The 66,380-nt window shown below is 39.4% G+C and overlaps 1 protein-coding gene across 1 annotated transcript; it reads right to left on the reverse strand.

Moving 5' to 3' along the window:
- Nucleotides 1-39,076: 39,076 nt before the first annotated feature.
- On the reverse strand, nucleotides 39,077-58,575 carry LOC138850931 (uncharacterized). The gene is made up of 3 exons (XM_070080410.1): nucleotides 58,533-58,575; nucleotides 41,835-41,996; nucleotides 39,077-41,688 (listed from the first exon to the last, which is right to left on the reverse strand). The coding sequence occupies exons 2-3, from the start codon at nucleotides 41,980-41,982 to the stop codon at nucleotides 40,481-40,483; spliced, it is 1,356 nt and encodes a 451-aa protein (XP_069936511.1). The 5' UTR covers nucleotides 41,983-41,996; nucleotides 58,533-58,575; the 3' UTR covers nucleotides 39,077-40,480.
- Nucleotides 58,576-66,380: the final 7,805 nt, after the last annotated feature.

Raw genomic sequence — 66,380 nt, forward strand, 5'->3', positions numbered from 1 at the left:
GGAGAAAAAAACCTGCTGACTATTACAATATAGTATTTGGAAGTGAATCAACTAACCAACCTTAGAATAAATACATAACTCATACAGACTGCAAAAAGAGAAAGAGAAAAAGAAACATTAAGAGAGTGGTGAACCACTGTAAAAGGAGAGTGGGTGAGATGTTATCAACAAATTTTGTTGAAAATAAGAAAAAGATTTGGAGTGAGATTAATAAGTTCAGAAAGAGTAGGGAGTGAATGGATTTTTTTTTTTCAACAAGTCGGCCGTCTCCCACCGAGGCAGGGTGACCCAAAAAGAAAGAAAATCCCCAAAAAGAAAATACTTTCATCATCATTCAACACTTTCACCACACTCACACATTATCACTGTTTTTGCAGAGGTGCTCAGAACACAACAGTTTAGAAGCATATACGTATGAAGATACACAACATATCCCTCCAAACTGCTAATATCCCAAAACCCCTCCTTTAGAGTGCAGGCATTGTACTTCCCATTTCCAGGACTCAAGTCTGGATATATAAAAATAACCGGTTTCCCTGAATCCCTTCACTAAATATTACCCTTCTCACACTCCAATAGATCGTCAAGTCCCAAATACCATTCGTCTCCATTCACTCCTATCGAACATGCTCATGCACGCCTGCTGGAAGTCCAAGCCCCTCGCCCACAAAACCTCTCTTACCCCTTCCTTCCAACCTTTTCGAGGATGACCCCTACCCCACCTTCCTTCTCCTACAGACTTAAATGCTCTCCATGTCATTCTACTTTGATCCATTCTCTCTAAATGACCAAACCACCTCAACAACCCCTCTTCAGCCCTCTGACTAATACTTTTATTAACTCCACACCTTCTCCTAATTTCCACAATCAGAATTTTCTGCATAATATTTACACCACACATTGCCCTTAGACAGGACATCTCCACTGCCTCCAACCGCCTCCTCACTGCTGCATTCACAACTCAAGCTTCACACCCATATAAGAGTGTTGGTACTTTCATACATTCCCTTCTTTGCCTCCATAGATAACGTTTTTTGACTCCACATATACCTCAACGCACCACTCACCTTTTTTCCTTCATCAATTCTATGATTAACCTCATCCTTCATAAATCCATCTGCCGACACGTCAACTCCCAAGTATCTGAAAACCTTCACTTCTTCCATACTCCTCCTCCCCAATTTGATATCCAATTTTTCTTTATCTAAATCATTTGATACCCTCATCACCTTACTCTTTTCTATGTTCACTTTCAACTTTCTAAGACCTACTTTTACCAGGAAGTAGTCTCCCTCTCTTCTACACACCCTAACCTGAGCATCACTATCCTCATAAAAACTCTTTACAGCATTTAGTAACTTACCACCTATTCCATATACTTGCAACATCTGCCACATTGCTCCTCTATCCACTCTATCATATGCCTTTTCTAAATCCATAAATGCAATAAAAACTTCCCTACCTTTATCTAAATACTGTTCACATATATGCTTCAATGTAAACACTTGATCTACACATCCCCTACCCACTCTGAAACCTCCTTGCTCATCCGCAATCCTACATTCTGTCTTACCTCTAATTCTTTCAATAATAACCCTACTGTACACTTTTCCTGGTATACTCAATAAACTTACTCCTCTATAAGTTTTACAATCTCTTTTGTCCCCTTACCCTTTATGTAAAGGGACTATACATGCTCTCTGCCAATCCCTAGGTACCTTCCCCTCTTTCATACATTTATTAAACAAAAGTACCAACCACTCCAACACTATATTCCCCCCTACTTTTAACATTTCTGTCATGATCCCATCAGTTCCAGCTGCTTTACCCCTTTCATTCTACGTAATGCCTCACGTACTTCCCCCACACTTACATTCTGCTCTTCTTCACTCCTAGAAGATGGTATACCTCCCTGGCCAGTGCATGAAATTACCGCCTCCCTTTCTTCCTCAACATTTAAAAGTTCCTCAAAATATTCTCGCCATCTACCTAATACCTCCCTCTCCCCATCTACTAACTCCCCTACTCTGTTTTTAACTGACAAATCCAAACGTTCCCAAGGCTTTCTTAACTTGTTTAACTCACTCCAAAATTTTTTCTTATTTTCATTAAAATTTCTTGACAGTGCCTCTCCCACTCTATCATCTGCTCTCCTTTTGCACTCTCTCACCACTCTCTTCACCTTTCTTTTACTCTCCATATACTCTGCTCTTCTTATAACACTTCTGCTTTGTAAAAACCTCTCATAAGCTAACTTTTTCTCTTTTATCACACCCTTTACTTCATCATTCCACCAATCACTCCTCTTTCCTCCTGCCCCCACCCTCCTATAACCACATTCTAATACTGCATTTTTAAAACTCATCCAACCCTCTTCAACCCCCCCACTACTCATCTTTGCACTAGCCCACCTTTCTGCCAATGGTCGCTTACATCTCACCCGAACTCCCTCCTCCCTTAGTTTATACACTTTCACTTCCCTCCTACTTGTTGCCACCTTCCTCTTGTCCCATCTACCTCTTACTCTAACTGTAGCTACAACTAAATAATGATCCGATATATCAGTTGCCCCTCTATAAACATGTACATCCTGGAGCCTACCCATTAACCTTTTATCCACCAGTACATAATCTAACAAACTACTTTCATTACGTGCTACTGGTCTAATCCAGGGGGGGGACATGGACCTGCTCTGCATGGGTCAGTAGGCCTATTGTAGTGTTCCTTCTTTCTTATGTTCTTAAATGAAAATGTGATCATACCTTGAATATTTATTTATCCTCTTTTTCATAAAATATGTATTACTTATTACCAAATCTCTTTCTACACATAGCTCAATTAAAGGCTCCCCATTTACATTTACCCCTGGCACCCCAAATTTACCTACTACTCCCTCCACATCATTTTTACCCACTTTAGCATTGAAATCCCCAACCACCATTACTCTCACACTTGATTCAAAACTCCCCACGCATTCACACAACATTTCCCAAAATCTCTCTCTCTCCTCTACACTTCTGTCTTCTCCAGGTGCATATACACTTACTATAACCCACTTTTCACATCCAACCTTTATTTTGCTCCACATAATCCTTGAATTAATACATTTATAGTCCCTCTTTTCCTGCCATATCTTATCCTTCAACATTATTGCTACTCCTTCTTTAGCTCTAACTCTATTTGAAACCCCTGACCTAATCCCATTTATTCCTCTCCACTGAAACTCTCCCACCCCCTTCAGCTTTGTTTCACTTAAAGCCAGGACATCCAGCTTCTTCTCATTCATAACATCCACAATCATCTTTCTTATCATTTGCACAACATCCACGCACATTCAGACTTCCCACTTTGACAATTTTCTTCTTATTCTTTTTAGTAATCTTTACAGGAAAAGGGGTTACTAGCCCATAGAATGGATTCGTTAGTTAAAAATAGGAGAGGAGAGTTATTAAACAGAGAGTTAGAGGTATTGAGAAGGAGGGAATATTTTAAGGAATTGTTAAATGTTGATGAAGATAGGGAAGCTGTGATTTCGTGTTTACCTGGAGTTTACCTGGAGAGAGTTTCGGGGGTCAACGCCCCCGCAGCCCGGTCTGTGACCAGGCCTCCTGGTGGATCAGCTCTTGATCAACCAGGCTGTTGCTGCTGGCTGCATGCAAACCAACGTACGAGCCACAGCCCGGCTGATCAGGAACTGACTTTAGGTGCTTGTCCAGTGCCAGCTTGAAGACTGCCAGGGGTCTATTGGTAATCCCCCTTATGTGTGCTGGGAGGCAGTTGAACAGTCTCGGGCCCCTGACACTTATTGTATGGTCTCTCAACGTGCTAGTGACACCCCTGCTTTTCATTGGGGGGATGGTGCATCGTCTGCCAAGTCTTTTGCTTTCGTAGTGAGTGATTTTCGTGTGCAAGTTCAGTACTAGTCCCTCTAGGATTTTCCAGGTGTATATAATCATGTATCTCTCCCTCCTGCGTTCCAGGGAATACAGGTTTAGAAACCTCAAGCGCTCCCAGTAATTGAGGTGTTTTATCTCCGTTATGCGCGCCGTGAAAGTTCTCTGTACATTTTCTAGGTCGGCAATTTCACCTGCCTTGAAAGGTGCTGTTAGAGTGCAGCAATATTCCAGCCTAGATAGAACAAGTGACCTGAAGAGTGTCATCATGGGCTTGGCCTCCCTAGTATAGGGCAAGGAGGAATAACATCTTATAGGAGTGAGGAAGAACCAGTTGCGAGTGTGGGGGAAGTGCGTGGGGCAGTGGGTAGAATGAAAGGAGGTAAAGCAGATGGGATTGATGGGATAAAGACAGAAATGTTAAAAGCAGGTGGGGATATAGTTTTGGAGTGGTTAGTGTTTTTATTTAATAAATGTATGGAAGAGGGTAAGGTACCTTGGGATTGGCAGAAAGCATGCATAGTTCTTTTGTATAAAGGTAAAGGGGACAAAAGAGAGTGTAAAAATTGTAATTCTGTTGAATAAGTCTAGGTATTGTTCAGGAGGTTTTGTAGGCAAGGGGCTTGGACTTCCAGTAAGCACGTGTGAGCGTGTTAGATAGGAATGAATGGAGACGAATGGGTTTTGGGACCTGACGAGCTGTTCGAGTGTGAGCAGGGCAATATTTTGTGAAGGGATTCAAGGAAACCGGTTAGCCAGACTTGAGTCCTGGAAATGGGAAGTACAATGCCTGCACTTTAAAGGAGAGGTTTGGGATATTGGCAGTTTGGAGGGACTTGTAAACTGTTGTATCTGAGCGCCTCTGCAAAGACTGATTATGTATGAGTGAGGTGAAAGTGCTGAATGATGATGAAAGTATTTTGTTTTGTGGGATTTTCTTCCTTTTTGGGTCACCCTGCCTCAGTGGGAGACGACCGATGTGTTGAAAAAAAGAAAAAAAGCCTGTTGAGTATACGGTGGTACCTTGACTTACGAGTTTAAGTCGTTCCATGACCAAGCTCGTAACTCAATTTGCTCATGTATTAAATCAATGTTCTTCATTGAAATTAACTGAAATGCCATTAATTGTTCCAGCGGAATCCCTGGCTCTCGGGAGGCAGGAGAAAATACTTCAATATAACGCTAATATCAACTCTACAGCTTATTTATCACAATTTATCTTATATGACATAATAAACAATATAAATAACATAGAAACATGATATATACTGTACTCTGGAATGAATAAAATATGTCATTATGTGCAGGCGGCCACTCCCAAGGTAAAAATAATTTTTGCTCTGACCATATCTTCCCATTCTTGACCTTCTGAGGTCTTATTATAAGAGAAAACAGATGAGGTCTTATTATAAGAGAAAACAGATGAGGTCTTATTATAAGAGAAAACAGATGAGGTCTTATTATAAGAGAAAACAGATGAGGTCTTATTATAAGAGAAAACAGATGAGGTCTTATTATAAGAGAAAACAGTGTGTTTGTGAGGCTAAGTGCACTAGATCACTAGTCTCATGAGGAAAACACTGAAACAAAAGTGATTTTCTCGGAGAAGGCATGAGGCACGAAGTACATACCTACACTTGTACTGCCTCACCAAGTCAACTATACGCACACCTCGCTTGTATTTTTCTATGATTTCATGCTTTAATTCAATGGACACCATCCTCCTCCTCTTCTCAGCACTGTCCTTTGCACTTACTTTCTTAGGACCCATGGTTAGGAAAAAGAAATTTGGCAAAATAACTGCACAAAACACAGGCACAACACGAGAGATGCTTCCACGGCAAGGTAACCATGTGCATTGTTGTGGCATTCACTGCGCCAACTAGTGGCAGCGTATCTGAAGCTCGCTCGTAACTCGGATTTTGGCTCGCAATTCAGAGCAAAAAACTGACCGAGTGATGGCTCATAACTCGCAAAACTCATAAGTCAGGCACTCGTAAGTCAAGGTACCACTGTACCTGGTAAAGCGTACGGCATAGTTTATTGAAAGAATTAAGAGTAAGATGGAGAGCAGGATATCAGATGAACAAGGAGGCTTTAGGAATGGTAGAGGGTGTGTAGACCAAGTGTTTGCAGCGAAACATATAGGTGAACAGTATTTAGATAAGGGTAAAGAGGTTTTTGTGGCATTTATGGATTTGGAAAAGGCATAAGATAAAGTGGATAGGGTGGCAATGTGGCAGATGTTGCAAATGTATGGAATAGGAGGCAAGTTATTTAAAGCAGTGAAGAGTCTTTACGAGGATAATGAGGCTCAGGTTAGAGTATGTAGGCGAGAGGGAGATTATTTCCCAGTAAAAGTAGTAGGTAGTAGGTTGGTAGACAGCAACCACCCAGGGAGGTACTACCGTCCTGCCAAGTGAGTGTAAAACGAAAGCCTGTAATTGTTTTACATGATGGTAGGATTGCTGGTGTCTTTTATCTGTCTCATAAATATGCAAGATTACAGGTATGTCTTGCTACTTCTACTTACACTTAGGTCACACTACACATACATGTTTATTTATACATACACATACACGTTTATTTATACACTCATATGAGTTTTCTTTGATTTTATCTTAATAGTTCTTGGTCTTATTACTTTTCCTTTTATATCCATGGGGAAGTGGAATAAGAATCTTTCCTTCATAAGCCATGCGTGTTGTAAAAGTCAACTAAAATGCCGAGAACAATGGGCTAGTAACCCCTTTTCCTGTAAAGATTACTAAAAAGAATAAGAAGAAGAAAATTGTCAAAGTGGGAAGACTGAATGTGCGTGGATGTTGTGCAAATGATAAGAAAGAGATGATTGTGGATGTTATGAATGAGAAGAAACTGGATGTCCTGGCTTTAAGTGAAACAAAGCTGAAGGGGGTGGGAGAGTTTCAATGGAGAGGAATAAATGGGATTAGGTCAGGGGTTTCAAATAGAGTTAGAGCTAAAGGAGAAGTAGCAATAATGTTGAAGGATAAGCTATGGCAGGAAAAGAGGGACTACAAATGCATAAATTCAAGGATTATGTGGAGTAAAATAAAGATTGGATGTGAAAAGTGGGTTACAGTAAGCGTGTATGCACCTGGAGAAGAGAGAAGTGCAGAGGAGAGAGAGAGAGATTCTGGGAAATGTTGAGTGAATGCGTGGGGAGTTTTGAATCAAGTGTGAGAGTAATGGTGGTTGGGGATTTCAATGCTAAAGTGGGTAAAAATGTTATGGAGGGAGTAGTAGGTAAATCTGGGGTGCCAGGGGTAAATGTAAATGGGGAGCCTTTAATTGAGCTATGTGTAGAAAGAAATTTGGTAATAAGTAATACATATTTTATGAAAAAGAGGATAAATAAATATACAAGGTATGATGTAGCACGTAATGAAAGTAGTTTGTTAGATTATGTATTGGTGGATAAAAGGTTGATGGGTAGGCTCCAGGATGTACATGTTTATAGAGGGGCAACTGATATATCGGATCATTATTTAGTTGTAGCTACAGTTAGAGTAAGAGGTAGATGGGAAAAGAGGAAAATGGCAACAACAAGCAAGAGGGAGGTGAAAGTGTATAAACTAAGGGAGGAGGAAGTTCGGGCGAGATATAAGCGACTATTGGCAGAAAGGTGGGCTAGTGCAAAGATGAGTAGTGGGGGGGTTGAAGAGGGTTGGAATAGTTTTAAAAATGCAGTATTAGAATGTGGGGCAGAAGTTTGTGGTTATAGGAGGGTGGGGGCAGGAGGAAAGAGGAGTGATTGGTGGAATGATGAAGTAAAGGGTGTGATAAAAGAGAAAAAGGTAGCTTACGAGACGTTTTTACAAAGCAGAAGTGTTATAAGAAGAGGAGAGTATATGGAGAGTAAAAGAAAGGTGAAGAGAGTGGTGAGAGAGTGCAAAAGGAGAGCAGATGAAAGAGTGGGAGAGGCACTGTCAAGAAATTTTAATGAAAATAAGAAAAAATTTTGGAGTGAGTTAAACAAGTTAAGAAAGCCTAGGGAAAGTATGGATTTGTCAGTTAAAAACAGAGTAGGGGAGTTAGTAGATGGGGAGATGGAGGTATTAGGTAGATGGCGAGAATATTTTGAGGAACTTTTAAATGTTGAGGAAGAAAGGGAGGCGGTAATTTCATGCACTGGCCAGGGAGGTATACCATCTTTTAGGAGTGAACAGAGCAGAATGTAAGTGTGGTGGAGGTACGTGAGGCATTACGTAGAATGAAAGGGGGTAAAGCAGCTGGAACTGATGGGATCATGACAGAAATGTTAAAAGCAGGGGGGGATATAGTGTTGGAGTGGTTGGTACTTTTGTTTAATAAATGTATGAAAGAGGGGAAGGTACCTAGGGATTGGCAGAGAGCATGTATAGTCCCTTTATATAAAGGGAAAGGGGACAAAAGAGATTGTAAAAATTATAGAGGAATAAGTTTACTGAGTATACCATGAAAAGTATACGGTAGGGTTATAATTGAAAGAATTAGAGGTAAGACAGAATGTAGGATTGCGGATGAGCAAGGAGGCTTCAGAGTGGGGAGGGGATGTGTAGATCAAGTGTTTACATTGAAGCATATATGTGAACAGTATTTAGATAAAGGTAGGGAAGTTTTTATTGCATTTATGGATTTAGAAAAGGCATATGATAGAGTGGATAGAGGAGCAAAGTGGCAGATGTTGCAAGTATATGGAATAGGTGGTAAGTTACTAAATGCTGTAAAGAGCTTTTATGAGGATAGTGAGGCTCAGGTTAGGGTGTGTAGAAGAGAGGCAGAATACTTCCCGGTAAAAGTAGGTCTTAGACAGGGATGTGTAATGTCACCATGGTTGTTTAATATATTTATAGATGGGGTTGTAAAAGAAGTAAATGCTAGGGTGTTCAGGAGAGGGGTGGGATTAAATTATGGGGAATCAAATTCAAAATGGGAATTAACACAGTTACTTTTTGCTGATGATACTGTGCTTATGGGAGATTCTAAAGAAAAATTGCAAAGGTTAGTGGATGAGTTTGAGAAAGTGTGTAAAGGTAGAAAGTTGAAAGTGAACATAGAAAAGAGTAAGGTGATGAGGGTATCAAATGATTTAGATAAAGAAAAATTGGATATCAAATAGGGGAGGAGGAGTATGGAAGAAGTGAATGTTTTCAGATACATGTACTTGGGAGTTGATGTGTCGGCGGATGGATTTACGAAGGATGAGGTTAATCATAGAACTGATGAGGGAAAAAAGGTGAGTGGTGCGTTGAGGTATATGTGGAGTCAAAAAACGTTATCTATGGAGGCAAAGAAGGGAATGTATGAAAGTATAGTAGTACCAACACTCTTATATGGATGTGAAGCTTGGGTGGTAAATGCAGCAGTGAAGAGACGGTTGGAGGCAGTGGAGATGTCCTGTCTAAGGGCAATGTGTGGTGTAAATATTATGCAGAAAATTCGGAGTGTGGAAATTAGGAGAAGGTGTGGAGTTAATAAAAGCATTAGTCAGAGGGCAGAAGAGGGGTTGTTGAGGTGGTTTGGTCATTTAGAGAGAATGGATCAAAGCAGAATGACATGGAAAGCATATAAATCTATAGGGGAAGGAAAGAGGGGTAGGGGTCGTCCTCGAAAGGGTTGGAAAGAGGGGGTAAAGGTTTTGTGGGCGAGGGGCTTGGACTTCCAGCAAGCGTGCATGAGCGTGTTAGATAGGAGTGAATGGAGACGAATGATACTTGGGACCTGACGATCTGTTGGAGTGTGAGCAGGGTAATATTTAGTGAAGGGATTCAGGGAAACCGGTTATTTTCATATAGTCGGACTTGAGTCCTGGAAATGGGAAGTACAATGCCTGCACTTTAAAGGAGGGGTTTGGGATATTGGCAGTTTGGAGGGATATGTTGTGTATCTTTATACGTATATGCTTCTAAACTGTTGTATTCTGAGCACCTCTGCAAAAGCAGTGATAATGTGTGAGTGTGGTGAAAGTGTTGAATGATGATGAAAGTATTTTCTTTTTGGGGATTTTCTTTCTTTTTTGGATCACCCTGCCTCGGTGGGAGACGGCCGACTTGTTGAAAAAAAAAAAAAGTAGGCCTTAGGGATGTGTGATGCCACCATGGTTGTTCAATATAGTTTTAGATGGAGTTGTAATTGAAGTGAATGCTCGGGTGTTGGCAAGAGGTGTGGGGTTAAAAGATTAAAGAATCTAACACAAAGTGGGAATTGTCACAGTTGCTCTTTGCTGATGACACTGTGCTTTTGGGAGATTCTGAAGAAACGTTACAGAGGCTGGTTGATGAGTTTGGTAGGGTATGTAAAAAGAAGGAAATTAAAAGTGAATATAAGAAAGAGCAGGATGATGAGGATAACAAAAAAAATTTGTCAACGAGAGATTGGATATCAGATTGGAGGGAGAGAGTATGGAGGAGATGAATGTATTCAGATATTTGTCAGCAGATGGGTCCATGAAAGATGAGGTGAATCATAGAACAGACGAGGGGAAAAAGGTGAGTGGTGCACTGAGGAGTCTGTGGAGACAAAGAACTTTATCCATGAAAGCATAGAGGGGAATGTATGAGAGTATAGTTATACCAATACTCTTGTATGGGTGTGAGACATGGGTGGTGAATTTTGCAACAAGGAGAAGGCTGGAGGCAGTGGAGATGTCATATCTGAGGGCAATGTGTGGTGTGAATATAATGCAGAGAATCCGTAGTTTGGAGATTAGGAGGTGCGGGATTACCAAAACTATTATCCAGAGGGATGAGGAGGGGTTATTGAGATGGTTTGGACATGTAGAGAGGATGGAACGAAATAGAATGACTTCAAGAGGATATAAATTTGTAGTGGAGGGAAGGCAGGGTAGGGGTTGGCCTAAGAAAAATTGGAGGGAGGGGGTAAAGGAGGTTTTGTGTACGAGGGACTTAGACTTCCAGCAAGCATGTGTGAGCATGTTAGGTAGGAGCAAATGGAGACAAATGGTTTTTAAGACTTGATATACTGTTGAAGTGTAAGCAAGGTAACATTTATGAAGGGATTCAGGGAAGCTGGCAGGCCGGACTTGATTCTGGGAAATGGGAAATACAGTGCCAGCACTCAGGAGGGGTGTTAATGTTGCAGTTTTATAACTGTAGTGTATGCCTCTGGCATACAGTGATGGAGTGAATGATGAAAGTTTTTCTTTTTCGGGCCACCCTGCCTTGGTGGGAAACGGCCGATGTGTTAAAAAAAAAATTATAAGCACTGGGTGCTGACTGGAGAGGTTAAATAATGTATCTAGTACTGTACAATGATTACAGGTTGACCCCAGGTTTTGGTACACTAATGGATAAGGAATCTGTGCAAATTGTTACTGATAATGTGGAAGAAGATGAAGATAGTAGTTGGTCAAAAGGATCAAAAATGATCCATAATCATCCAATCAAAATCAAGAGTAACAGAAAAACAAGATATATTGAAACAAAAATCTATATGAATCAATGGGTTAACACAGGTCTGAATACCAGAATTTATAAAAACAAGAATTAAAGATGTGAGAAAGGAATAAATACTGTGTATTAAATATAACTTGAATCGTAAAATGGTCCACCTGAAAGAAAATGACAGTAAATGAAATTGCTCAGTTATTCAGGCAAGAAAGAAATGAGTGTTATGATTATCTTATAAGGACTAAATGCAAGGAGAGAGGTACAGTACAATATCCCTACAAAAATATACGAGTTAGGTTCCTAAAATCCCAATGAAACTAGAAAACAATGAATAATACAAAATTATCTGCATAACAATTTTATTTTAAGACTTGGGTTGATTTTGCCTTTTAAAGACCATTTTTCTTTCCCCACACTGGCTGTCTAACACCAAATTAGAACAACAAAAAAAATGCATTCAACATTATTCATTCAATAGCTGTCTTGCCAGAAGTATGCATATAGCTGAAATTATCTTCTGAACTTGAACATTCTCCTCCTGTGCAAGCATTGTACTTTCCACTTCCAGAACTCAGGTCTAGCCAATCAATTTTCTTTTATCCCTTTATAACCATTAACTTGTTTACACGCCAGCAGAACATCGTGCCATACAAACCACTTTATAACCATTAACTTGTTTACACGCCAGCACAACATCATGCCATACAAACCACTTTATAACCATTAACTTGTTTACACGCCAGCACAACATCATGCCATACAAACCACTTTATAACCATTAACTTGTTTACACGCCAGCACAACATCATGCCATACAAACCACTTTATAACCATTAACTTGTTTACACGCCAGCACAACATCATGCCATACAAACCACTTTATAACCATTAACTTGTTTACACACCAGCACAACATCATGCCATACAAACCACTTTATAACCATTAAGTTGTTTACACGCCAGCACAACATCATGCCATACAAACCACTTTATAACCATTAACTTGTTTACACGCCAGCACAACATCATGCCATACAAACCACTTTATAACCATTAACTTGTTTACACGCCAGCAGAACATCATGCCATACAAACCACTTTATAACCATTAACTTGTTTACACGCCAGCACAACATCATGCCATGCAAACCACTTTATAACCATTAACTTGTTTACACGCCAGCACAACATCATGCCATACAAACCACTTTATAACCATTAACTTGTTTACACGCCAGCAGAACATCATGCCATACAAACCACTTTATAACCATTAACTTGTTTACACGCCAGCACAACATCATGCCATACAAACCACTTTTCTCCACCCATTCTGATTTAACACTCACACACACCTGCTGGATTTTTAAGCCCCTATTACTCAAAATCTCCTTCACCCCCTTCCTTTAATCTTTCCCGGGATGAACACTACCCCTTCTTCCTTCCACCTCAGACTTCCACAACTTCTCCTTAGTCATCTGAATTATACCTTTCATAACTTCACACAATCTTCTAATTTCTATGCTCTGAATTTTCTACATACACATTACTCTTTAAACATGACATCTCCACTGTCTCTAGCCTCCTCTTCATTAAAATGTTGAAAGCCCACACCTCACATACCAATAAAAGTGTTGCTACCACTATACTCGGGTACATTTCTCTTTTTGCCTCAATAAATAAACTTTCTTCCCACATATACCTCAACACTATTTCTTCTCATCTATGCTATGGTTCACCTTGTCTTTCATAGACCCATCTAACTTGCCTATTCCCAAATATCTAAATACATTCACTTCCTCCATACTTCGTCCCTCCACTCTGATATCCACTTTTCGTTGCTTAAACTTTTTCTTAATCTTGCTCATTTTTATGTTAAATTTTTTATTCCCTCCTAAATTCCTCCTTGACTCTTTGCAACTTGTCTTCAGAATCTCTCAACAGAAATGCCACTGACAAAGAGCAACAACTTCGACTTAGTATAATTCATTATCTTTTAATGCCATGTCTCTTGCTCACATCTACACTCACTTCTTTTACAACCTCATAATAAGATAAGATAAGATAAGATTTCGTTCGAATTTTTAACCCCGGAGGGTTAGCCACCCAGGATAACCCAAGAAAGTCAGTGCGTCATCGAGGACTGTCTAACTTATTTCCATTGGGGTCCTTAATCTTGTCCCCCAGGATGCGACCCACACCAGTCGACTAACACCCAGGTACCTATTTGCTGCTAGGTGAACAGGACAACAGGTGTAAGGAAACGTGTCGAATGTTTCCACCCGCCGGGAATCGAACCCGGGCCCTCCGTGTGTGAAGCGGAAGCTTTAGCCACCAGGCCACCAGGCCACTAAATCACTAAATCACCATGATGATATCACATATCCCTATCCAAGGCCCATTTTTAATGGAAAATTTTGTAGCCATGAGTGCATAAGGAACATACCATATACCATTTGCAAAAATAAACATGGGTCAAATTATAATAATGTGAACAGAAAGACAACTGAAGTGAAAAGCAGAAAGAATAAGAGGCAAGAAATACGAGATCAACTAATTGTAAAAGAATAGACAGCAAGTTCAATATACAAAATAATAATATTATCAACTCAAGCACTAAACCCTTAAGGGTTATACACCACATATACAAAGTATATTTTATAGAATTAAAATTATTAATGGTAATATACAATGCATTAATAAGAAAATCTTTAAAACCAAAATACAGTACAGTACCTGTCATCGATGACCTTAGTTCTAGGTTTCTGCAACTCGCATTTCCTCTGTAATTTTTTTTTTACTTTATTCTCCTGCAGTGGACTTTTATTAATTTTGTCCAGCAGCTGATACAATTCTAAAATTTCATTTTCAACTTGCTTTTTTGTTCCGTCCTGCTGTAGAACCCTCTTTGCTTTAGTTAGACTTTCATTTTCACACTCAGGACTTTCCAATTTTCTTTTTTGGGGGCTAGATCTTAACTTCATTGGTCAAAGCTCAAAGGTTTTTACTGGACACTCTTTCCTTACTTTAACTTCTTTCTTACATGCTTCTTCATGAGATACACAGGATGAGGTTGGACTTAATTCCTGAAAAGAATCCATACTAATGAGCCCACTGCAAGTGCACAAGTAAAATCCACATTTTTTGCATGTCATATTAAAGAGGCTGTACCTATTGTACCTAGCTATTAGGCAGGCCCGCTTTACAGTGCTTCGCTTTACAGTGCTTCGCTTTACAGTGCTTCGCTTTACAGTGCTTCGCTTTACAGTGCTTCGCTTTACAGTGCTTCACTTTACAGTGCTTCGCTTTACAGTGCTTCGCTTTACAGTGCTTCACTTTACAGTGCTTCGCTTTACAGTGCTTTGCTTTACAGTGCTTCGCTTTACAGTCATTTGCTAATACAGCAGCTTTTAATCATACACATTTCAAACTTCCCACAATAAATATGTTGGCCTGGTGGTTAACGCTCTGGCTTCACACGGCGAGGGCCTGGGTTCGATTCCCAGCCAGAGTAGAAACATTGGACGTGTTTCTTTCCACCTGTTGTCTATGTTCCCCATCAGTAAAATGGGTACCTGGGTGTTAGTCGACTGGTGTGGGTCGCATCCTGGGACACTGACCTAAGGAGGCCTGGTCACAGACCGGGCCGCGGGGGCGTTGACCCCCGGAACTCACTCCAGGTAAACTCCAGGTAAACCACCTGCTATAAGCTAAGGACAAAAATATTTTAAGATAAGTAATATGCATTTTTTAGGCTAAGCTATATTGCTCACTTAATATATGATAGTACACATGTTATCATGCATTTAAAAGTGAAAAAGGCTATGATTTACTTTCCAGTTATTTTCGTTTCACAGTGGTAGTCCAGAGCCTAACCTGCTGCATAAGCAGGGCCCTCCTGCATAGTCTAATTTCTACATTTTTTAAATTATAATGAAACAGTCTAAATTCATAAAAAAAAAGAAAATTAAACCCAAATAAAGAGCATACAAGTACTATACTGAAAGTAAACAAAGGTTTTCTAATAATAATAATAATAATATCTTTATTTACTACAAGTACATGTACATGGTATACAGGCCTAGCTGACATCAATGACATACTGTGATACTACTATATAGAAAGCCCCTTGTTATGCTCAGCATTTCGGGCAAATTAGGTCAGTGTCCCAGGATGTGACCCACACCAGTCGACTAACACCCAGGTACCCATTTTACTGATGGGGAACATAGACAACAGGTGTAAAGAAACACGCCCAATGTTTCTACTCTGGCTGGGAATCGAACCCAGGCCCTTGACGTGTTAAGTGAGAGCGTTAGCCACCAGGCCACCAGAGCCTTTTAATTGCGAGGCAGCTGTCAGGTGTGCCACAGGCAGTGTGTACTCAGTTCCTCAAGCTTCAACATCCGTGCACACGAGGGCCTGGGATCTTCAGTCAACTTGGCGTCCACCAGGACGTTGCCATGTCCCTTGGACAGCTCTCCATCGGGCTGCTAACAGAGCCACTGGCTTCTTGGACCTCTTGGGGAGGGTCGATGGGTCCTCGGCAGACAGCAATGGCTGTCTGCCGAGGAGAGACAGGCACCTAGCAACATCTGTTGTTGGGGCAATGGATGAATTCCCTGCTATGTTTGTTAACTTCTCATTACTCTGTAATTTGTCTATGATTGTAATCATGTGATAACGTGTTTATCATTCATTACCTTTGAAACTTGTCATGATCTTGACCAGCTCTACCTGGAGCTCATTACCTTTGTAAATTCTCATGATTAATGTGTTTATGATTCATTACCTTTGCAATTATTCATGAATGTGACCAGCTCTACCTGGAGCTCATTACCTTTGTAACTTGGTCATGATTATGACCAGATCTAGTTCATTACCTTTGTAACTTGCTCAGCTATCAAAACTTTGGAGTCCAGTCCCTGGACCAATTATGTACCTCCGTAATCTTTTGACTACCGCCCACAGGATGGGTATGGGGTGCATAATTAGATTTTTACCTTGCTCACACTTCAACAGCCTTTTGAATGTTCAAGCTCCTACCTCCTTAACTCTTGTACTAGTCTCCTGATCTCTCTTCTTTGGACTTTCCCTGCACTATCTTCCAACCAAACAAGATTTATACGTATAAAAAACCTCTTAATTCATCTATCTTGCTCCATTCTATCTTCATGGTCAAACTATCCCAACCACTTCTTTTCTTCTTTGAAAACTCTGTGCTGAGTATCTGCATAGACAACACAGCACAAGATGGTCCACAGTCTCCTCGCTGGAAGTGCAATCCTGGCCCTAGATGTGCCACCACGTTAGAGTAGTGATGAACACACAGCACCTATATGAAAAACAGTACAGAATGGGTCAAATAACTAGAGACCATTCTAAATGTTACTCGTTAATCCTTACCTGGGTTCGATTCCTGGCGGGTGGAAACATATCAATGCGTTTCCTTACACCTGTTGTCCTGTTCACCTAGCAGCAAATAGGTACCTGGGTGTTAGTCGACTGGTGTGGGTCGCATCCTGGGGGACAAGATTGAGGACCCCAATGGAAATAAGTTAGACAGTCCTCAATGACACACTGACTTTCTTGGGTTATCCTGGGTGACTAACCCTCCGGGGTTAAAAATCCAAACAAAATCTTATGTTATCTTAACAATCAGGTCAGTGTGACATTCAAATCATAGTCTAATGACACACCTATGGCTATGGAAGAAATGATAAAAATAATACAGAGCTCAAAGTCAATGTGAAGAGCATTTCCACTACATTTTGGCATCAATTATCACAAACCTTCCTCCATACCTCAGAGAAACTCACTGTGGCTTCCAAGGCCAGCAGATATATTATCAGATAAGAGTGTGATAAAATGGTCAAATTGCTAGCAATATCATATGCTGCATGCCAACACAAGTATGACCTACTGGAAAAAAAAGGGAACTGCCAAGACTGGAAAGAGAGCAGTGTGTGTGTCCCATAAACCCACGAGCATAGAGATCCCATAAAGAAAAATAAAAGCTCAAAAGATGACTAGTATTCTGTGAATACAAAAACTGACTGCAAGAAATGCTACAAAAGTAATTGAACATGAACTCTTAACCCAGGTTAGTTTTTTAGCAGAAGGATTAGTGGAGATTCTCCCTACAGCTGGAAAGAAATAAAGGACACAATTTTCAAAATGGCAAAATTTTCACCAGCCAGAACCACATACTGCAGAGTCATCCTCCAGGACCAGCACATTAACCCTTTCAGGGTCCAGAGGCCAAATTTCAAAGTGTGCACCAGGGTCCAAGAATTTTCAAAAAATAATTTTGTTATTTTTTCTTATGAAATGGTAGAGAATCTTTTTCTGAAGGTAATAAAACAAAACGTACAATATTTGATAGAAAATTTACGAAATTATGCTCTCGCGAATTTTGATGTGTTAGTGATATTTACGCATTGGTGATTTTGCCGACTTTGACTCCCATTTTAGGCCAATTACATTATTCCAGTCGACCAAATTCTTAGCTATTTCACTAGTATTACTTCTATTTTATCGACTGATCACAAGAAATCACCAAGTAAACTGTTTCAGCTACAAAATAAAGTGATCGGAAATTGGTAATTTGGCCAATTTAATGCAAAGTTCAAAATATTCCAATTTCAAAATAGGGTCCAGAATAAACAATGCAGGCATTCCTGGCACTAAACTAACATTTCCTCTGTTCATCAGTTATGTTTTCAGGCTTTACAAATGAATTCCATTTTGATTTTTTATTCACATAATGAATTTTTATTCAGACCAAAAAAATAGAAGATTTACTGTTATGCAATACAGTGGACCCACGCCTAACGATGTTAATCTGTTCCTGAGAGCTCAACGTTAGGCGAAATTATCATTAGCCGAATTAATTATCCCCATAAGAAATAATAGAAATCAAATTAATCCGTTCCTGATACCCCAAAGTATGAAAAAAAAAATTTTTACCACATCAAATATTCATTTTAATACACACAAACTGAAAAAGACATGTACAATTACATGACACTTACCTTTATTGAAGATCTGGTGATGATTGATAGGATGGGAGGAGAGGAGTGTGTTGATGGTGTTAATGCTTAGAAGGGGAATCCCCTTTCATTAGCACTTGAGATGTCAAGTCCTTTTCTGGGGTTACTTCCCTTCTTCTTTTAATGCCACTAGGACCAGCTTGAGAGTCACTGGACCTCTGTCGCACAACATATCTGTCCATAGAGGCCTGACCCTCCCGTTCCTTTATTTTTATTTTTTTTTTATTATCACACTGGCCGATTCCCACCAAGGCAGGGTGGCCCGAAAAAGAAAAACTTTCACCATCATTCACTCCATCACTGTCTTGCCAGAAGGGTGCTTTACACTACAGTTTTTAAACTGCAACATTAACACCCCTCCTTCAGAGTGCAGGCACTGTACTTCCCATCTCCAGGACTCAAGTCCGGCCTGCCGGTTTCCCTGAACCCCTTCATAAATGTTACTTTGCTCACACTCCAACAGCACGTCAAGTATTAAAAGCCATTTGTCTCCATTCACTCCTATCAAACACGCTCACGCATGCCTGCTGGAAGTCCAAGCCCCTCGCACACAAAACCTCCTTTACCCCCTCCCTCCAACCTTTCCTAGGCCGACCCCTACCCCGCCTTCCTTCCACTACAGACTGATACACTCTTGAAGTTATTCTGTTTCGCTCCATTCTCTCCACATGTCCGAACCACCTCAACAACCCCTCCTCAGCCCTCTGGACAACAGTTTTGGTAATCCCGCACCTCCTCCTAACTTCCAAACTACGAATTCTCTGCATTATATTCACACCACACATTGCCCTCAGACATGACATCTCCACTGCCTCCAGCCTTCTCCTCGCTGCAACATTCATCACCCATGCTTCACACCCATATAAGAGCGTTGGTAAAACTGCACTCTCATACATTCCCCTCTTTGCCTCCAAGGACAAAGTTCTTTGTCTCCACAGACTCCTAAGTGCACCACTCACTCTTTTTCCCTCATCAATTCTATGATTCACCTCATCTTTCACAGACCCATCCACTGACACGTCCACTCCCAAATATCTGAATACATTCACCTCCTCCATACTCTGTCCCTCCAATCTGATATTCAATCCTTCATCACCTAATCTTTTTGTTATCCTCATAACCTTGCTCTTTCCTGTATTCACCTTTAATTTTCTTCTTTTGCACACCCTACCAAATTCATCCACCAATCTCTGCAACTTCTCTTCAGAATCTCCCAAGAGCACAGTGTCATCAGCAAAGAGCAGCTGTGACAACTCCCACTTTGTGTGTGATTCTTTATCTTTTAACTCCACGCCTCTTGTCAAGACCCTCGCATTTACTTCTCTTACAACCCCATCTATAAATATATTAAACAACCACGGTGACATCACACATCCTTGTCTAAGGCCTACTTTTACTGGGAAATAATTTCCCTCTTTCCTACATACTCTAACTTGAGCCTCACTATCCTCGTAAAAACTCTTCACTGCTTTCAGTAACCTACCTCCTACACCATACACTTGCAACATCTGCCACATTGCCCCCCTATCCACCCTGTCATACGCCTTTTCCAAATCCATAAATGCCACAAAGACCTCTTTAACCTTATCTAAATACTGTTCACTTATATGTTTCACTGTAAACACCTGGTCCACACACCCCCTACCTTTCCTAAAGCCTCCTTGTTCATCTGCTATCCTATTCTCCGTCTTACTCTTAATTCTTTCAATAATAATTCTACCATACACTTTACCAGGTATACTCAGCAGACTTATCCCCCTATAATTTTTGCACTCTCTTTTATCCCCTTTGCCCTTATACAAAGGAACTATGTGTGCTCTCTGCCAATCCCTAGGTACCTTACCCTCTTCCATACATTTATTAAATAATTGCACCAACCACTCCAAAACTATATCCCCACCTGCTTTTAACATTTCTATCTTTATCCCATCAATCCCGGCTGCCTTACCCCCTTTCATTTTACCTACTGCCTCACGAACTTCCCCCACACTCACAACTGGCTCTTCCTCACTCCTACAAGATGTTATTCCTCCTTGTCCTATACACGAAATCACAGCTTCCCTATCTTCATCAACATTTAACAATTCCTCAAAATATTCCCTCCATCTTCCCAATACCTCTAACTCTCCATTTAATAACTCTCCTCTCCTATTTTTAACTGACAAATCCATTTGTTCTCTAGGCTTTCTTAACTTGTTAATCTCACTCCAAAACTTTTTCTTATTTTCAACAAAATTTGTTGATAACATCTCACCCACTCTCTCATTTGCTCTCTTTTTACATTGCTTCACCACTCTCTTAACCTCTCTCTTTTTCTCCATATACTCTTCCCTCCTTGCATCACTTCTACTTTGTAAAAACTTCTCATATGCTAACTTTTTCTCCCTTACTACTCTCTTTACATCATCATTCCACCAATCGCTCCTCTTCCCTCCCGCACCCACTTTCCTGTAACCACAAACTTCTGCTGAACACTCTAACACTACATTTTTAAACCTACCCCATACCTCTTCGACCCCATTGCCTATGCTCTCATTAGCCCATCTATCCTCCAATAGCTGTTTATATCTTACCCTAACTGCCTCCTCTTTTAGTTTATAAACCTTCACCTCTCTCTTCCCTGATGCTTCTATTCTCCTTGTATCCCATCTACCTTTTACTCTCAGTGTAGCTACAACTAGAAAGTGATCTGATATATCTGTGGCCCCTCTATAAACATGTACATCCTGAAGTCTACTCAACAGTCTTTTATCTACTAATACATAATCCAACAAACTACTGTCATTTCGCCCTACATCATACCTTATATACTTATTTATCCTCTTTTTCTTAAAATATGTATTACCTATAACTAAACCCCTTTCTATACAAAGTTCAATCAAAGGGCTCCCATTATCATTTACACCTGGCACCCCAAACTTACCTACCACACCCTCTCTAAAAGTTTCTCCTACTTTAGCATTCAGGTCCCCTACCACAATTACTCTCTCACTTGGTTCAAAGGCTCCTATACATTCACTTAACATCTCTCAAAATCTCTCTCTCTCCTCTGCATTCCTCTCTTCTCCAGGTGCATACACGCTTATTATGACCCACTTCTCACATCCAACCTTTACTTTAATCCACATAATTCTTGAATTTACACATTCATATTCTCTTTTCTCCTTCCATAACTGATCATTTAACATTACTGCTACCCCTTCCTTTGCTCTAACTCTCTCAGATACTCCAGATTTAATCCCATTTATTTCCCCCCACTGAAACTCTCCTACCCCCTTCAGCTTTGTTTCGCTTAGGGCCAGGACATCCAACTTCTTTTCATTCATAACATCAGCAATCGTCTGTTTCTTGTCATCCGCACTACATCCACGCACATTTAAGCATCCCAGTTTTATAAAGTTTTTCTTCTTCTCTTTTTTAGTGTCTACAGGAGAAGGGGTTACTAGCCCATTGCTCCCGGCATTTTAGTCGCCTCATACGACACGCATGGCTTACGGAGGAAAGATTCTTTTCCACTTCCCCATGGACAATAGAAGAAATACAGAAGAACAAGAGCTATTTAGAAAAAGGAGAAAAACCTAGATGTATGTATATATATATGCATGTGCGTGTCTGTCAAGTGTGACCAAAGTGTAAGTAGGAGTAGCAAGATATCCCTGTTATCTAGCGTGTTTATGAGACAGAAAAAGAAACCAGCAATCCTACCATCATGCAAAACAGTTACAGGTTTCTGTTTCACAGTCATCTGGCAGGACGGTAGTACTTCCCTGGGTGGTTGCTGTCTACCAACCTACTACCGTTCCTTTATGACATTCCTAAAGTGTTTCACAACATTGTCACTGTAATAGTCACCAGCACGGCTTGCAATAGCTGTGTGAGGGTGATTTTCATCAAAAAAGGTTTGCACTTTAAGCCACATTGCACACATTTCCTTAATCTTTGAAGTAGGCAACTTCCTCAATTTCTCTATCCCCTCCTCCGGAGCAGTTTTCTCAGGACTGGCCTCTTGCTGTTGAAGATGATCTTGCAGCTCATCAGTGGTTAGTTCATCATTGTCCTCCTCCACCAACTCTTCCACATCCTCCCCACTAACCTCCAACCCCAAGGACTTCCCCAATGCCACAATTGATTCCACAACTGGCATAAGCTTCTCTGGGTTAGCCTCAAATCCTTCAAAATCTCTTTTGTCTACACATTCTGGCCACAGTTTCTTCCAAGCAGAGTTCAAGGTCCTCTTAGTCACTTCCTCCCAAGCCTTACCTATAATGTTTACACAATTGAGGATGCTAAAGTGATCTCTCTAAAACTCTCTTAGAGTCAACCGAGTTTCTGTGGTCACTACAAAGCACCTTTCAAACATAGCTTTTGTGTAGAGTTTTTTGAAGTTTGCAATGACCTGCTGGTCCATGGGCTGCAGGAGAGGAGTGGTATTAGGAGGCAAAAACTTGACCTTAATGAAGCTCATGTCCCCAGAAAGTCGCTCTGCCACGTCTGAAGGATGACCAGGAGCATTGTCTAATACCATGAGGCACTTAAGGTCCAATTTATTTTCCAGGAGGTAATTTTTCACAGTGGGCGCAAATGCATGGTGTAACCAGTCATAGAAAAGGTCTCTAGTGACCCATACCTTACTGTTTGCCCTCCACATCACACACAAATTAGCCTTGAGGACATTGTTTTTCCTGAACACTCTGGGAGTTTCAGAGTGATACACCAATAGCATTAGCACACATCCCCTCAAGGAAGGTTCCTTGATGTTGGTAAGGGGCTCTTGATTTAGGGAATTGGATCTGTGCTCCAGTTCCCTGAATTAAGCCTGAATGCCTTCCACATCCCCCCCCAGGCGCTGTATAATCCTCCGGGTTTAGCGCTTCCCCCTTGATTATAATAATAATAATTAGCACACATCAACAGAGAAAGCCTGTCTTTCATAGGCTTATGTCCTGGGAGTGCATTTTCCTCCTGAGTCATGTAGGTCCTGCTTGGCATTTTCTTCCAAAACAGGCCTGTTTTGTCACAATTAAACACTTGTTCAGGTTTCAATTCTTCACTGTCTATGTACTCCTTGAATTCCTTCACAGATTTTTCAGCTGCTTTTTGGTCCGAACTGGCAGCCTCACCATGCCTCATCACACTATGTATGCCACTACGATTCTTAAATCTCTCAAACCAACCTTTGCTGGCCTTAAATTCACTCACACCACTAGTTGGATGCATTTTTCTAATTAAATCGTCATGCAACTTCCTAGCCTTTTCACATATGATTGCTTGAGAGATGCTATCTCCTGCTATCTGTTTTTCGTTTATCCACACCAATAACAGTCTCTCAACATTTTCTATCACTTGCGATCTCTGTTTCGAAAACAAAGTTGCACCTTTGGCAAGAACAGCTTCCTTGATTGCCGTTTTCTTGGCCACAATAGTAGCGATAGTTGATTGGAGTTTTGTGTACAACCTGGCCAGCTCGGAGACACGCACTCATTGCTAAGTATGAAATACTTAGCAATGATCTCTTTCTTCATATCCATAGTAATTCTCACCCTTTTTGCTGTAGGGTTGGCACTAGAAGCTTTCTTGGGGCCCATAGTGACTTATTTTGCAGGTGCAATCACTAAAAAGGCTGTGATAATATGAAATGTTCCGATTGTATGTTTGGATGCGACCGTGGTGGCTGGCTTGTAAACACTAGCACCCACGGGACAAGTGAGGCACGCTCAGGCCGCAAGTGGACACGTTTCGAACGAAACGAATTGCGTTGGGCGAGTTTTTTAGCGCTAGCCAAGGCAAAATTTTTGCGTTAAAATGTATTACTAGCCAGATTTAACGTTATGCGATGCGTTCGTTAGGCGAGGGTCCACTGTAGTGTAATAATTGTATAAATAATATCACCACATTTGTGAACATATATCAGACCCACCAGCTGGCGTTATTAGACATGTGAGGTCATTTGTTTACTCTTGAACATCAGCAAAAATTTAACATTTCCGCTACTTTGAGCTCAGTTTCAAGCCATTTTCAAAATCATCTCTATTTCTGTAATATATCTTCCATTCTATCAAACGAGACCAAGAAATCGCAAATACAACTATAAAAAACAAACGAAAAAACACTGCAAAGGCACTGTTTTAATCGAAAATTACGGTCTCAGTTTTTTCTCTCATTATGCACTGTGCTGCAGGATTTGTTTTATGTGGTGCACACATACCACATAGATGTATTCTCTCATATCTAGGCCCAAATTTACCGCTCACAGCTTATCAGAGTGAGCTGCGCTCATGGTGTAGATCTACGGTTTGAACCCTGTACATAAAGCCATAGATCTATAGCACAGACCCTGAAAGGGTTAAAAAATGCAGCAGGTGGACTGCCAATGTCTTGAAAAGATCCATTAGTAATGGTCAAAACAGAGAAGTTGTAGTTGATGGCTTTGACCTCCTTGAAAAGCATGTACGGAGGAGGAGGGAGGGAGTTATTGCGAGCAAGAGTAGAGCTCTTGTTTTTCTTTTGACAGCACACACATTCCACACCATGGAACACATCAATGCCCAAAAAAAAAAAAAAAAAAAAAAAAAAAAATTAAGGGTCATTTTCCGAGCATCATATGCTTGGTCTGTGGTGGAGTTTCACTGATTAAACTCCCAGCAATACGAATAGCTGTGGATGTGATCAAAGAGGCATTCTTAGGGCACCAGCAGATCATCAGACTAGAATACCATTAGGCAACATGCCCTGTTAGGAAGAAGCAACCTTATGAGCAATGGGAGCACAAGTACTGGACAGTACTACTACATCTAGCTGAACCCCTTATAATCTGTAGGGGTTAGATTCCTGGATGTTACATGAATCATGAAAGTGCATAATAGGAAATGCTGTACATCTGAGCAATTTAAAACAAAATTGGGCAAGTGGTTATTTTTCAATTTAGGAGTTGTGCACAAGGCAAATACACTGGTACTAAGAAAAACATGAATAATCAAAGCTATCCAGTAAATGGTCTTCAGTAAAACTGTTGTATAATCTAATTATGTACACAGATTATGAAACATGTGAATTCCAGGGTTCAGCTGTATTCACTAATTACTACCATTACTGCTGCAAATACATTTCTTTACCTGGTTGTCTTTTCTATTTGAATGACCGCTAACTCTGACAGCCAACTTTACAGCATATGACTCAGCAAGTAAGGCATCACGTTTTTTACACATCATGTCATCAAAAGCCTTGGTCTTGAGGGACTCCTCTAGTGCAGCACTAATAGCAGCAGCTTCATCAAAGGGGTTGAACACTCTGCTTGGTCTTGAGGGACTCCTCTAGTGCAGCACTAATAGCAGCAGCTTCATCAAAGGGGTTGAACACTCTGCTTGGTCTTGAGGGACTCCTCTAGTGCAGCACTAATAGCAGCAGCTTCATCAAAGGGGTTGAACACTCTGCTTGGTCTTGAGGGACTCCTCTAGTGCAGCACTAATAGCAGCAGCTTCATCAAAGGGGGTTGAACACTCTGCTTGGTCTTGAGGGACTCCTCTAGTGCAGCACTAATAGCAGCAGCTTCATCAAAGGGGGTTGAACACTCTGCTTGGTCTTGAGGGACTCCTCTAGTGCAGCACTAATAGCAGCAGCTTCATCAAAGGGGTTGAACACTTTGTACACCACCTAAACAATTGAGTACAGATGAAGTTCAACATACCAAAAGAAAAGATATACAGTACCAAGGAACCAAACTTTATATATTAATTTTATTTTCACAAGTATACAATATTTAAAATAATTTAAAAATTCAAATTCATTATTTTTGTCTTGACACAAATTCCCTAATAATAATAGTAATAATAATAATAATAATAATAATAATAATAATAATAATAATAATAATAATAATAAAAGTAGGTCTCAGACAGGGATGGGTAATGTCACCATGGTTGTTTAATATATTTATAGATGGGGTTGTAAAGGAAGTAAATGCTAGGGTGTTCGGGAGAGGGGTGGGATTAAATTATGGGGAATCAAATTCAAAATGGGAATTGACACAGTTACTTTTTGCTGATGATGCTGTGCTTATGGGAGATTCTAAAGAAAAATTGCAAAGGTTAGTGGATGAGTTTGAGAATGTGTGTAAAGGTAGAAAGTTGAAAGTGAACATAGAAAAGAGTAAGGTGATGAGGGTATCAAATGATTTAGATAAAGAAAAATTGGATATCAAATTGGGGAGGAGGAGTATGGAAGAAGTGAATGTTTTCAGATACTTGGGAGTTGACGTGTCGGCGGATGGGTTTATGAAGGATGAGGTTAATCATAGAATTGATGAGGGAAAAAAGGTGAGTGGTGCGTTGAGGTATATGTGGAGTCAAAAAACGTTATCTATGGAGGCAAAGAAGGGAATGTATGAAAGTATAGTAGTACCAACACTCTTATATGGATGTGAAGCTTGGGTGGTAAATGCAGCAGCGAGGAGACGGTTGGAGGCAGTGGAGATGTCTTGTCTAAGGGCAATGTGTGGTGTAAATATTATGCAGAAAATTCGGAGTGTGGAAATTAGGAGAAGGTGTGGAGTTAATAAAAGCATTAATCAGAGAGCAGAAGAGGGGTTGTTGAGGTGGTTTGGTTATTTAGAGAGAATGGATCAAAGTAGAATGACATGGAAAGCATATAAATCTATAGGGAAAGGAAGGAGGGGTAGGGGTCGTCCTCAAAAGGGTTGGAAAGAGGAGGTAAAGGAGGTTTTGTGGGCAAGGGGCTTGGACTTCCAGCAAGCGTGCATGAGCGTGTTAGATAGGAGTGAATGGAGACGAATGATACTTGGGACCTGACGATCTGTTGGAGTGTGAGCAGGGTAATATTTAGTGAAGGGATTCAGGGAAACCGGTTATTTTCATATAGTCGGACTTGAGTCCTGGAAATGGGAAGTACAATGCCTGCACTTTAAAGGGGGGGTTTTGGGATATTGGCAGTTTGGAGGGATATGTTGTGTATCTTTATACGTATATGCTTCTAAACTGTTGTATTCTGAGCACCTCTGCAAAAACAGTGATAATGTGTGAGTGTGGTGAAAGTGTTGAATGATGATGAAAGTATTTTCTTTTTGGGGATTTTCTTTCTTTTTTAGGTCACCCTGCCTCGGTGGGAGTTAGTTTAATTTAATATGTTTATTATGCACCCCATACCCATCCTGTGGGCGGTAGTCAAAAGATTACAGAGGTACATAATGGGTCCAGGGACTGGGCCTCAAAGTTTTGATAGCTGAGCAAGTTACAGAGGTAATGAATTCACAATTTACAAAGGTAATGAACTCACAATTTACAAAGGTAATGAACTCCAGGTAGGTCTAGTCACAATCATGAGACGGCCAACTTGTTGAAAAAAAAACAACAAAAAAAAAACAACAACAACATTTTATTTCAGCATGATACAGTGGTTGTAAAAAGGAAAATGACACTTGGGTGTACAGTGGACCCCGGTTTACGATATTATTTCATTCCAGAAGTATGTTCAGGTGCCAGTACTGACCGAATTTGTTCCTATAAGGAATATTGTGAATTAGATTAGTCCATTTCAGACCCCCAAACATACACATACAAACGCACTTACATAAATACACTTACATAATTGGTCGCATTGGGAGCTGATCGTAAACCGGGGGTCCACTGTATATGCCAAAAGCAAGTACACCCAAGTATTTTAGGCAAACTTAAGACTAACTTAACATTAATAAGGCAATAACAATAATGTTATTGAATAATAATACAATGAATATTCAATTCTCTTGTATTCATTGTAAACTCCTAAATTTACACATTATTGTTATTGCCTTATTAATCTCAAGTTAGTCCTAAGTTTGGTCAAAATGCTCTGCATGTACAGGGGCTTTGGGCATGTACACTCAAACACACAGCTAAGAGACTGAACAGTCCCTGGCTAACACCCAGCATCCTTAAATCCAGTAACACAAAGCACCTATATGAAAAACAGTACAGAATGGGTCAAATAACTAGAGACCATTCTAAATGTTGCTTGTCAATCCTTACCAGTCTGATAAGGTCAAAAAAATTGTATTATGAAAACAGATTACATAACATAAAAGGTGATATGAAAAAGACCTGGAAAACCCTATCCTAAATTTTAGGAACTAAAAAGATATCCAAAAACAAAGCAATCAAATTAACAAAATCAGACAAACCCCTACTCTCGCTAACTGAAACAGCAAACAGACTCAATGTTTTCTTCTCCACCATAGGAAAGAATCTAGCAAGCAAAATCCCAATGTCAAACACCCATCCATCAGACTACCTCACGGGCACCTACCCAAATACACTATTCCTAGCCCCAACCAACCCAACAGAAGTCTCGCTCATCATCAACACCCTTAAAAACAAGGCAGGAGACATATATAAATTACCACCTTTTATATACAAAAACGTTTCACTAGTACTGTCACCAATAACTGCAACACTCTTTAACAAATCCGTCAAATCCTCCACCTTCCCAGCAATTCTCAAAATAGCGAGGGTCACCCCGATCCACAAAGGAGGTGATCAAGCAGACCTGAAAAGCTATAGACTAATTTCTAATTTACCTCTGATCTCTAAAATTTTTGAAAAATTAATTCATAAGACAGATTTATTCCTACCTTGTCTCACACAACATACTAAACCCCTGTCAGTTTGGATTCAGTAATAATAAAAGCACAAATGATGCTATTATACACATGCTAGAACTAATATACACTGCTCTCGAGAAGAAAGAAGTCCCACTAGGATTCTTCCCTGATTTATGTAAAGCTTTTGAAACTGTCGACCACAATTTGAGGGCACTCCCTCAGCTACCCAAAGTCATACGTTAGTAACAGAAGCCAATATGTGTACACAAATGGAGCAAACTCTTCCACTCAACCAATCATAGTCGGTGTTCCATAAGGAAGTGTCCTTGGCCCACTCCTCTTTCTCATTTACATCAATGACATACCGAATGCATCACAACTACTCAAACCTATATTATTTGCAGATGACACTACATACATCTTCTCTCGCCCAAACCCAGTCATACTGGCCAACACTATTAATGCTGAATTGCAGAAAATATTTACCTGGATGATGACTAATAAGCTTACCCTCAATACTGACAAAACCTATTTCATTCAGTTTGGAAACAGCTGCAAATGTTCCACTTAAAATAATGCTAAACAGATTACCCATCACAAGACTCACAGAGGGAAAATTCCTAGGAATCCACCTTGACAGTAGCCTCAAATTCCAGACACACATACAACAAATTTCCAAGGAAATCTCTATCAAAGATACGGTACTATGTTCCGCAATCAGCTCTCCTTAAACTGTATCATTCACTCATCTACCCTTATCTCACACATGGAATTTGTGCATGGGAATCAACAACACTAAATCACCTAAGGCCACTAATATCCCAGCAAAAGCCTGCAGTCAGAATGAAAACAATTTCCCACTCCCAACAGCATACTCCACCAATATTCAAAAGTCCAAAACTGCTCACCGTAAAGAACATCCATACTTACTCATGTGCCTACTACATACATAGAACACTACACTCAAACATGAACCCTCCACTCAAACTTCTCCTCACCAACCTTAACAGGTCACACGACCATAGCACAAGACACAGACCTCTTTTTGATGTACCCCATGTCCATATCACACAGTGTAAAAACTCTATGCACATAAAGGGCCCCAAAATTTGAAATTCATTACCAGTAAATACTAAAGTAACCCGGTCTGAACATCAATTTAAGACTTCTCAAAACCACTTACTCACCCTAAATTAAATACATACTCAATATTTTTTTTTTTTTTTTTTTTTTTTTTTCCAACAAGTCGGCCGTCTCCCACCGAGGCAGGGTGACCCAAAAAAAAGAAAGAAAATCCCCCAAAAGAAAATACTTTCATCATCATTCAACACTTTCACCACACTCGCACATTATCACTGTTTTTGCAGAGGTGCTCAGAATACAACAGTCTAGAAGCATACACATATAAAGATACACAACATATCCCTCCAAACTGCAAATATCCCAAACCCCTCCTTTAAAGTGCAGGCACTGTACTTCCCATTTCCAGGACTCAAGTCCGACTATATGAAAATAACCGGTTTCCCTGAATCCCTTCACTAAATATTACCCTGCTCACACTCCAACAGATCGTCAGGTCCCAAGTACCATTCGTCTCCATTCACTCCTATCTAACACGCTCACGCACGCTTGCTGGAAGTCCAAGCCCCTCGCCCACAAAACCTCCTTTACCCCCTCTCTCCAACCCTTTCGAGGACGACCCCTACCCCGCCTTCCTTCCCCTATAGATTTATATGCTTTCCATGTCATTCTACTTTGATCCATTCTCTCTAAATGACCAAACCACCTCAACAACCCCTCTTCTGCCCTCTGACTAATACTTTTATTAACTCCACACCTTCTCCTAATTTCCACACTCCGAATTTTCTGCATAATATTTACACCACACATTGCCCTTAAACAGGACATCTCCACTGCCTCCAACCGTTTCCTCGCTGCTGCATTTACCACCCAAGCTTCACACCCATATAAAAGTGTTGGTACTACTATACTTTCATACATTCCCTTCTTTGCCTCCATAGATAACGTTTTTTGACTCCACATATACCTCAACGCACCACTCACCTTTTTTCCCTCATCAATTCTATGATTAACCTCATCCTTCATAAATCCATCCGCCGACACGTCAACTCCCAAGTATCTGAAAACATTCACTTCTTCCATACTCCTCCTCCCCAATTTGATATCCAATTTTTCTTTATCTAAATCATTTGACACCCTCATCACCTTACTCTTTTCTATGTTCACTTTCAGCTTTCTACCTTTACACACATTCCCAAACTCATCCACTAACCTTTGCAATTTTTCTTTAGAATCTCCCATAAGCACAGTATCATCAGCAAAAAGTAACTGTGTCAATTCCCATTTTGAATTTGATTCCCCAACATTTAATCCCACCCCTCTCCCGAACACCCTAGCATTTACTTCCTTTACAACCCCATCTATAAATATATTAAACAACCATGGTGACATTACACATCCCTGTCTAAGACCTACTTTTACCGGGAAATAGTCTCCCTCTCTTCTACACACCCTAACCTGAGCCTCACTATCCTCATAAAAACTCTTTACAGCATTTAGTAACTTACCACCTATTCCATATACTTGCAACATCTGCCACTTTGCTCCTCTATATTTAACTTTAACAAAAAACTTTACCAAAAAATCTTCCAATTACCTAAATCTTAAAACTTCAAAACGTGGCACCCAAAATTCATACCTACCCAAAACATTACTACCCAACTGTAGCATTCTCATACTGTAAACTACTTTCAACAACTCACAATGTTATATTCCCGTAATATAATTTCAACATTTACTATTGAAACTATTGTAATTTGAGTAAAATTACTGGGTACTATAAATAAACAAGATGAACAACTTAAACAATGTTCAATTTCTTTAGTATTATGTAGTCTGAAAAAAAAAATTGATAAATTATAGTCTGTTATAATGCTTAGTGTTTCCAGAAATGATAAAAATACACACATTTATTGGATAATCTTGTACAATAGCAAATTTAAAGAAGTAGGACAATTTCACAGTGATGGATGTTACATTCAGAGGAGTTGGAGGTCATTTCAACTCCCTGATTATACAGTAAGTAAAATAAAGTTATTTAGGTACAGGTATACCTTAGTACAATTATCTTATAAAGTAACATGAGTGTATATTACCTAGGATAGCTCAATAAAGTCAAAGTGACTTATTTTCACTGGGGTTCTTGTAATATGTTAGGTACCACCTGGCACTTGACACTGTGCACAAGCCTTGTTCATGCCCTAGTCTGTCTAGTACCAAGAAGCAAAATTCTTACAGATATGTATGGCTTGGAGGCAATTAGAAACAAGTGTATGACAGACACTGCATCAAAATGAACATAGGTAAAAACAATCTATTTCAAAATCATCTGAAACCCTTGAATTTCACAAATGTATTTCTTACCTGGGAATTAAGGTATAGTTACAGAAAACTATAGAAAATAAATACTGTGTGTGAAAGGAGCTACATGATGGATATTACAATTTGTCTGGTGGCATCACTCATGATTTTAATAAGTTTTGTGCTCATGTAATGAGATGAAATGTCCATTACTTTGATGATAAAAGAATTTTCACTCACAATACAAATTATGAGACAAGTTTTGATAATCTTTTCTTGCTCCATATCTGCCAAATCCAGAGTACTGAAAAATCCATCAGAATTTTGCTGAGAACAGAGATTGTTTCCAAGATCAATAATCTAAGTTTCTATTCCATAACAGCCTATAACAACTAAAATTCAATTACAGCTGCAAAGTCAAAGCAAAGGTTTTAAACAAAGGTAGTTCATTATATTGATTTACAATTTGGTTTACATCGTAGGTATTGCTATGATATATTATTGTCTACTGATGCCATGTGACTTAATTGTTAAATCACAGAGGTACTGGTCTCATGATACATGCAGCTCCTCTAATTTTAAAAGTGGGAGAGATTTCACTGATTTTAATTCTGTGGTCATAATAAGCAGATCTATTGTCACCATTTTTCACGCTTTAGATTTATGGTACCCATTCAATCAAAATCTGGGGTACTGGCCCCCTAATGATGGGTGACTACAGTTTATCATCTTTTATATAACATAAAAGAACATAACTTCCTCAAATGGCCAGTGGCCATTTCCAGGTGGAACACACTGTGAATGATGCTCATTTCATAATTCCCAAACTGAATCTGCTTTACTTCTCTAAAAGATCATCATCATAATGCACCATACATTAATCACAAACTTGAAATGGCTCTTCTTCAGTTTGGGGCACATCTAGCAGATCAACCTCTGAGGAAGTTTTCACATCATTATCAGTGTACAATAAGTGGAAACACGGCCTTCAATGGTGAAGTGGTGGAATCCAGCAGTTCCTCTCATGGTTGGTGTATCAGCAAAGACCTCTTTCAGTCCGAGTGCCTCATTTCTCTTCTTAATATCCGACACAATCATTTCAAGAAAGTTTCCTCTAGGTATAACCTTTGCACCCTCAACACAGGAAGTTATGCTCAATATTAACCAACATGGAGACAGAATTTCAGATTAATTGATTTGTATATTGAGCCAATTCCATTTCTCGGTTTTAATAAATTCTTAGTTATTTCACTAGTCTACAAAAGAAACCGCTCATTCAATTATCAGAAAAACCATCTTAGAAACAAACACCTCAGCATTACTATTTTAAACCAAACACAAGATTAGAGGTTTGCTTTTTCATGGTGCAACACGTGGGGCAGGATTGTTTTTTATACCATGCATACTCACTGCACAGGCCCATTCTTTCATGTCTAGGCCAGAATTTACCATGCACAGCTTATGTGAGAGAGCTGAACTTAAATGTAGATTACACGAGTGACTCGGGCATCAATAACATAGACCTATGTAAGAGACAGTGGAAAGGTTAAGGGATTAAGTACAGAACAATATTCCTGACTGGTAGCATAAAGGTGAAATACAGATTTAACCCCTTGACGGTCGCAACCCCAAATCCTGAGGTGTTTCCTGGTGTCGCAAAATTAAAAAAAAATCTTTACTCAATTGTAATGACACCAAAAGAACAAAATTTGATGGAACACTGACGGAATTATGCTCTTGTGAAGTTAACGATCTCGGCAATATTTACAAATCAGCAATTTTGCCCACTTTGAGCCCTATTTTCGGCTAATTCCATTGTACCAGTCGACCAAACTCATAACTATTTCTTTAGAACTCCATTTTTTCTATCGACTGAGTACAAGAAACTGCCCATTTACCAATATCAACTACCCAATAATGTGGTCAGAAATTTGCAATTTGGCCAATTTCACGAAAATTAAAAAAAATGACAATTTTAAAATAGGGTCCAGAATGAACAATGCAGACATTCCTGGCTCTAAAATAACATTTTCTATATTCATCAGTCACATCTCCATGCCCCTCTGATATTACTCTTGCTTTCTATTCTGAATTTTTATTCAAACAAAGAGTAAAAGATTTCCTGTTACGCAGACTACTGCAGTATTGTAATAATTGTATAAATAATGTCAACTCATTCATGACTGCATATTAGAATGGCTACTTGGACATTCATTGGAAAATGACATCATTTGTTTACTTTTGAACATCAGCAAAAATCAAACATTTCCCCTACTTTGAGCTCCATTTCAAGGTCCTTTTCATAGTAAAACCAACCAAAATCACCTCAATTTCTATAATATATTTTCCATTCTATCAAATGAGACCAAGAAAATGAGAATACAACCATAAATACTATACGAAAATAACCACAAGGTCGGCATTTTAATTAAAAAAAAAGAGGTGGGAGTTTTTTCTCTCATTATACACTGCGTGCTGCAGGATTTTTTTTATATGGTGCACACTGACCACACAGACCCATTCTCTCACATATGGGCCTACCAACTTTCTCCTGCTTGATTTGAAGCATCTAGAATTTATGAGTATATATATGTCAAAAATGGTGGCTCGTAAGACATATATATACGACCGAAACAGTCAAAGGGTTAATGACCCATGTACAGGTAATGGGCATTAACCTAATAAACCATCGAACTGGTAGTACACATCTGGACATTATGTCAATACTTTATTTTATTTTATTATCACACTGGCCGATTCCCACCAAGGCAGGGTGGCCCGAAAAAGAAAAACTTTCACCATCATTCACTCCATCACTGTCTTGCCAGAAGGGTGCTTTACACTACAGTTTTTAAACTGCAACATTAACACCCCTCCTTCAGAGTGCAGGCACTGTACTTCCCATCTCCAGGACTCAAGTCCGGCCTGCCAGTTTCCCTGAATCCCTTCATAAATGTTACTTTGCTCACACTCCAACAGCACGTCAAGTATTAAAAACCATTTGTCTCCATTCACTCCTATCAAACATGCTCACGCATGCCTGCTGGAAGTCCAGGCCCCTCGCACACAAAACCTCCTTTACCCCCTCCCTCCAACCCTTCCTAGGCCGACCCCTACCCCGCCTTCCTTCCACTACAGACTGATACACTCTTGAAGTCATTCTGTTTCGCTCCATTCTGTCATTATGTACTGGAGTGTGATAAAATTAATGAATTTAGAAACAACTCACTCAGAAGTGTTCAAGAAATGGCTAAGTATTTTATCCACAGTGGTATATTGCAGACCATTCTGGAGAAATACCCTGACTTTGCCAGCTGTAAATAAAGCATTACCACATGTGTGCATGTGTGTGTGTGTGTGTGTGTGTGTGTGGTGTGTGTGACTCAACAATCAATATTTGCACCAATAACTCATTACAGTTGTGACCGGGTGTGGAAGTGTGAATTGCTCATTACTCTATAATTTGTTCATGATTGTAGCCAAAGTATAAACGTAAGTAACCATTCTACAGAATTCATTACCTTTGTAACTTGTGAGCTCATTGCCTTTGTACCTAGTTCAGCTATCAAAACTTTGGGGGCCCAGTCCCTGGACCCATTACGTACCTCTGTAATCTGTAAATACCTTTGTAACTTGTCTCCCCCGCCTCACCCACCCAACTCCCAGCGCCACCCCATCTATAGAGGGTACTTCTCCCCTAACCCACGATGTCAGCGATGGCACTGCAGGGAGTGCCAGGCTCACAGGAACTTCTACTACAGGGACAGCATCGTGGAGTTCGACCGCGAGGCAGCTGTCAGGTGTGCCACAGGCAGTGTGTACTCAGTTCCTCAAGCTTCAACATCCGTGCACACGAGGGCCTGGGATCTTCAGTCAACTTGGCGTCCACCAGGACGTTGCCATGTCCCTAGGACAGCTCTCCATCGGGCTGCTAACGGAGCCACTGGCTTCTTGGACCTCTTGGGGAGGGTCGATGGTGCTCGTGCAAGCAGCAGATCCCGGGGCAACTTGCTGCTGTTTGCAATGGCTGTCTGCCGAGGAGAGACAGGCACCTAGCAACATCTGTTGTTGGGGCAATGGATGAATTCCCTGCTATGTTTGTTAACTGCTCATTACTCTGTAATTTGTTTATGATTGTAATCATGTGATAACGTGTTTATCATTCATTACCTTTGAAACTTGTCATGATTTTGACCAGCTCTACCTGGAGCTCATTACCTTTGTAAATTCACATGATTAATGTGTTTATGATTCATTACCTTTGCAATTATTCATGAGTGTGACCAGCTCTACCTGGAGCTCATTACCTTTGTAACTAGGTCATGATTATGACCAGATCTAGTTCATTACCTTTGTAACTTGCTCAGCTATCAAAACTTTGGAGTCCAGTCCCTGGACCAATTATGTACCTCTGTAATCTTTTGACTACCGCCCACAGGATGGGTATGGGGTGCATAATAAACATATTAAACTAACTAAACTCCATTCTCTCTACATGTCTGAACCACCTCAACAACCCTTCCTCAGCCCTCTGGACAACAGTTTTGGTAATCCCGCACCTCCTCCTAACTTCCAAACTACGAATTCTCTGCATTATATTCACACCACACATTGCCCTCAGACATGACATCTCCACTGCCTCCAGCCTTCTCCTCGCTGCAACATTCATCACCCACGCTTCACACCCATATAAGAGCGTTGGTAAAACTATACTCTCATACATTCCCCTCTTTGCCTCCAAGGACAAAGTTCTTTGTCTCCACAGACTCCTAAGTGCACCACTCACTCTTTTTCCCTCATCAATTCTATGATTCACCTCATCTTTCATAGACCCATCCGCTGACACGTCCACTCCCAAATATCTGAATACGTTCACCTCCTCCATATTCTCTCCCTCCAATCTGATATTCAATCTTTCATCACCTAATCTTTTTGTTATCCTCATAACCTTACTCTTTCCTGTATTCACCTTTAATTTTCTTCTTTTGCACACCCTACCAAATTCATCCACCAATCTCTGCAACTTCTCTTCAGAATCTCCCAAGAGCACAGTGTCATCAGCAAAGAGCAGCTGTGACAACTCCCACTTTGTGTGTGATTCTTTATCTTTTAACTCCACGCCTCTTGTCAAGACCCTCGCATTTACTTCTCTTACAACCCCATCTATAAATATATTAAACAACCACGGTGACATCACACATCCTTGTCTAAGGCCTACTTTTACTGGGAAAAAAATTCCCTCTTTCCTACATACTCTAACTTGAGCCTCACTATCCTCGTAAAAACTCTTCACTGCTTTCAGTAACCTACCTCCTACACCATACACTTGCAACATCTGCCACATTGCCCCCCTATCCACCCTGTCATACGCCTTTTCCAAATCCATAAATGCCACAAAGACCTCTTTAGCCTTATCTAAATACTGTTCACTTATATGTTTCACTGTAAACACCTGGTCCACACACCCCCTACCTTTCCTAAAGCCTCCTTGTTCATCTGCTATCCTATTCTCCGTCTTACTCTTAATTCTTTCAATTATAACTCTACCATACACTTTACCAGGTACACTCAACAGACTTATCCCCCTATAATTTTTGCACTCTCTTTTATCCCCTTTGCCTTTATACAAAGGAACTATGCATGCTCTCTGCCAATCCCTAGGTACCTTACCCTCTTCCATACATTTATTAAATAATTGCACCAACCACTCCAAAACTATATCCCCACCTGCTTTTAACATTTCTATCTTTATCCCATCAATCCCAGCTGCCTTACCCCCTTTCATTTTATCTACTGCCTCATGAACTTCCCCCACACTCACAGCTGGCTCTTCCTCACTCCTACAAGATGTTATTCCTCCTTGCCCTATACACGAAATCACAGCTTCCCTATCTTCATCAACATTTAACAATTCCTCAAAATATTCCCTCCATCTTCCCAATACCTCTAACTCTCCATTTAATAACTCTCCTCTCCTATTTTTAACTGACAAATCCATTTGTTCTCTAGGCTTTCTTAACTTGTTAATCTCACTCCAAAACTTTTTCTTATTTTCAACAAAATTTGTTGATAACATCTCACCCACTCTCTCATTTGCTCTCTTTTTACATTGCTTCATCACTCTCTTAACTTCTCTCTTTTTCTCCATATACTCTTCCCTCCTTGCATCACTTCTACTTTGTAAAAACTTCTCATATGCTAACTTTTTCTCCCTTACTACTCTCTTTACATCATCATTCCACCAATCGCTCCTCTTCCCTCCTGCACCCACTTTCCTGTAACCACAAACTTCTGCTGAACACTCTAACACTACATTTTTAAACCTACCCCATACCTCTTCGACCCCATTGCCTATGCTCTCATTAGTCCATTTATCCTCCAATAGCTGTTTATATCTTACCCTAACTGCCTCCTCTTTTAGTTTATAAACCTTCACCTCTCTCTTCCCTGATGCTTCTATTCTCCTTGTATCCCATCTACCTTTTACTCTCAGTGTAGCTACAACTAGAAAGTGATCTGATATATCTGTGGCCCCTCTATAAACATGTACATCCTGAAGTCTACTCAACAGTCTTTTATCTACCAATACATAATCCAACAAACTACTGTCATTTCGCCCTAGACCCATCCGCTGACACGTCCACTCCCAAATATCTGAATACATTCACCTCCTCCATACTCTCTCCCTCCAATCTGATATTCAATCTTTCATCACCTAATCTTTTTGTTATCCTCATCATATTGTGTATACTTATTTATCCTCTTTTTCTTAAAATATGTATTACCTATAACTAAACCCCTTTCTATACAAAGTTCAATCAAAGGGCTCCCATTATCATTTACACCTGGCACCCCAAACTTACCTACCACACCCTCTCTAAAAGTTTCTCCTACTTTAGCATTCAAGTCCCCTACCACAATTACTCTCTCACTTGGTTCAAAGGCTCCTATACATTCACTTAACATCTCCCAAAATCTCTCTCTCTCCTCTGCATTCCTCTCTTCTCCAGGTGCATACACGCTTATTATGACCCACTTCTCGCATCCAACCTTTACTTTAATCCACATAATTCTTGAATTTACACATTCATATTCTCTTTTCTCCTTCCATAACTGATCATTTAACATTACTGCTACCCCTTCCTTTGCTCTAACTCTCTCAGATACTCCAGATTTAATCCCATTTATTTCCCCCCACTGAAACTCTCCTACCCCCTTCAGCTTTGTTTCGCTTAGGGCCAGGACATCCAACTTCTTTTCATTCATAACATCAGCAATCATCTGTTTCTTGTCATCCGCACTACATCCACGCACATTTAAGCAACCCAGTTTTATAAAGTTTTTCTTCTTCTCTTTTTTAGTAATTGTATATAGGAGAAGGGGTTACTAGCCCATTGCTCCCGGCATTTTAGTCGCCTCATACGACACGCATGGCTTACGGAGGAAAGATTCTTTTCCACTTCCCCATGGAGAATAGAAGAAATAAAAAAGAACAAGAGCTATTTAGAAAAAGGAGAAAAACCTAGATGTATGTATATATATATATGCATGTGCGTGTCTGTGAAGTGTGACCAAAGTGTAAGTAGGAGTAGCAAGATATCCCTGTTATCTTAGCGTGTTTATGAGACAGAAAAAGAAACCAGCAATCCTACCATCATGCAAAACAGTTACAGGTTTTTGTTTCACAGTCATCTGGCAGGACGGTAGTACTTCCCTGGGTGGTTGCTGTCTACCAACCTACTACCTAAAAAATTTATTCTATATACTGATGGCTAAAATTAGAAGAAATATTGGTCTCATTCATTCCAGATAACTCATGATCTGCTATATTGGGTATACCCAACTTACAAATGCCATGAGTTACACACATCCCCATTTATGAACTAAATTTTTATGAATTTAATTTTTATGAATACTGATCCACAGTTATGAATAAGTAAACCACAACCATCCTTTGTACTAGTGTTTTGTACATAAAAATAGGCTGTTACAAACAACTCATTTTTATGATGAAACACTACCAACACAACTCATTCATAGGCTGGGGGGAGGAGAAACCTCTATACATATATAAATTACAAGATACACTCACCAGTAGCTTTTGCAACATCTGTCTTCTTTTGAAATATATTTGAAGAAATCTTTGTCTGTTTATATTTTTTTCTTATTAGATGTAGGTGGTTCAATAATAATCTTACTCAAAGATATCTTGCTTTGCTCATCTGTAGTTCTATATCTCCTCAGGCTACGGGAATTTCCTTTTGGTGGAGATATTCTGGAACTTGATAAACACCTCTGAAAAGCTTTCCTTGATTTTGAAGATTGCTTTTGTTCTTGCAGGTTTTCAAGAGAAGTTGGATTAGAAGGATGTGTTTCCTCATTATTATATCTAACAGCTTTGTTTTTAACAGCTGGCAAAAGTGAGGGAGATGTAGAATCATTCAGCGAGCTTGAAAAATTCTGAGTGCTTAGGGAAGAATACTTTGGGGTTGAAGTAATAATCTTAGTTCTTTTTATGCCTTTTGAATCCAGTGGCTTTGGTGACTGTTTATTTGCATCCAAGTTTAATGCCAGAGGGGAGATTACAGGTACATCAATTGTTTCCTTCATGGTTGCTGAGGTCGAGAGTGGATTTTGCTTTCCTAGCACTGGACTTCTCTGATTCAGGGACTCAGTACTTATTTGATCTTTATGAGGACTTCTCATTTCTTTTCCTCCATCAATAGGAGAATTCCAAGGTGGAGTGACTGTTTCCTCTAATATTTCACTCCCACTGCTAACATTGTTTCCATAAAAGTCTGTATTTTCATTCACATTTGTATTGAGGGCACTTGTATTCTCTACAGCAAGGGTCTCTGGGACACTCACAGTCTGTGTTGCTAGAGCCCTTCTTTTTGACACATTAATATACAGTTCATTCTCATCTAGAGACAATGTTTCTGGAGCAAGAATTTTTGAAGCAATTTCTTCTGAAGCCTTCCCATTTGTCATACCATTTTCTTTCTCTTCAATCTCTCTACTATTTTTTGGACTTACTCTTCTGGGGGATCTGGACAGACATCGATAGTCATTGTTTCTTCTCTGATTATTCATTAATTTACTTTCTTTCTTTCCTGAAGCATCAACAATCTTCTGAATGCCATAACCATCTCCTTCTGATTGCATAATTGGAATGTTTATCTTTACAGGACTCTCCTGTGAATCCAACTGATTCATTTCTTTCTGATGTTGCAGCTCATAAGGTTTTACACTACCTGAAGCATCACCTACAGCATTCTCTCCTTGTGAAGTGCACCTGCTAGACCTTTCCTTCATCTGGTTCAGTGTCTTGGTAACTGCATCACGCTCATGCTTGATTTCTAGAGACAAAAAATATCAGTGAGTACATATTAATTAAGTCTACCTATGTAAAGACGGGCTCAGTTGACCTTACACGAAGACAGATTTTTCATAAATTGAAATATAAATCAAATAAAAACAATACTGTAAACAAATTGCTACCAACCCATCACTAAAAGAAACAGAGTGCGAGAGAGGAGCTGCAGTGCTCGCTCTTCTCTATCCTCTATGGTCATGACAGACTTCAGCTGGTCCTGGATACAGTCATCATTAACAATAGATGACCAAAAGTTCATAAAACTTTCACTTCCCATTTTTTCTGATAATCCTGAAAATGTTCAGTACTATATAAGAGAACATGAAAAATCTGTTATTTTTTTTATTAACACATCAGCCGTTTCCCACCAAGGCTAAGTGGCCTGAAAAAGAAAAGCTTTCATCATTCACTCCATCACTGTCTTGCCAGAGGAATGCTTACACTATAGTTATAAAACTGCAACATTAACACCCCTCCTTTAGCGTGCAGGCACTGTACTTCCCATCTCCAGGACTCAAGTCCGGCCTGCCAGTTTCCCTGAATCCCTTCATAAATGTTACCTTGCTCACGCTCCAACAGCTTGTCAAGTCCTAAAAACTAATCATCTCTATTCACTTCTATCTAACACACTCACACATGCTTGCTGGAAGTCCAAGCACCTTGAACACAAAACTTCCTTTAATCCCCTCAATCCAACCTATCCTAGGCCGACCCCTACCCAGCCTTCCCTCCACTACAGATTTATACTCTCTCAAAGTCATTCTATTTCGTTCTGTCCTCTTTACAAGTCCGAACCACCTCAATAACCCCTCCTCAGCCCTCTGAATAATAGTTTTGGTAATCCCGTACCGCCTCCTAATCTCCAAACTACGGATTTTATGCATTATATTCACATCACACATTGTTCTCTGATATGACATCTCCACTGCCAGCAGCCTTCTCCTTGCTGCAACATTCACCACCCATGCTTTACAACCATATAAGAGCACTGGTATAACTATACTCTCATATATTCCCCTCGTTGCTTCCATGCATAAAGTTCTTGTCTCCACAGACCCCTCAATCCACCACTCACCTTTTTCCCCCTTGACAATTCTATGATCCACCTCATCTTTCACAGACCTATCTGCTGACACGTCCACTCCCAAATATCTGAAAACATTCACCTCCTCCATACACTTTCCTTCCAATCTGATATCTAATCTTTCATTACCTATTTTTTTTATCCTCATCATCTAACTCTTTCCTGTACCTCTGTATGTATGCTAAAATTTCTAAATAAATAAATAAATAAATAAATACACTTTTAATCTCCTTCTTTTACATACCTTACCAAACTCATCCACCAATCTCTGTAATTTCTCTTCAGAGTTTCCCAAAAGCACAGTGCCATGTTATGTAATTAATGTAGGATTTAAGGAGCTGACATAATTATAGTACCAAATACATGTATTAACCTATAAAAGGATACAAAATAACTGATAAGAAAGAATTCCATGTATTGCACCATAAATAGGAATAAGATGCCACAGTTAAAGCTAAAAAAAAAAAAAAACAGTACCAAAGGAATACATACTATATTAGAATGTTCTTCACTGAGTGGTAAAACAACATACAGTGGAACCCCGAATATCGGCCACTGCATTTATTGACCGAATCGTATTTAGGCCTGTTTTTGAGAGGAAATTTTGCTACGTTTTTCGGCTGGTGCCTCGCAAATTAGCCGTATTACACACGTCAGGCCACCTCCTGCCGGGACACCACGTGTAGGTGAGTCAGTCTCCCTGCATCTCTCGGTGAATAAGCATATACTCCGTGCATTCATCCAAACATTTCCTTAGAATCCATTAGTTTTTGTGCTTGTTTATTAAGTGCGACTTTGAAATAAGCCACCATGGGCCCAATGTGGAGAGAGGCAGGGAGTGTAGCAGGCAGGCAGGGAGTGTAGCAGGCATGCAGGGAGTGTAGCAGGCATGCAGGGAGTGTAGCAGGCATGCAGGGAGTGTAGCATGGAGGAAGGAAGTGTAGCATGGTGGCAGGGAGTGAAGCAGGGAAACAGGGAGTGTGAAAGGGAGGCAGGGAGTGTAGCAGGGAAACAGGGAGTGTAGCATGCAGGGAGTGTAGCATGGAGGAAGGAAGTGTAGCATGGTGGCAGGGAGTGAAGCAGGGAAACAGGGAGTGTGAAAGGGAGGCAGGGAGTGTAGCAGGGAAACAGGGAGTGTAGCATGCAGGGAGTGTAGCAGGCAGGGAGTGTAGTAGGCATGTAGGCAGTGTAGCAGGAATGCAGGGAGTGTAGTAGGCATGCAGGGAGTGCAGCAGGCATGCAGGGAGTGTAGCAGGCATGTAGGGAGTGTAGTAGGCATGTAGGCAGTGTAGCAGGAATGCAGGGAGTGTAGTAGGCATGCAGGGAGTGCAGCAGGCAGGCAGGGAGTGTAGCAGGCATGCAGGGAGTGCAGCAGGCATGCAGAAAGTGTAGCAGGCATGTAGGGAGTGTAGCAGGCATGCAGGGAGTGCAGCAGGCACACAGGGAGTGTAGCAGGCATGCAGGGAGTGCAGCAGGCATGCAGGGAGTGTAGAAGGCATGTAGAGTGTAGCAGGCATGTAGGGAGTGTAGCAGGCATGTAGGGAGTGTAGCAGGCATGTAGGGAGTGTAGCAGGCATGTAGGGAGTGTAACAGGCATGTAGGGAGTGTAGCAGGCATGCAGGGAGTGTAGCAGGCATGTAGGGAGTGTAGCAGGCATGCAGGGAGTGTAGCAGGCAGGGAGGGAGTGTAGCAGGCAGGGAGGGAGTGTAGCAGGCATGTAGGGAGTGTAGCAGGCATGTAGGGAGTGTAGCAGGCATGTAGGGAGTGTAGCAGGCATGCAGGGAGTGTAGCAGGCATGTAGGGAGTGTAGCAGGCATGTAGGGAGTGTAGCAGGCATGTAGGGAGTGTAGCAGGCATGTAGGGAGTGTAGCAGGCAGGGAGGGAGTGTAGCAGGCATGCAGGGAGTGTAGCAGGCATGCAGGGAGTGTAGCAGGCAGGGAGGGAGTGTAGCAGGCAGGGAGGGAAGTAATCCCAGAGAGGGCTTTGATACCTGAAGTCCTTATGGGGAAGGATTCTCCTTCCAAACAAACAATAATCAGTCCTCCCTCTCTCCTCCTCCCTGTCTTCCAAACAAACAATAATCAGTCCTCCCTCTCTCCTCCTCCCTGTCTTCCAAACAAACAATAATCAGTCCTCCCTCTCTCCTCCTCCCTGTCTTCCAAACAAACAATAATCAGTCCTCCCTCTCTCCTCCTCCCTGTCTTCCAAACAAACAATAATCAGTCCTCCCTCTCTCCTCCTCCCTGTCTTCCAAACAAACAATAATCAGTCCTCCCTCTCTCCTCCTCCCTGTCTTCCAAACAAACAATAATCAGTCCTCCCTCTCTCCTCCTCCCTGTCTTCCATAAGTCAACAAAAGTCTTCAATAAAGGTATGTAATAGTGATTTAAATGTTCATTTATTTATTTTATTTAGTTCTCATTGTTTTGTGTTTGTAAAACTATAATTAGTCTTTAAAAAACTATATTTTTTGTTAATATTTTTCGGTGTCTAGAATGGATTAATTGTATTTACATTTTAATTCTTACAGGAAATATTGCTTTGAATTTAGGCCTACCTTCTGGAATGTATTACAGTGGATATTTGGGGTTCCATTGTACGTACATTGTTACAAGACTAGGCAATGTTACAATCACTTAAATACAGAAGACTGGAAACTATGATCTGTTTCTGTTGCTATAAAGAGGTTATTAGACATGTTGAACATTAAAATGGTATAAAATACCGACAGGTTGTTAGGTAAGACACATATGCAACAGTTAGGTATCTTTATTATGAAACGTTTCGCCTACACAGTAGGCTTCTTCAGTCGAGTACAGAAAAGTTGATAGAAGCAGAAGATACTTGAAGACGATGTAATCAGTCCATCACCCTTAAAGTTTTGAGGTGGTCAGTCCCTCAGTCTGGAACAATGCTCTATGGAACAATGCTCTTCTCCAGACTGAGGGACTGACCACCTCAAAACTTTAAGGGTGATGGACTGATTACATCGTCTTCAAGTATCTTCTGCTTCTATCAACTTTCCTGTACTTGACTGAAGAAGCCTACTGTGTAGGCGAAACGTTTCATAATAAAGATACCTAACTGTTGCATATGTGTCTTATTAGACATGCACACCATCAGTAATAAATGCTGAGACTCAGGCCAAACAAAAACTAACATATTCTGTACCTAGATAATTAACAAAATATTAGCAGGGAAATATTTAAGAAAAAATATACAGGGAAAAAATTTGGCATGGTATTCAAGGAAAGTCATTAAGTGCAGAGATGCTGAGTACAGGTGAAATTCTGGAAATTTTACTTCTAGATCTAAAGTAAAAGAGAATAAATTATGGAAATTTTACTTCTAGATCTAAAGTAAAAGAGAATAAATTCTGGAAATTTTACTTATAGATCTAAAGTAAAAGAGAATAAATTATGGAAATTTTACTTCTAGATCTAAAGTAAAAGAGAATAAATTCTGGAAATTTTACTTATAGATCTAAAGTAAAAGAGAATAAATTCTGGAAATTTTACTTCTAGATCTAAAGTAAAAGAGAATAAATTTTGTGTGTACTGGTAGAATAAATTTTGTGTGTACTGGTAGTTTTCCATTTCACTTTTTTTTTTTACTGGATGTTTACCAGTCCAAAAAATTATGAATATACATGAAAGTTGACTAGATCACTTGCCATAGTACTTCATGTGTGTCTCAGAATTATGACAAATCGCAACTACTTGACAGTATTTAACAAGGCCAATATTTTGTCTGGCTAAAGACAGGGGAGTTTACCATCATTGTGTCACTTTGCATGTTTGACCTTAAAATGTTGAGAAAGATCAAGATGAAATATGTGCTGTCAACATACACATTACCTATAGGCCCAACTTACATGCAAAGTCTATTTTACCAGTTTTTTAAATATTTAATAGCTACAACTGTTCTTCTGGCTACTGATGAATCCTAAAATTTGCAAACTTTGTAATTCACAGGATTTGCTTGTTCAGGATGATGTTATTAGTGTGGGGTATCTCAGGGATAATCCTGCTTGTTCAGGATGATGTTATTAGTGTGGGGTATCTCAGGGATAATCCTGCTTGTTCAGGATGATGTTATTAGTGTGGGGTATCTCAGTTGAGTGCATGGTGAAAGTTGAGTGGATGGTGAAAGTTGAGTGGATGGTGAAAGTTGAGTGGATGGTGAAAGTTGAGTGCATGGTGAAAGTTGAGTGCATGGTGAAAGTTGAGTGGATGGTGAAAGTTGAGTGGATGGTGAAAGTTGAGTGCATGGTGAAAGTTGAGTGGATGGTGAAAGTTGAGTGCATGGTGAAAGTTGAGTGCATGGTGAAAGTTGAGTGCATGGTGAAAGTTGAGTGGATGGTGAAAGTTGAGTGCATGGTGAAAGTTGAGTGCATGGTGAAAGTTGAGTGCATGGTGAAAGTTGAGTGCATGGTGAAAGTTGAGTGCATGGTGAAAGTTGAGTGCATCGTGAAAGTTGAGTGGATGGTGAGAGTTGAGTGCATGGTGAAAGTTGAGTGCATGGTGAAAGTTGAGTGCATGGTGAAAGTTGAGTGCATGGTGAAAGTTGAGTGCATCGTGAAAGTTGAGTGGATGGTGAGAGTTGAGTGCATGGTGAAAGTTGAGTGGATGGTGAAAGTTGAGTGGATGGTGAAAGTTGAGTGCATGGTGAAAGTTGAGTGGATGGTGAAAGTTGAGTGGATGGTGAAAGTTAAGTGCATGGTGAAAGTTGAGTGGATGGTGAAAGTTGAGTGGATGGTGAAAGTTGAGTGGATGGTGAAAGTTGAGTGGATGGTGAAAGTTGAGTGCATGGTGAAAGTTGAGTGGATGGTGAAAGTTGAGTGGATGGTGAAAGTTGAGTGGATGGTGAAAGTTGAGTGCATGGTGAAAGTTGAGTGGATGGTGAAAGTTGAGTGCATGGTGAAAGTTGAGTGGATGGTGAAAGTTGAGTGCATGGTGAAAGTTGAGTGCATGGTGAAAGTTGAGTGCATGGTGAAAGCCCATGATTATGTGCAGCATTTCAGGAGTATCTTGGGTCCCCTTTTTATGTATGTAGTAGTATAAAAATGTAGTTTACATATAATAAAATAATGTTAAGCACAAAAGAAAACCACTTGCAAGCATGTGCGTTTTGAGTCGACTAATACTAATGCTTACAGACTACTTAGATTACACATAGGTAGTGAGTAGTACAATTTTAAGTATGCATCATTACAAAAAAGAGAGAGGAAGCAAAAATAGTACAAATTTAAGTATGTAATAATACTTTAAACTGATTCAGTGATCATGAGTTAATTGGGATTTCTTAAGTAGTTTCTAACTGGCACTATGATTTCTGGCTATGGAGCAGTTATAAGAGACGTTGAAGAGACAGCTGAATTGATTGTGAATACATTGATGTACTTAGAATAGCAAATAAGAGTACCTGTTCTAGGTTTAAGTTCTTATTTAGGTAGGTTCAGTGAAGAACATTTTCCTTAGATTACTATCCCAAGAGAGTTAATAAACCAGAATAACTCAGGAAAACCAAGAAATGTGGCTTATTTCTTGTACTGGTTTTTATACAGTCATAGAAGTAAGTTTATTTAGGCACAGGTACACATAAGTGCAATTTTCATAGTGTAAATTACCTAGGATAACCCTAAAAAAGTCTAAGTGAGTTATTTCCACTGGGATCCTTGTAATATTTTATTATTTAAACCTTAAAAGTTAATACAACTATGTAATTCAACTGCAACAATCAGTTACAATAAAAGGAGAAATAACAGGAATAATGTACGTATATTACTCCTGTTCATCACTGTACTATACTTTGCTCTAATAAAAAACTCAACTGTTAAGTTATCCAAAACAAGAATTATATTGTATCCTTGACATAAAGACAAGGGAACACAGGCAAGTGAAACAGTTCCAGCTAAACCATGTTCACAAAACTGCTAACAAACTGTGTCCCCATTATCTTCCCTTCAATCCAAAAGTATTAGGAATCAAAATTAACAATGTACCATCGGCAGTGAATATACTATGCTGTTATGTGTGATAATCTATGTAACTGCATTTGTGTATACCTGATTAAACTTACCCAACACATGCTGCTACACACTATATACCTGATTAAACTTACCCAACACATGCTGCTACACACTATATACCTGATTAAACTTACCCAACACATGCTGCTACACACTATATACCTGATTAAACTTACCCAACACATGCTGCTACACACTATATACCTGATTAAACTTACCCAACACATGCTGCTACACACTATATACCTGATTAAACTTACCCAACACAGTATATACCTGATTAAACTTACCCAACACATGCTGCTACACACTATATACCTGATTAAACTTACCCAACACATGCTGCTACACACTATATACCTGATTAAACTTACCCAACACATGCTGCTACACACTATATACCTGATTAAACTTACCCAACACATGCTGCTACACACTATATACCTGATTAAACTTACCCAACACATGCTGCTACACACTATATACCTGATTAAACTTACCCAACACATGCTGCTACACACTATATACCTGATTAAACTTACCCAACACATGCTGCTACACACTATATACCTGATTAAACTTACCCAACACATGCTGCTACACACTATATACCTGATTAAACTTACCCAACACATGCTGCTACACACTATATACCTGATTAAACTTACCCAACACATGCTGCTACACACTATATACCTGATTAAACTTACCCAACACATGCTGCTACACACTATATACCTGATTAAACTTACCCAACACATGCTGCTACACACTATATACCTGATTAAACTTACCCAACACATGCTGCTACACACTATATACCTGATTAAACTTACCCAACACATGCTGCTACACACTATATACCTGATTAAACTTACCCAACACATGCTGCTACACACTATATACCTGATTAAACTTACCCAACACATGCTGCTACACACTATATACCTGATTAAACTTACCCAACACATGCTGCTACACACTATATACCTGATTAAACTTACCCAACACATGCTGCTACACACTATATACCTGATTAAACTTACCCAACACATGCTGCTACACACTATATACCTGATTAAACTTACCCAACACATGCTGCTACACACTATATACCTTTCACTATATTGCTTGTAAACTTTTATTTAGGTTTCTTACAAAAGTTAAAATTTTAACAATGTTGTTATTTACAAACATCTTCTGTGAATTGTTAGGTAAGACACACAAATGCAACAGTTAGGTATCTTTATTTCTAAACGTTTCGCCTACACAGTTGGCTTCTTCAGTCGAGTACAGAAAAGTTGATAGAAGAGACGTGAAGACGATGTAATCAGTCCATCACCCTTGAAGTTTTGAGGTGGTCAGTCCCTCAGTCTGGAGAAGAGTATTGTTCCATAGTCTGAGACAATATTGTCTCAGACTATGGACTGGCCACCTCAAAACTTCAAGGGTGATGGACTGACCACCTCAAAACTTCAAGGGTGATGGACTGACCACCTCAAAACTTCAAGGGTGATGGACTGACCACCTCAAAACTTCAAGGGTGATGGACTGACCACCTCAAAACTTCAAGGGTGATGGACTGACCACCTCAAAACTTCAAGGGTGATGGACTGACCACCTCAAAACTTCAAGGGTGATGGACTGACCACCTCAAAACTTCAAGGGTGATGGACTGACCACCTCAAAACTTCAAGGGTGATGGACTGACCACCTCAAAACTTCAAGGGTGATGGACTGACCACCTCAAAACTTCAAGGGTGATGGACTGGCCACCTCAAAACTTCAAGGGTGATGGACTGACCACCTCAAAACTTCAAGGGTGATGGACTGGCCACCTCAAAACTTCAAGGGTGATGGACTGACCACCTCAAAACTTCAAGGGTGATGGACTGACCACCTCAAAACTTCAAGGGTGATGGACTGACCACCTCAAAACTTCAAGGGTAATGGACTGACCACCTCAAAACTTCAAGGGTGATGGACTGGCCACCTCAAAACTTCAAGGGTGATGGACTGACCACCTCAAAACTTCAAGGGTGATGGACTGACCACCTCAAAACTTCAAGGGTGATGGACTGACCACCTCAAAACTTCAAGGGTGATGGACTGACCACCTCAAAACTTCAAGGGTGATGGACTGACCACCTCAAAACTTCAAGGGTGATGGACTGACCACCTCAAAACTTCAAGGGTGATGGACTGACCACCTCAAAACTTCAAGGGTGATGGACTGACCACCTCAAAACTTCAAGGGTGATGGACTGGCCACCTCAAAACTTCAAGGGTGATGGACTGACCACCTCAAAACTTCAAGGGTGATGGACTGGCCACCTCAAAACTTCAAGGGTGATGGACTGACCACCTCAAAACTTCAAGGGTGATGGACTGGCCACCTCAAAACTTCAAGGGTGATGGACTGACCACCTCAAAACTTCAAGGGTGATGGACTGACCACCTCGAAACTTCAAGGGTGATGGACTGGCCACCTCAAAACTTCAAGGGTGATGGACTGGCCACCTCAAAACTTCAAGGGTGATGGACTGACCACCTCAAAACTTCAAGGGTGATGGACTGACCACCTCAAAACTTCAAGGGTGATGGACTGGCCACCTCAAAACTTCAAGGGTGATGGACTGACCACCTCAAAACTTCAAGGGTGATGGACTGGCCACCTCAAAACTTCAAGGGTGATGGACTGACCACCTCAAAACTTCAAGGGTGATGGACTGACCACCTCAAAACTTCAAGGGTGATGGACTGACCACCTCAAAACTTCAAGGGTGATGGACTGGCCACCTCAAAACTTCAAGGGTGATGGACTGGCCACCTCAAAACTTCAAGGGTGATGGACTGACCACCTCAAAACTTCAAGGGTGATGGACTGGCCACCTCAAAACTTCAAGGGTGATGGACTGACCACCTCAAAACTTCAAGGGTGATGGACTGGCCACCTCAAAACTTCAAGGGTGATGGACTGACCACCTCAAAACTTCAAGGGTGATGGACTGACCACCTCAAAACTTCAAGGGTGATGGACTGGACACCTCAAAACTTCAAGGGTGATGGACTGACCACCTCAAAACTTCAAGGGTGATGGACTGGCCACCTCAAAACTTCAAGGGTGATGGACTGACCACCTCAAAACTTCAAGGGTGATGGACTGGCCACCTCAAAACTTCAAGGGTGATGGACTGACCACCTCAAAACTTCAAGGGTGACGGACTGATTACATCGTCTTCATGTCTCTTCTATCAACTTTTCTGTACTTGACTGAAGAAGCCTACTGTGTAGGCAAAACGTTTCGAAATAAAGATACCTAACTGTTGCATATGTGTCTTACCTAACAACCTGTTGGTATTTTATACCATTTTAACATTCATCTTCTGTGAACTGTTAAGCAAATGTTATATAAACCTTATGCAGAAATTAACCCAGGATAACCCAATAGTTGCCCCATAGCTCAAACGCTACAACATTCAGCTCGCACACTGAGGTCCAGGGATCAATCCCCTGGTACAGCTGGAAAAAATTAGGACTTTTTTCATAAGACACCTGCTGTCCCTGTTCACCCATCAGTAAAATGGGTACCTGGGTGTTAGTCGACTGTTGTGTGTCACATCCAGGGACAAAATTGACCTAATTTGTCCAAAATGCTCTGCACAAGGGGCTTTCTATGTAGCAGTATGTCATTGATATCAGCTAGGCCTGTATACCTTGTACATGTACTTACAGAAATAAAGATAGTATACACCTACCATCTGACTTACGACCGAGCTTGGTTCCGACCAACCGGTTATAAGTAAAAATGGATGTAAGTCGAACTTTACTACTGAATATCAACATCACATTTTTGTAATGACTTTATTTTATTGTTTTATTTTGGTATTTCATTTTTTACTTTACTTTTTATGCTGTTTGTACTGTATTTTATACTGTAAGGTTTAAGATAAACACTGTGTACAACACAAACAGTTGTTTATTTCCCAGAAATTTGGCATGAAAAACGCGGTCATAAGCCGAGTGGTCACATGTCGAGCAGGTCGTAAGTCGGATGGTAGGTGTATTAGTATATTATTATTATAAAGTCAAACAATGGGACATAAAAGACTGGAGTGGTCTACTTAATCGTCTCTCTACCTACTCATGTAAAAGGCCAGTAAAACAAAGCAATTTAAAGCTAAGTTTAGCAAGTAAGCAAGCAAGTAAACAAGTTTATGTAGGCACAGGTATACATAAGTACAATTATCATACATAGTGTAAATTACCTAGGATAACCCAAAAAAGTTAGAGTTAAAACAGTTAATAAAATAGTTAATTAATGAAACTGCAAAAATAGAAGAAGTAATAAAAAGTGACAATACCATGTGTAGAGGAAATAAATATGTAATAATGGACATGATGCTGCACTAGTAGTACTTAGCATTGTTGATTTGATCTTATTTATATTTGGCATAACACATACCAGCACTTGCTATGCCTAATATATTTATCACATTGAAAGACAGTAGGTTTTATCACAGTAGGTTTTATCACAGTAGGTTTTATCACAGTAGGTTTTATCACAGAAGGTTTTATCACAGTAGGTTTTATCACAGTAGGTTTTATCACAGTAGGTTTTATCACAGTAGGTTTTATCACAGTAGGTTTTATCACAGTAGGTTTTATCACAGTAGGTTTTATCACAGTAGGTTTTATCACAGTAGGTTTTATCACAGTAGGTTTTATCACAGTAGGTTTTATCACAGTAGGTTTTATCACAGTAGGTTTTATCACAGTAGGTTTTATCACAGTAGGTTTTATCACAGTAGGTTTTATCACAGTAGGTTTTATCACAGTAGGTTTTATCACAGTAGGTTTTATCACAGGTTTTATTAAGTCATCAACAAATTTTTGTGACTTAATGAGCTTCACGAGTGAAATGTTAATAAAGGTTCCATATAGATGTACGTATTTATTTCTTTATTACTGTGATAGTATCTCATAACATTACCTACCCAGTCTTATGTTATCTTCCTATTATGATATACGTACTTTTATGTTAATTAAACAATGTCAATCAACGAACAGTGGTGTGTCCATTGAGTAGTAACACAGGAAGATCAATCTTCTGACATCCCAGGTTAGAGGATAGTGTCATGACACAGCTATGGCATCACCTCCAGTCTATCTATTATACTTAACATTGTTTATTTTGACAAATTACATGGTTGTACAGAGGAATATAATAGTTGGGTGTAAATGCCAAAAGCCCCTTTGTATGCAGACCATTTTAGGCAAACTTGAAGATTAACTTAAGATTAGTAAGGCAATAATACATAGTTCATTTGATGAGTTACAGTGAGCACAGGAGAACTGAATATTGTATCAGGTAATGCTAGATGGTTTTGATAAGTCTAGTAGAGACTTGTCTTGGGGTGTAAGATAAAATCTCTAAACATATTTAATATATTACAGTATTTATAATTAACATCCAGGGTATTTATCATAAAAGTTGTTGTGAGAATAAATATTTATGACCAAATACATAACCGTTATGGATATATTTCAATATTGCATAATAATCTAACAAAAATAAATATTTCATGTAATAAACTGACACATACTGTATTTAGTCAAGAAATAAAATATTAGTATGAAGGGAAGAAAAATATATACAGTACATGATAATACAGTACATGATAATACAGTACATGATAATACAGTACATGATAATACAGTACATGATAATACAGTACATGATAATACAGTACATCATAATACAGTACATCATAATACAGTACATGATAATACAGTACATGATAATACAGTACATGATAATACAGTACATGATAATACAGTACATGATAATACAGTACATCATAATACAGTACATCATAATACAGTACATCATAATACAGTACATGATAATACAGTACATGATAATACAGTACATGATAATACAGTACATGATAATACAGTACATGATAATACAGTACATGATAATACAGTACATGATAATACAGTACATGATAATACAGTACATGATAATACAGTACATGATAATACAGTACATCATAATACAGTACATCATAATACAGTACATCATAATACAGTACATCATAATACAGTACATGATAATACAGTACATGATAATACAGTACATGATAATACAGTACATGATAATACAGTACATGATAATACAGTACATCATAATACAGTACATCATAATACAGTACATGATAATACAGTACATCATAATACAGTACATGATAATACAGTACATGATAATACAGTACATGATAATACAGTACATGATAATACAGTACATGATAATACAGTACATGATAATACAGTACATCATAATACAGTACATGATAATACAGTACATGATAATACAGTACATCATAATACAGTACATGATAATACAGTACATGATAATACAGTACATGATAATACAGTACATCATAATACAGTACATGATAATACAGTACATCATAATACAGTACATGATAATACAGTACATGATAATACAGTACATGATAATACAGTACATGATAATACAGTACATGATAATACAGTACATCATAATACAGTACATGATAATACAGTACATGATAATACAGTACATGATAATACAGTACATCATAATACAGTACATGATAATACAGTACATGATAATACAGTACATGATAATACAGTACATGATAATACAGTACATGATAATACAGTACATCATAATACAGTACATGATAATACAGTACATGATAATACAGTACATGATAATACAGTACATGATAATACAGTACATGATAATACAGTACATCATAATACAGTACATGATAATACAGTACATGATAATACAGTACATGATAATACAGTACATGATAATACAGTACATGATAATACAGTACATGATAATACAGTACATGATAATACAGTACATGATAATACAGTACATGATAATACAGTACATGATAATACAGTACATGATAATACAGTACATCATAATACAGTACATGATAATACAGTACATGATAATACAGTACATGATAATACAGTACATGATAATACAGTACATGATAATACAGTACATGATAATACAGTACATCATAATACAGTACATGATAATACAGTACATGATAATACAGTACATGATAATACAGTACATGATAATACAGTACATGATAATACAGTACATGATAATACAGTACATGATAATACAGTACATGATAATACAGTACATGATAATACAGTACATGATAATACAGTACATCATAATACAGTACATGATAATACAGTACATGATAATACAGTACATGATAATACAGTACATGATAATACAGTACATGATAATACAGTACATGATAATACAGTACATCATAATACAGTACATGATAATACAGTACATGATAATACAGTACATGATAATACAGTACATGATAATACAGTACATGATAATACAGTACATGATAATACAGTACATGATAATACAGTACATGATAATACAGTACATGATAATACAGTACATCATAATACAGTACATGATAATACAGTACATCATAATACAGTACATGATAATACAGTACATGATAATACAGTACATGATAATACAGTACATGATAATACAGTACATGATAATACAGTACATCATAATACAGTACATGATAATACAGTACATGATAATACAGTACATGATAATACAGTACATGATAATACAGTACATGATAATACAGTACATGATAATACAGTACATCATAATACAGTACATCATAATACAGTACATGATAATACAGTACATGATAATACAGTACATGATAATACAGTACATGATAATACAGTACATGATAATACAGTACATCATAATACAGTACATGATAATACAGTACATGATAATACAGTACATGATAATACAGTACATGATAATACAGTACATGATAATACAGTACATGATAATACAGTACATGATAATACAGTACATGATAATACAGTACATGATAATACAGTACATGATAATACAGTACATGATAATACAGTACATGATAATACAGTACATGATAATACAGTACATGATAATACAGTACATGATAATACAGTACATGATAATACAGTACATGATAATACAGTACATGATAATACAGTACATCATAATACAGTACATGATAATACAGTACATTATCATAAACTAATATATTGCTGGATTATTTGCTGATGTAATATTATACGTGGATAACATATTCCAGTAGTAATTAAGACTGACAATACCAGCAGACTCACTGACCTTCCCAATTCACCAGTCACTAATCCATCATATTTTCCTATTGCCACAGTGTTCTCCCATTTATAATAAATTTATCAGCAAGCATTCCCCTTAACCTAACTTAAGATAAGATTTCATTTGGGTTTTTAACCCCAGAGGGTTAACCACCCAGGATAACCCAAGAAAGTCAGTGCGTCATCGAGGACTGTCTAACTTATTTCCATTGAGGTTCTCAAACTTGTCCCCCAGGATGCGACCCACACCAGTCGACTAACACCCAGGATGTGACCCACACCAGTCGACTAACACCCAGGATGTGACCCACACCAGTCGACTAACACCCAGGATGTGACCCACAGCAGTCGACTAACACCCAGGATGCGACCCACACCAGTCGACTAACACCCAGGATGCGACCCACACCAGTCGACTAACACCCAGGATGTGACCCACACCAGTCGACTAACACCCAGGATGTGACCCACAGCAGTCGACTAACACCCAGGATGCGACCCACACCAGTCGACTAACACCCAGGATGCGACCCACACCAGTCGACTAACACCCAGGATGTGACCCACACCAGTCGACTAACACCCAGGATGCGACCCACACCAGTCGACTAACACCCAGGATGCGACCCACACCAGTCGACTAACACCCAGGATGCGACCCACACCAGTCGACTAACACCCAGGATGCGACCCACACCAGTCGACTAACACCCAGGATGCGACCCACACCAGTCGACTAACACCCAGGATGCGACCCACACCAGTCGACTAACACCCAGGATGCGACCCACACCACTTGACTAACACTAGGTGAACAGGAAAACAGGTGTAAGGAAACGTGTCGAAATGTTTCCACCCGCCGGGAGTCGAACCCGGGCCCTCCGTGTGTGAAGCGGGAGCTTTAGCCACCAGGTCACCTAACCTAGCTTGGTTTAACCTGTAAGTTCTTATTGGTTTAACCTGTAAGTTCTTATTGGTTTAACCTGTAAGTTCTTATTGGTTTAACCTGTAAGTTCTTATTGGTTTAACATGACCTACAATAAACCTAAATAATGCTGTTGGATAACTCATGGTTACACTATAATGAGTCACTAAATCTACCACTTGGTTAATTTACTGACATCGGTGACTTGGATACCTGATATTCAAGTTTATTTAGGGACAAGTACACCTAAGTACAATTATCATACATAGTGTAAATTAGGTTATAATAATAATACATAGTAAACCATTCCGAACAATGGTTATACAAAGAATTTTGGACAGATTAAAACTATAATACTCAAGCAATATAATTAAATTTTAAATGACAGTGTTTGATAGCCTATCAATTATCTCTTGGCATTAATAACATCCTTAAATACACTTATACACAATTAATAATTACTGAATATACTCACATAAAGAAAGAATTTTTTATTACCTGAATATCCTACAACAAAAGAATGAATTGAAATACCAGAGGATAGTTGAAGGCGGCGCCATGTTCCTCCTGGCTCAGTCTTGTTGTTGTTGGGTTTAAAGGTTGTGATATGTTGGCTTTAAAGGTTGTGATATGTTGGGTTTAAAGGTTGTGATATGTTGGGTTTAAAGGTTGTGATATGTTGGCTTTAAAGGTTGTGATATGTTGGGTTTAAAGGTTGTGATATGTTGGCTTTAAAGGTTGTGATATGTTGGCTTTAAAGGATGTGATATGTTGGGTTTAAAGGTTGTGATATGTTGGGTTTAAAGGATGTGATATGTTGGCTTTAAAGGTTGTGATATGTTGGCTTTAAAGGTTGTGATATGTTGGCTTTAAAGGTTGTGATATGTTGGCTTTAAAGGTTGTGATATGTTGGGTTTAAAGGTTGTGATATGTTGGGTTTAAAGGTTGTGATATGTTGGGTTTAAAGGATGTGATATGTTGGCTTTAAAGGTTGTGATATGTTGGGTTTAAAGGTTGTGATATGTTGGGTTTAAAGGATGTGATATGTTGGCTTTAAAGGTTGTGATATGTTGGGTTTAAAGGTTGTGATATGTTGGGTTTAAAGGATGTGATATGTTGGCTTTAAAGGTTGTGATATGTTGGGTTTAAAGGTTGTGATATGTTGGGTTTAAAGGTTGTGATATGTTGGGTTTAAAGGATGTGATATGTTGGCTTTAAAGGTTGTGATATGTTGGGTTTAAAGGTTGTGATATGTTGGGTTTAAAGGTTGTGATATGTTGGGTTTAAAGGTTGTGATATGTTGGGTTTAAAGGATGTGATATGTTGGCTTTAAAGGTTGTGATATGTTGGGTTTAAAGGTTGTGATATGTTGGGTTTAAAGGATGTGATATGTTGGCTTTAAAGGTTGTGATATGTTGGGTTTAAAGGTTGTGATATGTTGGGTTTAAAGGATGTGATATGTTGGCTTTAAAGGTTGTGATATGTTGGGTTTAAAGGTTGTGATATGTTGGGTTTAAAGGATGTGATATGTTGGCTTTAAAGGTTGTGATATGTTGGGTTTAAAGGTTGTGATATGTTGGCTTTAAAGGTTGTGATATGTTGGGTTTAAAGCTTGTGATATGTTGGGTTTAAAGCTTGTGATATGTTGGGTTTAAAGGTTGTGATATGTTGGGTTTAAAGGTTGTGATATGTTGGGTTTAAAGGATGTGATATGTTGGCTTTAAAGGTTGTGATATGTTGGGTTTAAAGGTTGTGATATGTTGGGTTTAAAGGATGTGATATGTTGGCTTTAAAGGTTGTGATATGTTGGGTTTAAAGGTTGTGATATGTTGGCTTTAATGGTTGTGATATGTTGGGTTTAAAGCTTGTGATATGTTGGGTTTAAAGCTTGTGATATGTTGGGTTTAAAGGTTGTGATATGTTGGGTTTAAAGGTTGTGATATGTTGGGTTTAAAGGTTGTGATATGTTGGGTTTAAAGGTTGTGATATGTTGGGTTTAAAGGTTGTGATATGTTGGGTTTAAAGGTTGTCATATGTTGGGTTTAAAGGTTGTGATATGTTGGGTTTAAAGGTTGTGATATGTTGGGTTTAAAGGTTGTGATATGTTGGGTTTAAAGGTTGTGATATGTTGGGTTTAAAGGTTGTGATATGTTGGGTTTAAAGGTTGTCATATGTTGGTTTTAAAGGTTGTGATATGTTGGGTTTAAAGGTTGTGATATGTTGGGTTTAAAGGTTGTCATATGTTGGGTTTGAAGGTTGGGTTATGTTGGGTTTAAAGGTTGTGATATGTTGGGTATAAAGGTTGTCATATGTTGGGTTTAAAGGTTGTGATATGTTGGGTTTAAAGGTTGTGATATGTTGGGTTTAAAGGTTGTGATATGTTGGGTTTAAAGGTTGTGATATGTTGGGTTTAAAGGTTGTGATATGTTGGGTTTAAAGGTTGTCATATGTTGGGTTTAAAGGTTGTCATATGTTGGGTTTGAAGGTTGTGATATGTTGGCTTTAAAGGTTGTGATATGTTGGGTTTAAAGCTTGTGATATGTTGGGTTTAAAGGTTGTGATATGTTGGGTTTAAAGGTTGTGATATGTTGGGTTTAAAGGTTGTGATATGTTGGGTTTAAAGGTTGTGATATGTTGGGTTTAAAGGTTGTGATATGTTGGGTTTAAAGGTTGTGATATGTTGGGTTTAAAGGTTGTGATATGTTGGGTTTAAAGGTTGTGATATGTTGGGTTTAAAGGTTGTGATATGTTGGGTTTAAAGGTTGTGATATGTTGGGTTTAAAGGTTGTGATATGTTGGGTTTAAAGGTTGTGATATGTTGGGTTTAAAGGTTGTCATATGTTGGGTTTAAAGGTTGTGATATGTTGGGTTTAAAGGTTGTGATATGTTGGGTTTAAAGGTTGTGATATGTTGGGTTTAAAGGTTGTGATATGTTGGGTTTAAAGGTTGTGATATGTTGGGTTTAAAGGTTGTCATATGTTGGGTTTATAGGTTGTCATATGTTGGGTTTGAAGGTTGTGATATGTTGGCTTTAAAGGTTGTCATATGTTGGGTTTAAAGCTTGTGATATGTTGGGTTTGAAGGTTGTGATATGTTGGGTTTAAAGGTTGTGATATGTTGGGTTTAAAGGTTGTGATATGTTGGGTTTAAAGGTTGTGATATGTTGGGTTTAAAGGTTGTGATATGTTGGGTTTAAAGGTTGTGATATGTTGGGTTTAAAGGTTGTCATATGTTGGGTTTAAAGGTTGTGATATGTTGGGTTTAAAGGTTGTGATATGTTGGGTTTAAAGGTTGTGATATGTTGGGTTTAAAGGTTGTGATATGTTGGGTTTAAAGGTTGTGATATGTTGGGTTTAAAGGTTGTCATATGTTGGGTTTGAAGGTTGGGTTATGTTGGGTTTAAAGGTTGTGATATGTTGGGTATAAAGGTTGTCATATGTTGGGTTTAAAGGTTGTGATATGTTGGGTTTAAAGGTTGTGATATGTTGGGTTTAAAGGTTGTGATATGTTGGGTTTAAAGGTTGTGATATGTTGCGTTTAAAGGTTGTGATATGTTGGGTTTAAAGGTTGTCATATGTTGGGTTTAAAGGTTGTCATATGTTGGGTTTGAAGGTTGTGATATGTTGGCTTTAAAGGTTGTGATATGTTGGGTTTAAAGGTTGTGATATGTTGCGTTTAAAGGTTGTGATATGTTGGGTTTAAAGGTTGTCATATGTTGGGTTTAAAGGTTGTCATATGTTGGGTTTGAAGGTTGTGATATGTTGGCTTTAAAGGTTGTGATATGTTGGGTTTAAAGGTTGTGATATGTTGGGTTTAAAGGTTGTGATATGTTGGGTTTAAAGGTTGTGATATGTTGGGTTTAAAGGTTGTGATATGTTGGGTTTAAAGGTTGTGATATGTTGGGTTTAAAGGTTGTGATATGTTGGGTTTAAAGGTTGTGATATGTTGGGTTTAAAGGTTGTGATATGTTGGGTTTAAAGGTTGTGATATGTTGGGTTTAAAGGTTGTGATATGTTGGGTTTAAAGGTTGGGTTATGTTGGGTTTAAAGGTTGTGATATGTTGGGTATAAAGGTTGTCATATGTTGGGTTTAAAGGTTGTGATATGTTGGGTTTAAAGGTTGTGATATGTTGGGTTTAAAGGTTGTGATATGTTGGGTTTAAAGGTTGTGATATGTTGGGTTTAAAGGTTGTGATATGTTGGGTTTAAAGGTTGTCATATGTTGGGTTTAAAGGTTGTGATATGTTGGGTTTAAAGGTTGTGATATGTTGGGTATAAAGGTTGTGATATGTTGGGTTTAAAGGTTGTCATATGTTGGGTTTAAAGGTTGTGATATGTTGGGTTTAAAGGTTGTGATATGTTGGGTTTAAAGGTTGTGATATGTTGGGTTTAAAGGTTGTGATATGTTGGGTTTAAAGGTTGTGATATGTTGGGTTTAAAGGTTGTGATATGTTGGGTTTAAAGGTTGTGATATGTTGGGTTTAAAGGTTGTGATATGTTGGGTTTAAAGGTTGTGATATGTTGGGTTTAAAGGTTGTGATATGTTGGGTTTAAAGGTTGTGATATGTTGGGTTTAAAGGTTGTGATATGTTGGGTTTAAAGGTTGTGATATGTTGGGTTTAAAGGTTGTGATATGTTGGGTTTAAAGGTTGTGATATGTTGGGTTTAAAGGTTGTGATATGTTGGGTTTAAAGGTTGTGATATGTTGGGTTTAAAGGTTGTGATATGTTGGGTTTAAAGGTTGTGATATGTTGGGTTTAAAGGTTGTCATATGTTGGGTTTAAAGGTTGTGGTATATTGGCTTTAAAGGTTGTGATATGTTGGGTTTAAAGCTTGTGATATGTTGGGTTTAAAGTTTGTGATATGTTGGGTTTAAAGGTTGTGATATGTTGGGTTTAAAGGTTGTGATATGTTGGGTTTAAAGGTTGTCATATGTTGGGTTTAAAGGTTGTGATATGTTGGGTTTAAAGGTTGTGATATGTTGGGTTTAAAGGTTGTGATATGTTGGGTTTAAAGGTTGTGATATGTTGGGTTTAAAGGTTGTGATATGTTGGGTTTAAAGGTTGTGATATGTTGGGTTTAAAGGTTGTGATATGTTGGGTTTAAAGGTTGTGATATGTTGGGTTTAAAGGTTGTGATATGTTGGGCTTAAAGGTTGTGATATGTTGGGTTTAAAGGTTGTGATATGTTGGGTTTAAAGGTTGTCATATGTTGGGTTTAAAGGTTGTCATATGTTGGGTTTAAAGGTTGTGATATGTTGACTTTAAAGGTTGTGATATGTTGGGTTTAAAGCTTGTGATATGTTGGGTTTAAAGGTTGTGATATGTTGGGTTTAAAGGTTGTGATATGTTGGGTTTAAAGGTTGTGATATGTTGGATTTAAAGGTTGTGATATGTTGGGTTTAAAGGTTGTGATATGTTGGGTTTAAAAGTTGTCATATGTTGGGTTTAAAAGTTGTGATATGTTGGGTTTAAAGGTTTTCATATGTTGGGTTTAAAAGTTGTCATATGTTGGGTTTAAAGGTTGTGATATGTTGGGTTTAAAGGTTGTGATATGTTGGGTTTAAAGGTTGTGATATGTTGGGTTTAAAGGTTGTCATATGTTGGGTTTAAAGGTTGTGATATGTTGGGTTTAAAGGTTGTCATATGTTGGGTTTAAAGGTTGTGATATGTTGGGTTTAAAGGTTGTCATATGTTGGGTTTAAAGGTTGTGATATGTTGGGTTTAAAGGTTGTGATATGTTGGGTTTAAAGGTTGTGATATGTTGGGTTTAAAGGTTGTGATATGTTGGGTTTAAAGGTTGTGATATGTTGGGTTTAAAGGTTGTGAGGAGCCCACTGAACCCTTGTGCTACTATCTTGAATCACTTACACTTAACAGATAAGAGATAAGATAAGATTTCGTTCGGATTTTTAATTCCGGAGGGTTAGCCACCCAGGATAACCCAAGAAAGTCAGTGTGTCATCGAGGACTGTCTAACTTATTTCCATTGTGGTCCTTAATCTTGTCCCCCAGGATGCGACCCACACCAGTCGACTAACACCCAGGATGCGACCCACACCAGTCGACTAACACCCAGGTACCTATTTGCTGCTAGGTGAACAGGACAACAGGTGTAAGGAAACGTGTCGAAATGTTTCCACCCGCCGGGAGTCGAACCCGGCGGGTGGAAGCGCTAAACCCGTAGGGTTATACAGTTCATGTGGCGGGTGGGATGGAAGGTATTCAGGCTCAATTCAGGGAACTGGAGCACAGATCCAATTCCGTAGATCAAGAGCCCCTCACCAGCATGAAGGAACCACCCTTGAGGGGTCACTTGAATCACTTAAGACTGAGGGACACTGACCCCAGTCAGTCCACCCATCAGGTTGAGGTAGCTCTGCCAGGACGGGTCCTGGTCAGCTCCATGTGGTGAGTCTGGTCACCCGCCAGTGGCTCCCAAAGTTTAATATCTGTATTATGCAGCCCAGAACCCAGTCAAAAATATTACACAGGTACATAATGGGTCCAGGGACTGTACCTCAACATTACAGAGGTACATAATGGGTCCAGGGACTGTACCTCAACATTACAGAGGTACATAATGGGTCCAGGGACTGTACCTCAACATTACAGAGGTACATAATGGGTCCAGGGACTGTACCTCAACATTACAGAGGTACATAATGGGTCCAGGGACTGTACCTCAACATTACAGAGGTACATAATGGGTCCAGGGACTGTACCTCAACATTACAGAGGTACATAATGGGTCCAGGGACTGTACCTCAACATTACAGAGGTACATAATGGGTCCAGGGACTGTACCTCAACATTACAGAGGTACATAATGGGTCCAGGGACTGTACCTCAACATTACAGAGGTACATAATGGGTCCAGGGACTGTACCTCAACATTACAGAGGTACATAATGGGTCGAGGGACTGTACCTCAACATTACAGAGGTACATAATGGGTCGAGGGACTGTACCTCAACATTACAGAGGTACATAATGGGTCGAGGGACTGTACCTCAACATTACAGAGGTACATAATGGGTCGAGGGACTGTACCTCAACATTACAGAGGTACATAATGGGTCCAGGGACTGTACCTCAACATTACAGAGGTACATAATGGGTCCAGGGACTGTACCTCAACATTACAGAGGTACATAATGGGTCCAGGGACTGTACCTCAACATTACAGAGGTACATAATGGGTCCAGGGACTGTACCTCAACATTACAGAGGTACATAATGGGTCCAGGGACTGTACCTCAACATTACAGAGGTACATAATGGGTCCAGGGACTGTACCTCAACATTACAGAGGTACATAATGGGTCCAGGGACTGTACCTCAACATTACAGAGGCACATAATGGGTCCAGGGACTGTACCTCAACATTACACAGGTACATAATGGGTCCAGGGACTGTACCTCAACATTACAGAGGTACATAATGGGTCCAGGGACTGTACCTCAACATTACAGAGGTACATAATGGGTCCAGGGACTGTACCTCAACATTACACAGGTACATAATGGGTCCAGGGACTGTACCTCAACATTACAGAGGTACATAATGGGTCCAGGGACTGTACCTCAACATTACAGAGGTACATAATGGGTCCAGGGACTGTACCTCAACATTACAGAGGTACATAATGGGTCCAGGGACTGTACCTCAACATTACAGAGGTACATAATGGGTCCAGGGACTGTACCTCAACATTACAGAGGTACATAATGGGTCCAGGGACTGTACCTCAACATTACAGAGGTACATAATGGGTCCAGGGACTGTACCTCATCATTACAGAGGTACATAATGGGTCCAGGGACTGTACCTCAACATTACAGAGGTACATAATGGGTCCAGGGACTGTACCTCAACATTACAGAGGTACATAATGGGTCCAGGGACTGTACCTCAACATTACAGAGGTACATAATGGGTCCAGGGACTGTACCTCAACATTACAGAGGTACATAATGGGTCCAGGGACTGTACCTCAACATTACAGAGGTACATAATGGGTCGAGGGACTGTACCTCAACATTACAGAGGTACGTAATGGGTCGAGGGACTGTACCTCAACATTACAGAGGTACATAATGGGTCCAGGGACTGTACCTCAACATTACAGAGGTACATAATGGGTCCAGGGACTGTACCTCAACATTACAGAGGTACATAATGGGTCCAGGGACTGTACCTCAACATTACAGAGGTACATAATGGGTCCAGGGACTGTACCTCAACATTACAGAGGTACATAATGGGTCCAGGGACTGTACCTCAACATTACAGAGGTACATAATGGGTCCAGGGACTGTACCTCAACATTACAGAGGTACATAATGGGTCCAGGGACTGTACCTCAACATTACAGAGGTAC

The sequence above is a fragment of the Cherax quadricarinatus genome, unplaced genomic scaffold (assembly GCF_038502225.1).
Source record: "Cherax quadricarinatus isolate ZL_2023a unplaced genomic scaffold, ASM3850222v1 Contig415, whole genome shotgun sequence".
Taxonomy (NCBI): Eukaryota; Metazoa; Arthropoda; class Malacostraca; order Decapoda; family Parastacidae; genus Cherax; species Cherax quadricarinatus.

Bases quoted from the DNA above. Each gene is read 5' to 3' on its own strand.
- LOC138850931 (XM_070080410.1), bottom strand. From the start codon at position 41,982: ATGGGAAGTGAAAGTTTTATGAACTTTTGGTCATCTATTGTTAATGAT. The intron at 41,689-41,834 runs GTTGGTAGCAAT...TTTTGTCTCTAG, and splicing joins TCTGTTTCTTTTAGTGATGG to AAATCAAGCATGAGCGTGAT.